This window comes from Cricetulus griseus, chromosome 2, assembly GCF_003668045.3.
Source record: "Cricetulus griseus strain 17A/GY chromosome 2, alternate assembly CriGri-PICRH-1.0, whole genome shotgun sequence".
Taxonomy (NCBI): Eukaryota; Metazoa; Chordata; class Mammalia; order Rodentia; family Cricetidae; genus Cricetulus; species Cricetulus griseus.
This window is the reverse complement of record NC_048595.1, coordinates 141,524,238-141,596,326: the sequence shown is the minus strand read 5'-3', so window position 1 is coordinate 141,596,326 and position 72,089 is coordinate 141,524,238. Positions and strand designations below refer to the sequence as shown.

The following is a 72,089-nucleotide window of genomic DNA, read 5'->3' as shown; positions in this document are numbered from 1 at the left end:
GCTAAGATGAGGAGGCGGTTTTTCACCAGGAAGGTAACAGCATTCAGTGAGCACTCCTAAGCAAATGCTAATCAGATCTTCTCTGTAGATACTTGCTCTAGCCACTCTTCAGATTAGATTTTTGCTGGCTGTGAGAAGGCCTGGAAGCACACTGACCATTTAACAGTCTGTTAGGTAGATCTAGTGAGAAGCTAATGGTGGTGTAAATTATAAATCTATCAATGGTGACAAAGGGAAAAAATAATATTGAAGTTTAAAGTGAGGCAGGAGAGCTGAAGCTGACACTATCTGACAAGAATTAAATCAAAATAACTGACTGTAGTACATGACTGAATAGAGAACCAGTGTTCTAACACGGGAAATACATGAATATATGCATACAATTTTTCAAATAAGAGGTTTTGATAGGATGTCTTGGTGTCTATCCTGTAAACATGAGAGCGAAAGTTTGGGTGCAGATTTTACAAGTCCAGGCATTTTTAATAAAATTTACTTTACCCAGTTAAATATTAAATGAGGAAGGCAAACTTCTGGTGGTCCATATTTCCTCACAATGAATTCAGTTTTTTCTATAACAATCTGATAAAAATATAATTATGTGTAAGAACGATACATGTATCTCTTTGTATTCTACACACTCCATCCCTTCACTGTGCCTCTAGTTATAGTGGTTTTCAAATTTGAGAGCTTATCAGAATCACTCACAGGATCTGTTAGATTGCTGAGCATTACTCTTCAGAATTCCCATTTATAAGATATGTAATGGGACTTCAAGAGTTCACGTTTCTCCTAAGTGCTCTAGTGATTTTGAGAACTTCTGGGTTAGTCGGTTTCAAAGCAAAATTCATCTTTTCTCCCATTTCTGTCACCTGTATGCTTCAATACTGCATACTCTTCCTGTCATTCATTTCTAGCCAGTTTTCATCACTTCATCTATAGAAGGTGGTATAAACTTCACTGACTCAGCACATCTCTTTCTATTAAGTAGCTCTTGTGAAATTCAAGGCGATTGTTGATGCCACAAAAATCCTGATCATTACTGGATCTTGGAATTCAGAGAAAAAGAAATGTTCTGGCTCTCACATAAGGATATAATACAAGGCCTAAAAAAGGAGGCAAGGAAGAAAAAATAACTAGGTGATATTTTTCTTGATGTAACAATATTATGTATTAAAAGAACAAAAAAATTAGAACACTATTCAGTTAGCTAACACAAACCTACATGATTACTTGCCCAACTCAAGTCATCTACATGAGCCCCACATACCTGGTCTTCAGTGACAAATTAGACAGATAGCATTCCTAGCCAAGCAGATGTGATGTGAGGCTTGCTTTACTACATCAGTGGTGCTTATTTACAGATCTCTAAATACTGGGATTATGAAACTTTCAGGTTGGAGTACATAAATATCTTAATCACACAGTTCTGGAAGTCACCACAAAGACTGACTGCTTGTAGGAGATGCTCATGAATGAATAATTGTGAAGTTCTATGAGATGGGGGTGTGTGGCAAGTCAATGCACTAGGCGAACAGCATGTGAACATACCTAGCTGGATAGTGAGGTAAGATACCTCTGTCTCCAGTTCTTAACTGATCAGTGAACATTTCTCAGACACACAATCTCTTACAAAATCCTTCCTTCTAGATAAATCATACTTGAGACCACATAGTAAAGAGGAAGTTTTACTGATTGCCAGGAAAGGAGACTTAGGACTTAGCACAGTCTAACAGAGCCAATATTTAACAATACTATAAAAAATTCTTTCTTATTCCTTCTGTTACAGTTTAACATTTTTTTCTTTGCTTTTCTTCCTCCCTAGGCCTGGCCCTGGTGTAGATTAGGAACAGCTGGCTCACTCTCCTCCCTCAGTAAGGCTCTTTAGTAGACCAAAGACTTACTATTAAACCGCTCTTCAGTCTTTGCTGCCCCAGATGGATAATTTGTTTCTCCGAGATTTGTTTTAGGGTTGATTTCCAAGATCTTAATAGTTTTGTGACTTGTTTTAGTCATAAACCTAGAACAAATACTGTCCATTACACACCACAGTTTGTCAGCATGGAAAGCCTCACCTATATTCTACAGCCCCTTTTAGACAACTGTGACAACTGAGAAAAGCAATGCTACACTTAAACTTTCCTGGGCTCAAGTTCTAGCTCTGTCTCCTACTTGCTAGGTGATCAAAAAATTCATTAGCCTCAGATTTTTCTTCTAAAAAGAAATAACACTTACTTCAATAGGTTGCTGAGATTAAACTAGATAATGCTACAAAAGTGGCTTGGAAAGTATAAAGACGTCTTATTACCACATCGTTATTACCTTGACTAAGGATGGGCATAAAAGAAAAAGACTACAAGTCTTTTTTGGCAAATCTAGTTTGAAAAGACTGCAATCTTCATTATTACTCACAATAATGCCTTAACCTGTGTCAAAAGAATTTGTTTCCAGGAAATATTGACTATGTCATTAAAATGTAATTGTGGCAGAGAAATTGTAAACATGATATCACCATTATATGTGCTTATGTGAGAGCCAGGCAAGAAGACCCACATAAGGCTTTTCCACATATAGTTTGTATCTTGTCTGAAAGATTACTCTTTTTTTGTTTTTTTTTTTTTTGTTTTTTTGTTTTTTTTGTTTTTGTTTTTGTTTTTCGAGACAGGATTTCTCTGTGTAGCTTTGGAGCCTATCCTGGCACTTGCTCTGGAGACCAGGCTGGCTTCGAACTCTCGGAGATCCGCTTGCCTCTGCCTCCTGAGTGCTGGGTTAAAGGTGTGCACCACCAACGCCCGGCTACACTCAGCAATTTAACCCCATTAATGTGGTTGGACCTGCAACTAGGAAATGAAGAAACCTCAGGAACATATGGATCCTATCTTCTTCTGGGGTACTTTGCTCCATAGGGCAGGGCACAGGCAGTCCAAGTACTCAAACACTGGTTTATCAACAAAAATACTATGTTCGGTTCTTCCTCTCCCACATCTTGACTCCATCCCCATTCTGCCAGGCACAGATCTTTCAGAATACTAGCTTTAGAGAAGGGCAGTGCCCAGGAGAGGAAACTGATGAAATAAATATAATTGGAAGTTCAATTAATCTGATTATAGAATCCTCTTCCTTCCACTGCAGCATAATAAGATTTGTCCCGTAATAGGCGTGAAGTACAGAAAAATGCCATAAATGCCTTTAAATCACATAAAATCATTCTCAACATAATGGAAGTAGTCTGTGTTTTAGTGACTTCTAATTCTCTGACAAATACTTATTCAATTTAACTAATATTCATTGGGCATATAAATACCAGGCAATCTCCTAGGTAGCAGGGATTTGATATATTTATTATCAGTGAACTGCCCCTCCCCTTCCCCCAACACACATTTTTAGCTTTAGTAAAATCAGAACTGGCCATGGATCTCTGAATCAACAACTGGATCTCAAAATGTGAAAATACTGAAAAGGGCCACAAGACTCCTCAGAGGAAAAGATAAGCATCTTTCTTCTTTAGGAGAAAGGAACAGGCTGGGTAAAAGGCCTGAGATGTGAACTGGCTATGGTCTCACTGGGACTCCTGGAGATCGATTTCAGCAGGAGCTGCTGGAATGTAGCCTTGGTTAGTTAATCAGGGTGTTTCTTATGTCACCTGGCTGCAAAGAGGTAAGTCATCTGACTGATGAAAGTAGAGAGGCCTTTCAAGAGGGATGGACCGAGAGCCATGCCACAGTGGACAAAGCACCTGGGCTGTTAGGGATGCTGCACGAGGAGAGACATAATAGGGTATACATTTTTAGAAGGTGAGCCTGATCACAGAATTCACTGAGTGAGAAGAAAACTGCTGTTCAAGAGAATGGTTATAGGATTTCTACAATCCGAGGCTTGACCAAGATGGCAGCAAATTTTTGGAGAACATAATTTATTTTCAAGAAGAACTTGCAAATAAAAATAGTTTTAGCTAATATATTTTTGTGCAAATTTTTTATACTACTTTTGGTAAGCCCTTGCTGTCCTGGCTCATATTACAATGACTGTCAACAGTAATTCTCAACCACCCATCAATCCATAGGTACTTTACTTTCAAGAATTTAAGTAAACTTTACAATTCCCGTATTTTTGGTTCTTTCAGACTAGTAGTTCGTTTCATAAATGTTGGCTCAAAGTTGAAGACAAACAAAACAAAACAAAAATCTGCAAGTGACCCTGCCAATCTTTATGCTTTTGTAAAGTGAAATTATTCTGAATTAAAACAATAAATTGATACTTTTCAAAATGCCCAGACAAGTTACATTCTATTCTACCTTTTAATACAGTTCTCCTTCATTTTCCAAACCATGCTAACCTTAAATATTTATTATTCATGCAAAGAGTTGAATAAAAGTAGTTACAATTATAATTTGTAATATACATGCTAACATTAAAGACTGACTCCAGAAGAGATGCTGAAGGAAAAGTTAGGAGCAGATAAAAAGCATAATACCTAATAGGGTTAAGGTAATTAAACTAAATTGTCACATAAATATGTTTAAGACCAAATGACCCAGCACTAAGAACTGTTAAAAAGGTCCCCTGCTGACATTTTATCAGGGGATGTGCCACACTGCTTTTCTCTCAGATTTAAAAGAAAAAAAAAAAATCCCGAAAATAGGTTTTTGAAAAACAGCAACATATAATCTTATGTTTTAAATAATTCCGGTTTTCTTTTTGATTTTTATTTCAAAAAATAAACACCCTCTCATCAACATCACATTAAAAACCATAGCAAATGATTTTATCCTATTGAGGGAGAGGGAAATTCTCAGGATGTACTTTAGAGCTTTTATTGAGTGTGGTGCAAATTATGAATGAATATATTTTATTTAAAAACACGTTATTGACAGAAATCTATCAATAATAATGTGGGTATTGTCAAGGGTCTGTCAATATTAATGTAATTATGATTAAGAGGATAACATGGATTTTAGCTATAATACCAAGTAACATCTCCTACATTGCTGCTATCAATATACACATTATTATTGACCTGTTCTGGGATTCTTCAGTCCTAGATGTATTACCATTAAACATATTTGTCAATGCACACTGCCTACAGAAATTCTACATTTAAATTTACAGTCCTGTAAACTTTGTCAGCAGAAACCTCTGAATTCTGATTAATCTTGAAGTTATCACATGTGCCCACCTCCCTGACAGGTTCTTTTGCAGCTTTACAACAGGGAATTCATCCAAATGGATGCAACTGTAACTCCATTTTATTTCTTTCTAGGCTTTTATAAGTTTTAGGCTAAAACTTCATACCTGGAGGTTATGTAAATAATCTCTAAGTGCAGATCTTAAGTTTTGAATCTATGTTCTACTATTTTAACTTCTTCGTATAGTCAAATAGATTTACTGTCCATTGTCTTGAAATCAATACTAGCAAATGGGGCATGTATCGGAGAGGGACTTAACTGGATTCCCAGAGCACACTTCAAACCTTGGTAAAAGAGTAAAGCTATGCCGAGATCCATTATAATACTCTGACCTCTACCACCCTGGACAGGCCTAAAACCAACAATTTGTAAGTTCAAATCCCACTTCTGCTAAACTTGCTGAATGAATTGCCATTATTCTGTTGTTCCTCCATCAAAGACAGATTCAGTTTCAATATTTCATAGGGTGACAGTGTGATAAATCACAAGGATGCTCATTTGGATATATCAAAGACACATGGTGTTCTCAAACTGTGGACATTAGGTTTCCAAATTCTTTTTTTAACTTGAATGTAGCCCTTTTCAAAATTCTAGTAAGTATTTTCTTAACTTTTCTAAAATCATGTGAAAAGATAAAAACAGTAGAGTTCTCAAAAAGAAGAGCAAGGGTAAGCCCCTTACCAGAGAGGAAAATTATTTTATTCCCATTTGGAAAGAGGAAGAAAACAACAGCAAATGGTAGAATTTTCAAGACTAGAATTCATCTTACTTACACACACACACACACACACACACACACACAAAGGCCTTCTTATTTTAGCTATTGTATACTTGTTTCAGTATGTAAAGTTAACCAAAACACTTTAAAACCCTAAAACAAAGTTTGCAACATCCTAACCTAACTTCATCCTGTTTTAAAATGGAAAGCAGCACTGGCCATTGGTAGCGCACACCCTTAATCCCAACACTCTGGAGGCAGAGGCAGGTGGATCTCTGTGAGTTCGAGATCAGTCTGGTGTAAAAGAGCTAGTTCCAGGACAGCCTCCAAAGCAATACAGCGAAACTCTGTCTCGAAAAACAAAAAATGAACAAAAAAACAGCAATATTTGCACAATCTTTTCTTTAAGAAACCGGCTACTTCTGTATCATACAAAGAACATACTGCAACACTGAAGAGAAGTTTGAGTGTACACAGGAAAAGGCATGTCAAAGACGTTCTGGACAAGTCATTTTACTATATATTCTTCATCAACTGGGGAAACAAACAATTATAAACAAAAACAGTAATTTACAGGAAGTGTTTAGCAAAGTTTGGAAGAAGGAGGAAATTAGGATAAACTAAACAACCTTTTCCAATAGAAGACATGGTAAGAGTAAGCACTGACATTGGAAAAAAACGCAACATACATGATAAAGAGACAGTGATAGAAAAAATAAAAAGTGGCACACAAAAAGATTAGTAACTACTATTAAGTCACAGGGCTAGAAGTGGCAGAGCCATGCTCTGTACTTATGCCCTCTATGGACAAGGTGATGATGGCCTAGAAGTATAAATTCTTTAAGGTGGCACTAGAGAACATCCTTAAGGAATTATTTTTAAAGGCTAAGCATTAAGTGCAGGCATAGCAACTACAGCAAATTTATAACCCAAACATGTACAAACAGCTAAACGAAATACCTAATGAAATTACATCTTCAAACCATTCTACAAATTCAGTGATTTTTAGAATCAAGTTGCTGAAGAGAAGAATTCAAAATCACTTGAAAATTATTAGAACATAGATTTGATTGCAATTGTTAAGGCAAAAGAGAATGGGAAGATATCCCCAAATGAAAACAAAAAGGAATCAGTGATGGAACATGAAAAATTATGATATGATACATAATTGTACCATATACTACACATTTCCTTCATATTGTATCCTGGAATAATACAGTAGCTGTTATAATCTCTACTTTAAGACAAAAATAATTTAAGGTCAAGGTAACTAAATTTCTGGTAATCACTACAGAATTGTAGAACACACAAATTTGGGATGGATGGGTGGCTGGTGAGCTTGAATCACATGTAATTCCCCAAAATGCTAAGCAAATTTTTGCTCCTGAGGACCATTCAAAAGACCAAATTCATAACCAAGCTCTCTACAGATCTCTACAAATGGAGAAATAAATTAAAGGAATGTGGTAAATCACCTATGCTCTCATCCACATTCCCTCTCTGTATAAATGCCGTCAGAGAATCAGTCAAAGGGATTGAATGTCAAACCTAAACAAAGAGATTTACATGGGTGAAAAATGTGGCATGATCATTTATTATGAATACAGATTTATATGTATGGTAGATGTTATGCCAACTCACCCACCGAACACAGGAGTTAGACATGAGAGAGACAGAATTACTTTTGAGCTTCTGGCTTTTGTGTTTTAATAAGAAAGAGAAGACAACTTGGATGGTATTTTATCTTACTTTACTCAGGAAAAAAATCTGAGCTCTGATAAAAAGGAATACGTATTAAATAGAGCAAAAAGCAATATGGAAAGGGACTTTTTTGACTGTACTGAAGAAAATAGGCCAGAAAGACAAAAAGGTCACACTGGCAAGCCAGAAGATGCATAATCATCATCCCCATCTCTACTACCGAGTATAGAAACCATAGTGTCGTGCTTAAAGGGGCAGTGCCAGGCTCACAATCACGGGGAAAATGGAACAGCTGAGGCAGCTCTACCAAGGTTTCTCTCACATGAAAGAGGGACAGTATCCTTAAAAGCTACTTTTACTTCACAGGAAAGAAAGAGGAACATGCAACCTACATTCTGGCTGTCCAACTCAGACCACAGGGTTGGGGAGCTAGGGAGTGAGGGGAAGCAACCTCAAGTGAACTTGAGTTCAGACATAAAATCTGACATGGCTCACACTTTCTTTGTACTATAGTAACATGAAAATTACTTGATGCCCTGAGGAACGCATGATGCTAGACTCCTAATTTTACTAGAGAAGTGATGACCAGCAAGACTGCACTTAACTTTAAGGCTCAGCAATGGAATTAGTCAAACAGAAAATTATGGCAAGGGCTTTTATGATCACCAATATAAGCAAAACTTTAATCACAGCTAAAAAGCAAGAATATCAGAGAGGGACTAGGAATTATGATGGATCATAAAGACAGCATTAAAGTTGAAATGAGTATTTTATAAAAATGCAACAGCATTACCATGTTTGTAGCATTTAGAAACTATGACTACATAATTTTGGAAAGCCAGAATAACCAAATGAATGCACACTGAATACAAATGAACAATTGTCCTAAGAAAGGTAATTTTCATGCTAAAAGGAAAAGCAGATCATCTGGTCCAAGATATGAATTAAATCTTAACAGGAACACTGTTATAAAAGAAGACATAAATAGCTGTGCTTGTTAAACTACAGCTGACAGTCGGCTTGCTTTGTCTCTCCTCTGCATGGCTCCAGGAAATTTCTACAAAAGTTCTTTTATAGAACAATTTTAAAACCACAGATTGAGTGCTACCTCTAATTACTAAAAAAGAGAATTAGGCCAAAAGGTAAAGTTGGGCAGGGGCAAACTATAATCAGGACTAGAACCTAATTCTTTTCATTTTAGTGATCTATTATGCTCTGTTATTTTACTTTTTAAAGAAAAAAAAAAAAACGAGCTTTTTTCTACGTAATTCTACTGACTCCTTTTTCAAATCTCCTGGCTCGTGGTCTTTCAAATGTAATCGTTCTGGATACAAGTAATTGGTAATACAAAAGAGATCAAGTCAGTCAAAAGAAAGCAGAAAGAAAAGTCAGCCACTCCAAATTCATTCTGTTAGGTTTAACTAAAGGCCACACATTCCTAGAAGGTGTTTTGACTACAAAGTGGTAGGGGTGGGAGGAGGCTCTTAGTCATCCTATAATTACAAAAAAAAAAAAAAAATGTTAACATGAAATAGCAAAGGGTGCCACAAAAAATTTGAAGGTGACAGACTGAAACATTTTCAGTCCATGAAGTCTTTTTGCCGAGTGTCTGGTGTGTGGAAAATGGCATGTAAATAAGTTAGAGAACTAACAACGTTTAAGGATCCCAACAGGAAAACAAAAATGATTATCATGTTCTTTATAACAAACAGTACGCGTCTATTTCATAAGAAAACCTATGCCCAGAGAGCAAAACTGAGTTTTAGTGAATGGGGTCTCAGAAAGGTTGAAACTCCAGTACACTGAAAAACAAGTTCTTTTTCATCAACATTCTGATTATAGACCCCGAGAGATTTTTAAATCTGAGTTTAAGAAGTCAATCTACTGCGACGAGGAGGCGATTTCAAGGCTGCCTGGAAAGTCGCATTGGGGAATGCGGTGGCTCGTTCCCAACAGTGTCGCTCTGTTTGTGTGACAGAGCTATACAAGGGAAAACTGGGAGTTGGGATTTGTTTTATTGCCTTTCCGGAAACCAAGAGACACACTGGCTCCTTCCAGAAAGACAGGAAGCCACAGCGGCCTGCAGCCAAGGAATGCGTCGCATGGCCGTCCTCCGAGACCGCCGGGCCTACACGCCCGGCGCGAGGCTCCGCTCCGGGCGGACACTGACCTGCGGGGTCTGCGGAACGCCCAGGCGCCGCGGAACCTTTCCTCAAACTGTCTCTGGAAAGCTGGGCTTTTCCAAAACGAATCTGGGTTAACCACGCTTCCGGGATTCGCGGGCTTCCGGAACGACGGAAGACCCGGAAGTGGCTGAAGAGGAGACGCTCGGGAAATCACACCCAGTGAGAAACCGGCTTCCCGGGGCTGCGGAAAGCCAGAGGGCCCAGCCACGGAAAATGCCGAGTAGCCGAGGAGCCGAAGAGCCGAAGGGCCGAGCGGCCGAGCTGCCGAAGACGCCACTCCGCGCTCTGGGATTGGTCGGGAAGGCTGCTTCTGTTTGGCAGATGAGTCACGAACCGGTCAGCGCGGGGTCGGGGTCCGGCGTGAAGAGGCTTCCGTGTCAAGGCCCCGCGGGACAGGCACTGGGCCTATGGACGCCACTGCGGGCTGCAGCATAAGCGCCTCCGGGTGGTGGCGGGGCGCCTGCGCACCTGCGAGCTGAGGGATGACCCTATAGTGGGGCACCCCCTCCTCCTTGTGAGTGTCTCTAGGACTGTCTCCCCCTAATGTGAGGCAGCACACTAGGTCCCCTTCAAGTAACTCTGAGCAGGAGCTGCAAGCCGCCGGGTGGGGGACCACCAATGTGACCAGGAACAGGAATAGCCTTGACTAGTGGGTTGGTTGTAAGGTTCCTATGAGAGCAAGTAGAGTCCCTACACAAAAGTCATGAGGTCCTTTTGTTTTTGTTTTTGTTTTTGTTTGTTTGTTTTTCGAGACAGGGTTTCTCTGTGGCTTTGGAGGCTGCCCTGGACTTAGCTCTTGTAGACCAGGCTGGTCTCGAACTCACAGACATCCTCCTGGCTCTGCCTCCAAAGTGCTGGGATTAAAGGCGTAGTAATACCACCGCCTGGTTTAATGTCCTTTTGAATGTTTGCAACCCTGCACCCACCCTACATCAGCTTGACTCAGGCTGGCTGGGGTAGTGATAGAAGAATATGGTTCTTCCCTCACCACAAACACTCCCTTGTGTTTTATTTCTGGAATTACCCTGTTCACTAGAGAGTTCTTACTCAAAGTTTGAAGCCCGGTACCATACACTCACACAGTACTAATTTATTTCTAGATTAAAGACACAGTTTACTATCTAACAGCCGGCGTAACTTTTGTTCATTAAATGAGATCTTCGGGGCAAAATAGGCTGGAGAAGAGAGAAGGCAGATCTGAAACAAATTCTTTTCTACCAAGTACACAACTTTGTAGATGACACAGTAGGCACTGCAGGTTGGTAGGGTGTGGAGTTCAGGTAGGGACCGGGGAAGGTATCTAGAGATGCAGCCTATAGTGGTCCATGGTGGCCACTAGCTTCTTATGACTAGTTTGAAATACAGTCTGCTCTGTAACCTATGGACGTGATCTAAGGCATAGCATGAAGAGATACAAAAAGCTCATCAATTTTAGGTATTATTGATCGTTATATTGAAAGTATTCCAAAATTTTAAAATTGTACCATATGGTTCCCATTATATGTCTGTTGGATAGTGTTGAAAAGGTAAAATTCTCTTTGAAGAAGAGCAAGTGGTTGACTTAGTTGTGTAGGAAGGTGTCCATGTTGCCCTTCTAAAGGAGCCTAAAGCTACGCTGATTCACTTCATTTTTGTTTGCTTTGGAGGCTAGTTTTCCCTGTGTAATCATGATTGGCCTCAACAGCGGTCCTGTTTCAGTTACTGAGTACTGGGACAACAGCTGTGTATTATCTTGCCTGGTTTCACTTGATTTTTATGAGAAGGACAAAGGTGAAATTAAAAAAAGAAAAAGGGATCAGGGACAGAGCCCAGCAAATAAAGGCACTTTCTGACAAGCAGAAGGATGGAACTGGATCCCAGAGACTCACATGTTGTAAGAGTGCCTCCTCTTGAATCTTGCACAATGACTGCGGCCTGTAAACACATTCCCTCGTGCGTGTACACACACACACTAATTACATACAAACACATGCATATACATACATAATAAGCAATTCCAAACATACACAATAAATTACATATAAAACATAGACACACAATTACATATAAACATGTACACAGAATAAACACATAAGCATATGAACACACACAATGACAAAAGTTGATAGAGAAGACATTTCAGTAATCATCTCCAGTTCAAGGAGTTTTAATAGGTCCATGAACATCACAGTATCTTGATAATACAGATTCTAACTTCACCGGAAATTTAAATTATGTTAGATGACTCTTACAAATTCAGGAAGCAAGCATAACATTTCGAATTTCTGCTCAATTAAAAATATTTAAAATACTTTCAGGGTTTATTCTCAACATAGGTACTTCTTTATTTATTTGTTTTTGTAGTGAACTAGTAGTTGCAGAAACTTCGTTTCTAGTATTTTAAAACTTACCTTAAAAATATGTCCACTCATTTATTGAACAAAGGCCTGAGCCAGGAATATTGCTAGACAGTGTTAATGAGAATATGAGCCAAAGAGAAGACAGACTTGGCCTTTATTTCTAGGAGCTAATAAGGATCAAGTCAGTGACTATGTAGATAATAAGCAAGGCATAGTGCATTTTGCTTTTCTAAATTAAACACATTAATATTTTAAGCCTAGAATTTATTCATATATATGTCCTAGGAAAGAGGCTTGTGAAGAATTGACTGCTCTTTTAAAAAATATTGAAAAAATTAATATACTTCATTCATTTACTATGAGAGTTTAAAGAAGAAAAATTGATTATTATTTTACCTTTAAGTACAAAGAAAATATTAAATTATAATGGCATCTTATATCCTCCTTTTGCCTTTTAGTGACTTTTAGTTTCTAAAGAATTTAACAATAAAAATGTTAAAAACACATTGATTTATGCCTCTAACATATTTTAAAATTGCTGACTTTAAAAAGTTAAATTTATATTAGCATATTACATTATTCTTAAATCAATATAATTGGGTCTTTTAAGAGGAAGTTGATCTTACAATCTTGTTATTTTACTATTGCTGCTGTAATGAATTACCACAAAGTTAGCACCTCAAAACAACCCTTAATTTTTTATTTTATATTTCAAGATGGGTCTCAGTGGGCTCAACTCAATGTGTACACAGGCCCTGCTTTTCCTCTGGAGGCTCAATGGAGGAATCTGGGGCTTTTGCTCAGTGAAGGTTCTTTGGTTGTTGGCCAAATTTAATTTCTTTCTGGTGTCAGGTTTAGCTTTCCTTTCCTTTTTTTCTCCCAGACTGTTGTTAGCACAGTACTGTTCTGCATTGTCTGGAGGCCACCCACAGTCCCCGTGTTGGGGCTGTCTTCCTCCATCTTCTAGTTAGCTCTTCTATTCTCAGCTCTTCTATTCTCCTCCTTTCTGTCCTGACATCTCTCTAGTCACTGTTTTTTTGGAAAAATCCATTTGATTATGTTGAGTCTCTTCATGTCAACTCTGCAACTGTAGTCACATTAGCCAATTCCCTTTTGCAACGGTAAGGTAACACATTCCCAGGTTGTAGGGCATCTGTGGGACACACTTTTCAGACTCTGGTTGCCCCTCAGCTAATGTCCAAACTCTTTAAAACAACAGATATCATTCTGACAGTCCCTTGCCTAGTATTTAAACAACAGCCACTGTAACTTCTCACATTTCTGGTTTGCTGTTAACATTTCCTTGATGGAGGCCTGTTTCTTAAGGGGCCTTGAAGGAGTAATGGCACCTTGGGTTTCTGGCCAAAATGCCTTCTAATACCACTTGTAAAAGGTACTTTCTCATTGACAATTTACGACCTTTGCCTTTATTGTTGTCCCCATATTTTCAGATGTGTACTACCAAGTTGATGGCATTGAGCTTCACCACACTTCAGGTATACCCTTCCTTGTTTACCAGAATAGTCTTTCTTAAATACTAAACTCCATTAACCCCCCTTTCTTTAAACCATGTAGTGCACCCTTTGTCAATTCCCCCAAATATTGAACCTTTCTCTGTGTTTTGACACCAGTTACATGCTAGTAGTATAGTGTGTCAGATGTCAGCAAGTGTTCATTTATACATGTTATTTTCTCATTTGAGAATAGGACCACAGAGATAGTTTTGCCTGAGTCTATTTTATATATACTATGTTAGCATATTATTTATATTATTTGTTGCACTGTAAATTTCTTTTTGTCTCATCACTAATCTGTGAACTCTATTTCTTTCTCCCTATGTGCCTATTGGCATAAGAGACAGTAAGTTGTTTGTAAATAAATAATTGGGAAGAATTATACATAATACTTGGTACTGTTCAGTTGCTTAAGTCTGAAAAATTTATGAAGTGATTTTTAGAGAATATTCATACACATATAGAGTTATTTTGTTGCCATAATTTTGGTTAGATTGTTGAAGAAACATAACTGGTGGTTTGAAGCATGAGTTGTGGAAGTAGAGCACTTGAGTCCTTCCCTTGTCCCTTACAAATCTGTGTGATATTAGGTAAGTTCCTCCACCCTGTCACCTTAAAGCAGAAGGACAATAATAACTTTCTTTTATGGTTAAATAAGTAAATGAGTTATGTAATAAAATGTAACTGTGTTCCAGATAGTGAATATTCTATACATATTTGTTAAATAAAAACTATTTTCTATTCCTACTGCTTTTGATGATAAGTAATGACTTTACAATACTCTCTATTTTTTTAAAAATAGCTCCATGATTTACAATTGGATTGTTGAAGAAGAATTTGTTTACTTTTAATGATCTTTAGTACTTTACATCATATAAAGATTCTCTATACTCCTTAAGTACTTGTGAATAATCTTTTTCACTAGGAATTGACATACTTTCCTTTTGTACTGTTTTTATATTGCTGTTGTAATAAATTGAGAAAACCTAGTGGTTTAAAACAATATCAATTTAATAGCATGTTCTTTAGGCCAGGGGTTCAACACTGATCTCATGAAGTTGTCAGCAATCTGTATTAGGTTTTGGAGCCCCCAGGCTAGCATCTGGTTTCTTGGCTTTTCTAACTTCTAGAAGCTGACTAACATTGATTGACTCATGGTCACTTGCTTCCTTCTTCAATGCTTGAAATGTTGCAGATCTCTAATAACTCTTTTGTCTTTATACTTCTTTCTCTTGACCTCAAGTAGGATTTGTTCTCTGCCTTTAAGGAGTCATTGGAACCTCCTGGATATTCCACTCCAGATCTTTCTATTTCATGATCCTTAATTACATCTTCTGTGCCTCTTAAACTATCAAATGTTTTTGTTTGATTTTTTTTGTTGTTGTTATTTTTTTCCATTTTCTAAGGGTTGGGATGTGGACACCTTTGGGGACCATTATTTTGACATTTAAACTGATAAAAGGTATATAATTTGAATTTTTGGAGCATGAATCTAATAGGTAGATTGTGAAAACTTAGGGTTAGTATCATTTGAACCTCCCATATTTGGTGATAGCTAAATCTGTTTGTTAGAGGACAAACATTCTTGAAGGACCAATGGTCAGTGTGTTCATCTTATACAACTTTTAGTAAAGTGGAATATGAACTTATAGTTGTTGATGATGTGCTAGGCAAGACACTGTTAAACATTTGATATATTAATCCCATATAATTTCTGGAGTAAGTTTATGAAGCTTTGGTGGCATTCAAAGAAGACTCCCGATGACTCTCTCACCACAAAAATCATACTCTTTTACAATCTCTCTCCTTTAAATGTGAGTTCAGCTCTGACTTTTCCAGAGAATGGAAGAAGAGTGATAGATGATCATCCCTGATTAGGTACTAAACAGCTATGACTTCCATTTTGTTTTGACAAAGGAAGCTGCAATGTGATAAATTGTCCTATAAAGAGATCAACATATCAAGATAATGGAATGTGACCCATGGCAAACAGCCAGAAAGGAACCAAAGTTCTCCAGTGAACAGCTTGTAAGAAATAGAAGCCTGCAAAACATGAGGTTGGAAGCATATTCTTCTCTATTTTATCCTTGTCTATTCTTAGCTGTGGGTTTGTTAAATACAGTCTCCCAAAGGGTGGGGTGCCATGTGCATACCAATATTGATAACCTATAGGAATTATGAAATAAAGTTTTTCAAAGACACTAAGTTTGAAGTTTATTTTTTATACAGCAAGAAATAATACCAACGAAAATACTAGTTACTTCTGGTAAGAAGATAGTAAACTTGAAAGGTTAATCAACTTCCTGGGTCACCTTGCTGAATGGAAGCTCTTTTTACTATAGATGATAGTGATAAAATTAGATATTGTCATTAACTTAATTTTATTGAGGCCATGTTAGCTTTTCAAAGAAATAGAAAATGCACACACATACACACACACACACAATCATATATATGTCTGTATACTGCATATATTATATAATCTGTAACTGTTGATAATTTTGGATAACTTAATATAATCTAGGGCAATCTGGGAAGAAGAAGCTTTACTTGAGAAAATGCATAAAATTGTCCTGTATGCAAGTCTGTGGGACTATTTTCTTTATTAATTTAGGTGCCAGCCCACTAAGAGCAGTGCAGCAAGTTCAGCAAGTCATGGAGAGCAAGCCTGTACTTAGCATTTCTCTATTGTTTCAACCTCAGTTCCTGCCTCTGGGCTCTGCCCTTGACTTTCTACCGTGGCTCTCCTTCATTGTGGAGTGTACACTGTAAAGTGAAATAATCACTTTCCTTTTCCAGATTGCCTTTGGTCATGTGTTTGTTAGTATTCAGGCATCTGTATTGGCTTGCCCTTGGAGTTCTGATGGGATATATCCTCAGCTACAGCCACTAAGAGCACCACTTGTGCACATTCACTATGTTCCCTTTTAAAAGGTCCCTGCCTACCTCCCATCTGTCTCTGTCTCTGTCTCTGTCTCTGTCTCTGTCTCTGTCTCTCTCTCCTCTCTCCTTCTCTGCCTCTCTCAACACCCTTGTCTCTCTTTTATGCTGCTTCTGTCCTCCCTCCCTTCCCCCTTTCCTCCATGTAAGCTCTGTAGCATTTTCTCTTGTGTTGCTTTATTTTTAAATTACAACAGCATTTCTATCACAGCTGGAGAAAGCAAACTAGGACAATAATTTTAGGTTGTTAGAACAATTCTGCTAGGTATTAACAACAATGAGAGCCAAGAAAGGCTAAAGGACAATGACTTGTAGTCAATAGATGTAAGATTTTGAACTCAAGAGTTATATGACTTGAGTCCTTACTTAAGACCATTGTACTGCATTGCTCCTTAAATTCATGTAGAGTAAGGCAAACTGTGGTAGGAGTTGGATCTTTGAGGACATTTGGTCTACCTCTGGAATGTTGTGTAGAATTTCGTGTAGCTATTAAAAAAAAAAAAACAGAGGGTTGGGCATGCAGTTTGATGGTATAGAACTTGCCTAGCATGTGTAAGGCAAACTATGTATGTGTCTATGTATATAACAAATAGAAGAACCTGGATGGGAATTGAGGGTCTAATAAATATGAGAAAGCAGTGCAGAGTCAGGTCAGGATGAGGAAGAATAGGAGATAGACTCAGAAGATTGTTTGGGCTTGGTTATACTTGTATAAAAATGTATTTTCACTTATAAATATATTTTTATTTAAAAAGTTGGAACTCAAATGATTGAGCTTTCAACTGCTATTTGAAGATACTACATCTTAGTTTAGCTGGTACAGCTGACACTTATAAAGATAATATTCAGATGAGTTTGGGAATCTATTCATATTAATTATTTAAAAATAGGAAATTTAGTTTCTGTAGGGTGCAAAAGAAAAGTGTGAATGCACACAAGACTTGTTAAAGATATAAGTGTGCTGGATAGTTTTATGTCAAGTTGATACATGGTAAAGTCTTATGAAAGGTAAGAACCTAAGTTAAGAAAATGCTTTCATAAGATAGGTCTCTATGAAGCCTAAAGAGCATTTCTTTAATTACTCACTGTCTTGGGGTTTTTATTGTTGTGAAGAGACACCATGATCCTCACAACTCTTATAAAAGAAAACATTTAATTTGGTCTGACTTACAATTTCTGAGGTTTAGTCCATTTTCATCACCAAGGGAGAAAGGCAGCATGCATGCAGACATGGTGCTTGAGAGGTAACTGAGTGTTGTACATCTTGATTGACTGGCAACACAGTGAATTGCCTCACTGGGCTTGGTTTGCGTATACCTGCCTCCATAGTTATGCACTTTCTCCAACAAGGCCACACAGACTCCAACAAGGCCAAACTTCCTAATAGTGTCATTCCCTATAGACAAGCATTCAAACATTAGTCTACGAGGGCCAGCCATACCCATTCAAATCACTGCAGTGATTGATGGGGGAGGGCATATCCCATTGTGGGTGGGGCCATCTGTGGGCTGATGGTCCTAGTTTTATAAGAAAGCAGGCTGAGCAAGCCAAGACACAGCATTCCTCCATGTCCTGTGCCTAAGCTCCTGCTTCCATATTCCTGTCCTCTTTGAGTGCCTGCACCAACTTCCTTTGATGTCGAACTATGATGTTGAAGCATGAGCCAAATAAGGCTTTCCCTTCCCAAGTTGCTTTGGTCATGGTGTTTTATCATCACATATACCCAATCACCTATAATAACCCTGTCTAAGACAATCAATTTGTGTTTATTTCAGCAAAGTCTATATAATGCAGTAAATCTCAAACTTTGATAGCATTTTGTGTTTTATGAAAGAGGAGCACCAGTAGTAACACTCAAAGCATTATCCATTTCACTGTGGTGAAACAATAAAGAAAAACAAATATGAGTGTGTTCTCATAAACCTGTGAGTGATCCTTAAACACAGAACAATGAGTGCAGATGACAGAAGCAGTCTTTTAAGTATTTGGTTCTCTTTTTTCTCCAAAGAATCATTTCAAATTCACTAGACAGAAATTGAATGTTGTAAGATGTCTTTGCTTTTCAGATCTGTTCATGGTGTGAGCTTACAATCTAGGCTATTTATTATCACTTGGGGAGGAATTGTTTTCCTCTTAAGCTACATTGAGCTTCCTTCCCAGGGAATAAATGAACCCAGGGAAGAGTTTCCACAGCTTCATGTCTAGCCAAAAGAAGGGAGAGCTCACTGAGCAAGGACAAAAGGAAATACATTACTTTTCCTATTGTCTCCAGTTTTGCTGTCTTTTTACCCTATCTCAAAATTCTAGTCTGTGTAGATTTAAGCAACTTTCAGAACAATAAATGTAAGGATTGGACTTCTGCTTCACAACAATACAGAGCAGGCAATTGCAGATATGAAATCCATGAAGAGGCCTGACTGACTGTGATTTGACTTTGACAGTCAGTGACCTTTGAAAGGTCTCTTAACTGTCAGGGGCCTTAGTTTCTTAATCTCTCATCTGTTTGACATGTCCTCTAAGATTCCTTTTTGTTTTAATGGATTAGGATTCTAAAGGCCATTTTTTTTTAATGGCTGCAGTTTCAAACCAAGTCTGTACTTAAACTTGTAGGCTGCTTGGCTGTCTGCATGTATTATTTGATGTCATGTTTTCTTTGTCTGCAGGTTTTCTACAGTAACATAATTAGAATCATAAGAGAAGATAGTAAGTCCTTGGTCCTTAGCTCAGCTCCAGTTTGGAAACTGTTGTTAGTTTTGGTTCAATAACTGAGAAGGGACTTTCCACATTTCAGGCAGGTAGATTCTGTATTGGCCCTAGAGGAATAAGTGTGAAATAATTTCACCACAAAACATTTTATTTACTGCATATTATTATTTGTACTGTATATCTTAACTCCCACAACATAAGAAGTCATTGAAGTAAAACGTGGGTGCAGGCATGCACGCATGCACGCATGCACACACACACATACACACACACAGCAGTATTTTAACCTGACACCATTAATAACAACCTCACCATCCAATGATTAGCTTTGTCCCCACCCCTAAAACCTCTAACTCTGAAAGAGTGGAGTGTCTCATAATTTCAGGGAATTTTTTTCTCAAAATAAGCCTCTGAAAGATAGTAAAAACCCTGGATGAGACATTGTCGTTCTAGGAGGCAGGGACAAAAAGTTTCCTGTGGCTTTCTGGGTAGCCAGTCTTGCCCACTTAGCATGTTCCAGAACAGTGGGAGATGTAATAGGGAAATCTGAGGGAGGACACCTGATGTTGGCCTCTGAACTCCATAAATATGTATGCACAACTTGCACATGTATGATCACTGTGGTGGTTTGAATAGGTAACATGTGGTAACCACTTGGTGAAGCAGTTTGTGAAGGATGTGTGCTCTTGAATAAGGAGATGTGTCCTGGAGGTGGGTTTTGAGGTTTGCAAGCCCAGGCATTCCCAGTTAGCTCTCTTTGCCTAGTGTCTCTGGATCAGATATGAACTCCCAGCTGTTATGCCAGCCCCATGCCTGCCTGCCTCTCTGCTTCCATGCTCCTTGTCATAATGGTCTTAGACTGTAACCTTTTGAACCCTTCAGAACCATGACTCCCCAGATTAAATGCTTTCTTTTATAAGCTGTCTTAGTTAAGGTGTTTGTTAGTACAACCAAAAAGTAACCAAGTCAAACAGGCAAGCTGTTTCATTTATGGTTACTATTTCTGTGAAGAGACACCATGGCCATAGCAACTCTTAGAAAGAAAACATGTCATGGAAGTTGACTCACAGTTACAGAGGTTCAGTCCATGATCATAAAGGGGAGCATGACTGTGTGCAGGCAGATATGGTCCTGGTGCTGAGAGTGCTACATCTTGCAGGCAACTGGAAGTGGACAAAGGTCACACCAAGGGAAGATGGAGAAAAAGAGACCTTGAAGCCTGCCCCCACAGCGACACACTTCCTCCAACAAGGTCACACCTCCTAATAGTGCCACTATAGTTGTTGTGATTTTTACTCTTTTGGCTTTTGTTTGGTGAGAGGGGGCACCACCCAGCTTCCAAATAAATCACAAATGGAATCTTACTCTTTCTTATCAATACCTGGCCTTAGCTTGGCTTGTTTCCAGCCAGTGTGTCTTATCTTAAATTATCCCACCTATCTTTTCCCTCTAGGCTTTTGCCATTTCTTACTTTTACTCTTTGGCTGGGTGGCTGGGTGGCTGGGTGGCTGGGTGGCTGGGTGGCTGGGTGGCTGGTGGCTGGGTGCTGGGTGGCTGGGTGGCTGGGTGGCTGGGTGGCTGGGTGGCTGGGTGGCTGGGTGGCTGGGTGGCTGGGTGGCTGGCTGGGTGGCTGGGTGGCTGGGTGGCTGGGTGGCTGGGTGGCTGGTGGGTGGCTGGGTGGCTGGGTGGCTGGGTGGCTGGCCCCTAGCATTCTCCTCTCCTTGTTTTCTTGCTCTCTCTTCTTCCCATATTTCTCCTATTTATATTTATTTTCTCTGCCTGGAAGCCCTACCTATCCTTTCTCCTGCTTCACTATTGGCTATTCAGGTCTTTATTAGACCATCAGCTGTTTTTGACAGGCAAAGTATGACTCTATATTATAGGTTAAAACCCATCTTGTGATTGTGCCTCTCTTTGTCCTGAGAAGGCCTATTTAGCCCTTTATCTGTTTGGAGACAATATTATAACAGTCCCTGTGCCTAATCTGAGAACTCCTGTCTAATGTCATTGGTCACTCCATCAATACACAATGAAGATAAATAAATTTCAAGACTAATACAATCACTTATGAATTCTGCTATGATTTATATGAATGCCACTATGTTCTTTCAGAGGATTTCTTTATTTGTTCATATACTTTTGGGAGAAATGATAACAAGGGGAAGAAGTTTAGTTCCCAGTCTGCCTTTTCAAATTGTGTTGTCTCCAATCAGGTTTCTAAAAGCTGTATTCAAAGCTTTCCATGATCTTTAGTGTTCCCTGTAATGTTCAACATCTACCACTCAGATATTAGAATACTAGAAAGGTGCATATTTAAACAAACAAGAGTCTCACAGTCACTGTGGAATCTATTCATGATGCCTTTGTGTTTCATTCAAATCACTAACAGAAGCTTAGCTATCACTAGTTTCTCCCTTTTCTCCTACTGCCTGTAACACCTACAGCCAAAATGAGGTGTTAGGAGCAATTCAAGGCAATAGCCTACAAATCTATTATTATTATTATTATTATTATTATTATTATTATTATTATCATCATCATCATCATCATCATCATCATCATCATCAATCATCATCATCATCATCATTATTATTTTCTTAAACTCTTGAGGGAAGTGTACCCTGAATCTTTCATATATCCTGTGCTTCCTCTTAGGCCAAGCCTTCTTTCTGCTCAAAAATCATCATATGATCTTCTTGACTGGTTCTTCTATACCCATTCTTATTTTTGCAATCCACTGTACACACCCACCCTCCATAGTTTAAAAAGTAATTATGAGCATACCATTTCTCTGGCAAACCCTTCTATGTTTTCTTACTCTTAGATTAAACACAAAAATCCTAACTTTGGCCTCCAAGTATTGTAATATCTTTCCTTTGCCTTTGTTTCTTTCAATATCAGCTATATCCCCTTTATTTTATTTTATTTTTTTCAAGCACAAAGCCTTTTTACATTCAAGTTTATAATATTGTAATAGCACTCAGGGTTAGTCACCAAGAAAGCCATTACCACAGACAAGCAGGAAAAATATGAGTACAATATTTTGAGTTGTTAAGAAAGTATAGTGGTTTGGGTAACATTGAATTGGGAAAGGCCTTGCTACAGGGAAAATACAATAAGGGCTTCTTCTCCTCACCTAGAACTGTCACCCTTCCTAATTCTTCTACCTAGGATGGCTCTTCCTTTACAGGATTCTGGCATATCCTGCTCTTTGCATATAAAAGTCAAATTTCTCTATCCTTCAAGTAATTCATGTCTTCCTGTTACCTGGGGTCATGAATATATGGAATACTGACTAAAATCCAACCCACCATGAGTAAACTTGTTTAAGCACGCATCCAATGGTCAATTCATTAGTGTCTGATGTATAGATTTAAAATGTTCTACTACTTTGGAATTTGTTAAAGTTCCACCATGGGTTCTTGGAACTAGGCTGTAACAATTCGAAAGGACACAAGGAAGTCCCAGAAATTCACCCTCTCTAAGTCCTAGCTCAGGTAATAAATCAGAATAGTATTTCAACCCAGTGGAGATGACAGACCTCAGCATCAGTATTAGAAACATGATGTGGGAGCTGAGGCATGTGTCAAACTAAAATTAGCTCTGAAGCTTTTAAATTCTGGTTGGCTCAACTTGACAACAGCCATGTCTCCATATACTTTAAGACAGACTTCTGTCTGTAGACTTGATTGTGCTAACTTAGATGGACAGTCTTCAATGAGAAAGCCACTCCTTTAGATGTCTCTTATCAAGCCATTTGGACCACTGGGAAGGCTTTACATCACTTTGATGTAGAACATATACTAATAAGTTGATCTTTCCTTAGTATTCTTGTTTGACCAGGTTTGTGTTGTAGAGTTCTCTAGTCCCTTTGAGTTTTTTATCATCCTACTTTTAGGAGACCATTTTTTCTATGTTTGAAATATCAGCAGTCCTGTCAGTTGAGCATCTACATACTTTTGAGATCGAAAGTCTATTTTTTGTCTCATACATTTTCAACACTCCATAAATACAAGTGAAATCTAGGTCAGTGACAAATTTTCATGTACTTGTTTTGCTACACCATGAGAGGGACACATTCTCATTTTCCCACGTTTGCTATGACATCTAGAAAAGAAGAAAAGCATGGTAACTGGGAATTTCCCAGCATGCAAGTTTCATCTCCATTATTACTGCCATCAAAACTAAATGATGCCAGTAACCAGAATACCACAGGTTCATTCTTCCTTAAAGAGTGGGAGATGTCAACTTGCTATACCTCTTTTAATATTGTGTGCACATCTTACCATTTAGGTTAGTCTAATTAAGGACCATTTAAAAGCCTGGTTACATTTCTCCTCCCTCAGCATCAAGATGAGCACCAGGTAGTTTTAACATTTTGTGTCATTCTTCTAATTAATAATATTTTTATTGCTAACAAATCAATTGCCAGCTCAAACTGGAAATTAGAAGTTAGAAATGTAGGTTTCTTCTTCTCCTTCTTCTTCCTTCTCCTCCTTCTCCTTCTCCTCCTTCTCCTTCTCCTTCTCCTTCTCCTTCTTCTTCTTCTTCTTCTTCTTTTTCTTTGATAGTTGTAAGAAGAATATAGCTAGTTGGGCTCTTGAGTGTTTTTCTTATTTTATTTAAAAAATACTTTTCATTTTACATACCAACCCATATTCTTCCTCCCTCCCCTTCTCCTGCTCACTTTACCTCCACCTTCCCACCCAACATAGACTTCTCAGAGGGGTTAAGGCCTTCCTTTGGGAGTTAACAAAGTCTGGCATACCAACTTGAGGCAAGACAAGCACCCCTCCCTGTATCAAGGCTGAGTAAGGTATCTCTCCAGAGGAAATAGACTCCAAAAAGTCAGTTCGTGTACCTAGGATAGGTCCTGGTGCCACTGACAGCCTCTACAACAAATCAACCCATGTAACTGTCGCCCACATTCAGCTGGCCTTCTTTGGTCCCGTTCAGGTGCCCCAGCTTTCAGTACATAGTATGTGAGCTCCCACTCTCTCAGGTCATCTTTCTCTGTGGTTTACCCCAGCATGATCTTGACCGCTTTTGTTCATATGATCCCCTCTCCCTCTCTTCAACTGAAATCCAGGAGCTCAGCCCATTGCTTGGCTGTGGGTCACTGCCTCTGCTTCCTTGAGTTACTAGATGTAGATTCTATGAGGACAATTAGGGTACTCACTAATCTGATTAAAGAGGAAGGCCCATTCAGACACCCTCTCCACTATTGCTAGGAGTCTTAGCGTGGGTCATTTTTGAAGATTCCTAAGAATTTCTCTAGCACCACGTTTCTCCCTAAACCCATAATGGTTCTTCTAACAAGATATATTTTTCATTGCTTTCCCTTTCACTTCCCTAAAAAACTCCATCTTCTTGATCTCCTATGTTCCCATCCCCCACCCCCACCCCATTCTGCCCCTACTTCCAGTTTTGCCAGTAGATCGGAACTATTTTCCTTTCCTGGAGCCCTCCATGTGTATTCCCCTTTTTAACCTAACTTCTCTGGGGTTGTGGACTTTGGCCTTTTGGCCTGGTTATCCTTTGCTTTACATCTAATATCTACTTATGAATGAGTACATATCATCTTTATCTTTTTGGGTAGACTGAAGGAGGTAGAGGCAGGAGGCCCACAAATATTTTTTCTCATTCCTACATACATGGGTGGTGGGTGCATTTGAATGTTCATAGTAGCAAAACACATGTAAAATATCACCTCTGAAATTCCAGAATTTCTTGGCTTCTAGGTTCTACAGAAGTCTACCTTACCAAACATCAGCCCTTCACATTTATGTGTGTATATAATTACAATAGTAAACATATATAGACACATACCTATACACACACACACACACACACACACACACACACACACACACACAACACACACACACACACACACACACACACACACACACACACACACACACACGTATTTAGCAAATGTCCGAATTAGTAGATAATTTCATTTATATTATAGACATTTATAAGTAGAAGTTAAGAGAATACAGGTTACTTTTCATGTTTTAAAGTTGAGGAAAGGAAAAATTGAGGACTGCAAACTATAGAACCAAGGGGGCTAACATTTCATTTGTTGCTCTGTGAAGGACTACTTGTAGGAACCTTGGATAATGACTGAAGTCCTGAGGACTGTATCTTTGACTGCCAAATGCAGACAAGTTTTCTATTTGCCCTGTGGATTGTAGGAAGCATTAACTGTAACAATCCAAATGAACTGCTTCAACTTTCCTTAGCAAATACAAATATGTATTAAACAAGTGTTCCCTGATGATAAAAGTATTTACTTTTCCATTCTATATTGGAGTTTATCACCAATATAGCTTTTGATGTCTATCCATTGTTTGCTTGGTCCCTCAAGCCCTAATTTTATTTTGAAATTACAGTAGTTTGCTTGATCTGATAAAATGTAACTGTTTTTTAAATGATCAAATTACTACCTCAGTAGGAGACATTTTATTAGTTTCTATAAATTTCCAATATAAAAACTGACTAACAAAAAGAAGCACAAATATGAAAATGTACATAGGGTGTACTAAAAGACTTCATTTATTCTTCTCTTTCAAAATCTATGCTTTAAAATAACAGACTAAAATGAAAACCATGTTGATCTGCTGCCCCTAGTACATTTCCTCTGACTTATTGTACTTTCCCCAAGGAATGACAGATTGGAGAAGAGAACACAAAGTTTGATTGCATCAAAAGTGTCACAGAATAAAAGAACCAAGAACCCACACATGTCTTCACAGAAGTAAGCAAATAAATCAAAAGTATGTCCTTAGCTAAATATGTTTCTTCGAAAAGCCTGTGGCCCAATTCCAATGAACTCACCATTCAGCTACCTAACAGACTTCCTTGTTGTTCTGAACTAGTGAGGGATATAGCAGCATCCATGTTTTTAAGGCTGGTAAAACATTTGCAGTTTATTTTGTGCAGAGATTAGCTACCTAAAATCATAAATGAAGAAAGAAACCTGTTGACAGAAGGAAATACTAATTGTTCTAACACCCTGTATTAAGAAATACTCACAGTTATTTGGGTTAGATATTTTATATAAAATTTGGCATTTTCTTTTATCCCCAATTTAACCTATGCTTTTAAGGTGGACTTAAATTTCAACATCAGTTGTAGAAATGAGATTATAAAATGATTGTTACAATAATTTTAACCAAGTCCATGTCTTCTGACATGATTGTGTCTTAATAAAGAATTAAGATAATCACATTTAAAATGTTTTTATACTGGTGTCTTTGTACACTGTATCAATAAGTACTGGTATAATTAAAGAACACCTTTTCAAACAGATTTTTTTATTGAAATGCTAAAATGTCAGTGACAATGTGATAGTTGCTGTGGGTGGATAGAACTTTGTAAGTAATGAAAAACTTGTTAGTCTATAATTAATTGACAGAGTCAGAAAAAATGTTGCAGGGGGATCATTATTGTCTCTAAAGAATTCAAGCTAATTGCCAATATATTGTGATGTCGCTGTTAGTCTGTCATATATGAAAACTCTATTTCCAACTCCATATGTTCTTTGAACTAAAATTGTAACCACTCCTGTTTCCTGGTTACCAACACCAAGTGACAAGGTTTGAGCCCCGTGTTTGCCAGATCTAAAAGGGAGGAACAGAACAACATGAAAGGGAAAGTTTGTTGTGGAATAGAGACAATAGAGATGGAGATACTGATGACTACACACACACACACACACACACACACACACACACACACACATCCTCCTCCTCTATCTTTACATATGCACACTAACAAGATATTTTTAAAGATTTTATTTATTTATTATACATACAGTTATCTACATGTATGCTTGTACACCAGAAGAAGGTACCAGATCTTATTATAGATGACTGTGAGTCACCATGTGGTTGCAGGGAATTGAACTCAGGTCCTCTGGAAGAGCAGCTTGTCTTCTTAAACTCTGAGCCATCTCTACAGCCCAACAAGTTATTTTTAATGAACACCTGAGACACACACATTCACTGACCACCTTGAGCAACATTCATGGAATACATGAGGAGTCATGAACTCATTCCTTCCCAAGTAGATACTCAGGAGTCTGAGAGAGCCAATCATGCCTTGCCATGATTCTTCAAGTCAGTTTCTCCTGCTTATTTCTTCCTGTCATCAGGCCTGCTCATTATTGACCAAGGCCATTAATTGTATATTTACAGTCTGTCCATTGTATCTAGTAATGGACCATAGCATGCTGTTATAGTTAATGGCAAAACAATAATGGAAGTACCAATGTAAATTTCCCAATGGTCAAATTCTGGTGGGATATTAATATGTAGCTGAATGTATAGTGGACATTCTATTTATGTGTATTTTCTTTCTCTCTGGTCTCCAAACTATATAACTGAAGAAACAGAGAGATGGACCAGTGATGTACTTTTTCTGTGGTAGATACTTGGCTCATACCTGAAACATATTTTCAATGATCAGTGAACAACATGGTGCGTTCCTGGTTGAGAAATAGAGTTCCAGGACAGTAGCTTTCTTATTAACACCAGAGCATCCTTAAAAATGGTTTTCTATTCTTTAGCATCTGAGTACAATAAATGGTGGTGCTAATCCAAAGATATATCATTCATATATATTCAAATGTATATCATTCATATATATGAATTACACCTTTGGATATATATTTTATTACCTTTTCTCATTCACTGCTCATTCTTTTGTTATTCTTCCTGATTTTTTATCCAGATTTTATCCTGAATTTTATCTACAATTACCTAATACTAGATTTCATGATGGTTTGCATCTCTTGTTGTTGCTTGCTCCTGCAGACTTCTTGCAGCCATAGCTGCTTTCCATTGATAATTGCATTCCACCTTCATGGGTTGCTGCTCTATGCTGGGCTCTTCCTTCCATTGACTGCCTGATTGCTTAAATTTCTCTATTTGCTGTAAGTCTCTAACATGTCACATATGCTTTAAGAAACATTCCCTTTGGGATCCATCCCCAGAAATTCCACCTTTACTATTTGGCGAAGCCTAATTTTAGTGTAGGATCCTCACTGTGTGCACTGATTCTTTGATTATAAGAATGAGGAAGAGCTAGGCAGGCAAAGTGACAGCAAACATGGCAGCAACAGGAAGTCTGAACTTCAGTTTTAGCTGCTTAGAGCTGTCATGGATAGGTTCTTCATTTCGTATTCGTTTCTAACTGCACAGCAAAGCAGGTTGGAAGCCTTGATTAACTTGAAACCACTGTGTATGTCAGCTCCCAGGTAGTGATTTTGGCAGCTATTCTGAATTTATCCACATGTCAGTAGCTCTAATTGCAGCCTCTTTCCTGTTAATTCCTTGAGTTGTCTCTTTTCCTCCCTGCTGTGAAATTTTGTCCCTCTCCAAAACAGAATACATTTTTTTCTGTTGATGCAAAAAGCACACTCATTAATTTCTCACTTAGTGATGACTCATTAATCATGGAAGGGCATGTGAGCTGCAGTAAAAGCAACTCCTTTAATTTAATTTAATTTAACAAACATTTATTGAGTGTTTAATGTGCAGAGCAAAGCGCTAAGCATAAGACCCAAAGAGACCCGGTTTGGGTGATATGTAAATTATTCCTTCATCAGAGTAAGTGTTTAATAAACTTTTCTGAATCAAACCTAATTGGCAAAGAATTTATTGTGCTTTCAAGTTCAGATAATAATTCTAACATAAAATATTTAGTAATAGGCACAAAGCAATAGTGATGGATTTTTTTCTGTAGAGAATGGGTATCTTCTTTTGTGGGAGGGAGCAATTTTTCTACAGTTCCTCTTCTGAAACGCAGTGACAGGTCAAGAATTAAACCCTGCAAAACCATTAGCTATGCCCTCCTCATGTTCTTTATTTTTCTGTTCATCCCACTGTTCAGAGCTCTGAAGGGGATTATAGTCAGGGAAATGATTAGCAAACTAGTGTTGAGTACTACTTGTTTATATTGGGAAATACTGCTCTGAACCAAGTTACTCATCTGTAATGTTAGGGAAGAGAATGATCTGACGATGTGTCATATCTTAGTCATTTTATAGATTAAAGAGGAGAGTCTGTCCTCAAGGAAGAGCACACCAGTTGCTGTCCAGTGCCAACTAGTTGGCACTGAAAACATTCAGAGAAGCACCGTGCGAATCGAGCAGGTAATACTTTGGAATGTATATGTACATGCATGCTATAACGATTAGTGAAGGAGAGTGGGGAGGGGTATGCAGGAGTGTTTGGAGGGGGAAAGAGAAAGAGAGATTTAATTAGAATCTCAAAAATAACAGTTTACGAGTCTCATAACTAAGGAGAAGATGTGATTTCTCTGAGCTTGTGTGACTTGCTACAATTAACTGGCTTGTGTCTTATATCTGAAGCACTAGCCGTGCCTCTTTGAATGTGAGAAACAAAAACCCAAATCCAGCCAACTTTTGGAAAAGTGTTGGTTATATCATTGAGAAGTCATGGCTTGTTGTAAGGGTGCAAATGATGTTAGTTTTATTCATTTTTTTCTGTCTATCTAGAAGTAGCTTTTCTCTCATAGTCTCAATCCCTGCTATTAGGAAGAGACCTTTCCAGCACTGGTGACCTAAATATTCATGAGAAGTTGTGGAGTATTGTATCTCCAGCTTACAGGCCCAATTTGAAAACGAAAATTCATCCTAGTTGTTTATACATGTGAAGGCCCCTGTTTGGTTTGAATATTCACTGCTGTGATAGTTGCCAAGTCCAAAGTTAGGGAAATCGTTATTGACCTCTATGGATCACATGCTTACTCCATGTACCCAGTAGACACCACAAAATAAAAATATAAAAAGTAGAAAAGTATTTTGCATAGACAAAATTTATGGCTCATAGCTCACTACATTAGAAAAAAGCTAAAAACATAAAAAATATGTCAATAAAATAGATGATTGAAATTTTCTGACATGTTACAAAGCAGATGTTGATTAGGCTATCACTTCCTATACGTTACAAGTATTAAATAGTTATAATAAGCTGAGTAGGTCATTTCCTCAATACTCTACCCATGATCTAAATATATCCACTAAAATTGGCAAAATTAACTTTTAGACTATGCCTCCATTAATCTTACTTTTAACTATAAAACATGTTCAAGGACATATATTTGTTTGATTGTTTATATCAATGCTTAATACACTATGCCCACTAATCAGTTAATGAAACAAGTTGTTTTCTTTAGAATATTGTTACATATATAGTGATATGTTTAAAAGTTTTTGAATGTATATTTTAATATTACTTCTGTGTCTTTTCATAGTAAATTTAAACATTTAAATATAATGTAATTAACACTCATTAATTCTTCCAACATTCATTGGAATAAATTAGCCAATAGATGCATACATACAAACATACATAATATATACATTTATAAGCCAACAGACAACATTGACTCAAAATTAATCAACATTATGTAACTTTACTATTTGTCTTAGTTTGGGAGATTATTACTGCAATGAAAAACCATGAACAAAAGTAACTTGTAGAGGAAAGGATTTATTTCAGCTTGTACTTCCTGGTAACAGTCTATTACAGAGAAGTTGGGGCAGGAACTCAAAGAGTGCAGGAACCTAAGGGCAGAAGCTGATGCAGAGGCCATGGGTGATTACGGCTTACTGCCTTGCTCATTATGGCTTACTTAGCCTGCTTTCTTATAGAATCTAGGACCACCAGACTGGGGATAGCATCACTCACAATGGATTGGGATTTCTCCATCAACCACTTCTTAAGAAAATGCCCTATATTTGGAACTTATGGATCCATTTTCTAACTATGTTTCCCCTTCCCAGGTGACTTTAGCTTTGTCAAGTTGGCACAAGACTAGTTAAGACCCTACTAATCTTTAGTTCTTTCTTTTTGAGGGTTTATTTGTATTTACATAGCTAGTTAACCTAGCATAATGTCAAGAATGGAGGCTTTTCCAAGTAGGGTTGACTTCAGTTCTCTCTTTTTCTTTAACTTGTGAAATCTCAGTTTCTCCTTTAGAGAAATAGAGATATGAGCAGAATCTAATTATGGGTCTGGCAATTAGCAATTAAACCCATCTGCCTAACTGCAAAACTTAAGCAGCTTTCTTTCTTTCATATTTCTGTGTGGCTCAAGATGGAGTATGCTCTCTATTCTGTAACATTCTCACATGCATATACACACATGTGCAAATAGATGCATCAGTACATACACAGCACATACACAAGACTGTGCAATTTCTTAAGTAAAATGTCCAAGAGAAGTAAAGCAAATGGGATGCCACCCACATTTTCATTCAAAAGATACAGAAGAAAAGTAAATAATTGTACAAGCACATTTTACAATTTGTACATCACAAAGGGCACAGAGCTAGACCCCTGCCCAGTGTCTATCTCACTTTTAAACCCCAGTTCTATGAAGAGTCTCCTAGTCAGCATAGATTTCCATTACTGAGCTCCCTCTTTCTCAGTCATATTCATTTGCATCTCATCATGGTTGTCACACTGAAGTGAGATTCTTTGAATCTAGAAGAATTTTGCTTCTTCTGCTTCTGGAAGACCAATTTCTATCATGTCATTGTCAAAACAGTCTCAGCTTCCTCACTCACAATTAAGATCTTATCTATTGTCTCTTGTCTTTAACACCTACCACTTAAGCTCATTTCTCTTGGAACAGAACCTGTCAAGACCCCCTCTTCTGTCATTTTGTTATCTGTTACACCCTGTGTGCTGTGATCTTTAGGATCATTCCATCTTCCCAAAGTATGCTGCCACAGAGCTGAAAGCACTAGAAGTTCCCTGAATGTACCCTTGTGTTCTTTGCTTTTGTCCCTCTTCTCGTGCCACTCTGTGCTTGAAATGCCTGTCATGCACGAATGTGTTTCATTTTAAAGCCTTTCTGGGAAAGAAATCTCTATGGAAACTCTCATGATCATGGCCTTAGATTAGACACATTATTCATTTGCTTGTGCCCCAAAGTGTCCTGAACCCAGCACTGCCAATGCTTGCTGTGTCTCTTTCCACTTGGTTTCTATTTCTCCTTTCAGTAACTGCTGTCCTCAGCTTCATTGTAGCACCTAACACATAGTGGTCAATTCATTTCATAAATGCAGAATAGATGAGATGAACTTATTGATTAAATTAAACAAGGGGAAATACTGTTTTACTGGAAAACTTGATAATAAAAGTTGATAATTTTTAGTAGTAAGATATTAATGTTTGTCCCCCCCCCTTGGGATAGCATGAAGGCTACCATGAAGTATCAGAAAAGAAGTTACTGAATGTGTTAACCACATTGTTGGCATGCTTGAAGTTTCTCCCCATTTCCCTTTAGCTAATGTAGAATTATACATTAGCTTTAGAAGTTTTTGATTTAAATCAATTAAACCCCCCTGAAGGTAGGTAGAAGTCTGATATGACTCATAAATCCAAGAAAACATAGAATTTTCAAGAAACTCATGAAATTTACAAGGCCCCTCTCCAAGATTATATGTTCAATTGCTTAGGAATGGGGATTCTCAGGCCAGAAGAACTGAATACAAGTTATATAGGGAGCTTTAAGGAATGAAGATTTCCTAAGAAGTTACCCATGTTAGCATGGAAGGTTTGAGACATAGGTGCATTGGAATCAATCATGTGATTGAAAGTATAGTCACACAATTTTCTGTAATTAACACCACTAATGTAATTAGTGGTTGAACAACTCTGATGGTTAGCGTTTGTAAACGTAATATAAACCTGGGCACATTTTAGAACAGGATTCTCATCTGGGTTATTGCATCCATCAGATTGGCCTCCTGAGCAAATCTATAGGACAATTTTATTGATAATGAGTGAGTGATATTAGTGGTCCCAGAGCACCTGGGAAAGTGTCCTAGGTTGTAAAAGAAAGCAGACTGAGCAAACCATCAGGAACAAGCCAGTAAGCATTGCTCCACCATGGCCTCTGCCTCAGTTACATCCTCCAGGTCTCTTCCCAGATTTTCCTCAGTGATGGATTTTAATAAACCCCTTCCTCCCCAAAGTTACTTTTGGTCATAGAGTTAGCGACAGAAATTGAAAACAAACTATGACACCAACCAAGACTTGGATAGAATAATTTCTTTGGTTTATCCTTGATGGTTATCTTATATAGAGTGAACAGGGCTTAGTTTACATGTCCTCAGGAAAATCACACAACAGCTTGCGTATATGCACACATGTATTCGTTTTTCCATCAATTTCATCTTAGGCATATACCCCAAAGAAGCACATTCATACAACAAGGACATCTGTTCAATGATGTTCATAGCAGCACTATTTGTAGTAGCCAGAACCTGGAAGCATCCTAGATGCCCCTCTACTGAAGAATGGATAGAGAAAATCTTGAAGTTTGCAGGCAAATGGATGGAACTAGAAGAAACCATCCTGAGTGAGGTAACCCAATCACAAAAAGATAAACATGGTATGTACTGACTTATTTTTTGATTTTTAGACATAGAGCTAAGGATTACCAGTCTACAATCCACACTGCCAGAGGAGCTAGGAAACAAGGAGGGCACCAAGAGAAGATTGCATAGTACCTCGAAGAAAGGGAGGTGAGCGAGAACCCCTGAACAAAGTGGAAACACGGGTGTGGGTGGTGAGAAAGGAGGTGGGAAGGGAAGAAGAGGAGAGGGGAGGAGAACAAGAGGCCTGAGAGAGGGGAGTAATAGAGGAGGGCAAGAATGGATATGACTTGATAGATGGAGACAATACAGGTATTGAGAGAGATCTGGCACAGGGGAAATGTTAGGGGACCCACAGGGATGACCCTAACTAAGAATCCAAGCAGTGGTGGAGAAAATGCCATTGATACCCTTCCCCTATAATGAGATTTGTTTCTATCTTGGTTACTATTCCAAGAGCCTTCAGTTCGAAGCAGAAACAGGCACTCACAGCTGAGCACTGAACCATACTTCTGGAATTCAGTTGTGGAGAGGGAGGAGGGATGAGCAAAGGAGCCAAACGGGCCTGGAGAGACCTGCAGAAACAGTGGACCTGACCTAGTGAGAGCATGGAGACTCTAGTCATAAAGCCGCAGAAATAGCATTGGATGGAACCAAGCTCTCTGAATGTGGATGCCAGCTAGGAGGCCAAGACAGTCTATGGAACCTCCAACAGTGGAGCCGGTCTTTAACCCTAGATCACAAATGGACTTTGAGAACCCATTCTCCATGGTGGGATAATGTTGCAGCCCAGATACAGCAAATAGGGCCTAGGTCCTACCCCTAGTAATATGACAGACCTTGAAGGTCCCTGGTGGAAGGCCTCACTATCCCTGAGGAGGAGTTTGGGGACAGGTTGCGGGGGTTGGTGGGGAACATGGGAGAATAGGAGGGTGAGGGAATGGGGGTGATGGATATGTAAATATGAGTAGTATTTAAAAAATAAATAAATCCCCAATAAAAAGATTGCAAATTCATATAAAAGAAATTTAATTCTGTAAACATTAAATAATTTCCTTGGCATAGTCATTTTTGAGGGCTCTTGCAAAGATATGGTAACATACTTAGCAAATAATTTGCAAATGATGTTATACTAGATACTGGACTCCAAAGTAATGATCTATATATTTTTTTAGCTTTCAGGGGAAATTATTGACATAGACAAATTTATTGTATTCTAGCAAATATAAGTATCTGCAGTATATAGCACATGCCCAACTACTGTTAATATAGGCCCCAAATTTAACAATGCATTTTTCTTTCAGAGATGGCTAATTGTATTATACACTGGATAATGTTTTGAATTTTATATGTAGCAATAAATAAGTTTATTGTATAACCTTTTATAATTAAGAAATGTTAATTATAATGGGGAGTAGACTATATTATATTTCATATACAATCAATTTAAGGTTTGAATTAATTAATTAACAAATTAATTTATGGTTTATTATTTAATTCCCATCTACCACAAATATAGCCTCATTGATTATTGAAATTAACATTACTGGTAGTTTTGATTGGCTAACAGTAGGATACTGGAAAATGTTTATTAACAAAATCTCTAAGGAAAAGGATACTGATTTACATCACTTGTCATTTTCTATTATGTAAGCAGTCTCCATCATAGCCAGTTTCCACTGACTAATGTGAAGTGATTAAACACAGACTTAAGCAGAGAGGCATTACTTAGCTCTTGCAAGTTCTTCAGGTTATGTCTAGTAGTCCACTGCCAGGTTCTTTTCCTGTTAATGTTTGGCAGGATTTGCTACTTTAATTGTAGCACATTTTATTAGAGTGATAAAACAAACTATCAAGTAGAAGACAGACTACTTTGAAAGGTATCTTCATTCTCCTGTCAATTTCCTCAAGCAATTAAAGATAACAAAGTTCAAGTTTGTTTACATTGCAGCAAAGTCTGCAGTTGTTAACAACTTCCAACATATATGGAGCTTTTCAGAAGAGGCTTCCTTCATCTCCCGGACTTCTGCAGTGTAGCCCTTTGATTTGGGTCTGTTGGAATGATTTAGAAATGAGGGAATTCAATACAAATGTATTTCAAAAGAGAAAACAACCTCCCCCAACAAAGAAGTGAGGGAATTTGTAACTTCTGAGCATGTTCTACTGTATGCCTGTCTGTCAGCAGGATGCAGGTGCTTTTGATATCCACTTTCCTTTATTTGGATACTTGATTCTTTCCCAAATACTCTACAGGTTTTGTTTTTGAAGATTACTGAAGGGGTTCCACAAAGATATGCTTAGATAAAAGGTAAAAGTGGCCTTCACTCCAGTCAACAACGTCCCATCCATGTGTGGCAAGAAACTAAACTCAGAAGGTCACACAAAAATAAGAAATGAAAGCAGAAGATGTAGGGAGAGATCCCATGTACCTTTGAAGAGTTATAATGGGGACGAAGATAGGGTCAAGATGACTCAAGTTTGTCATGTAAGTCTATGGAATCATCAAACAAAGAGCTAGTAAATAAAAAAAGATGAAAATTTTTATTTGTAAGTTTGAGTGACTATAATATTTTAAAAGGCAGTGATATTGACTTAATGAAAGTGTGACTTAAAATGCTTTCTGACTAAAGAAATGGTACTCTAAAAAGTACTCTCTAAGAAATATAAGAAAACATTGGGCAAGGCCCATAGTTACTGCAACTAAATCCCATGCTTCTGGTTTTTCTAAATTTCCACTTATTTCATTTCTTTTACACAGTATGTAAGGGCTGTGGATTTTTCAGTGCAATCCAAGCATAAGTATAAGCAAGAAGTGCTTGAATCAAACAAAGCCAAGTGTCTTTTTGAACCTTAAAGTTACATCCTTTCATTGCATTTTGATAGGTACTTCAGAAAGTTTTTTGCCAAGAATATCTTAAAAATGTTTTTGAAATCGAACATTGTTCTTCAAATTTCTTTATATTCTCTGCTTCCCCACAGTGCATTCCAGAGAATAGCAGGCTCGTGAAAAGCTTCCTAATAAAGGAAGAGGAGATGTTATATTCTCAAATACAGAGTAAACTTCATACACTGGTCCCCTTCAAAAAGAAAAAAATGCATTCTGGAAATATAAGATAGATAAAATCTTTAATGTTTATTTTAAATATTCATGAAATAAAGTTTTGAATATCTTCATATAATCTCTAACAAGTATTAAACTTGTTAATGCTAACAACTGGATTACAATTATACAAATGTACCCAACTTAAAAATTCAGGAATACACTGGTATATTTTCTAAGGAATTAAAAATCATCAGAATTTACTCAAATGATTAGGATATGCTAAATAAAACAATAATCTGGGAAATAATTTTGCTGTTATTACATTTGGGCCTAACTGTAACTATCAGAATTTCATGGATGAATATTTTTGAACCTCCAGAGCAGGTAGTTCCTATACAATTTAAGTGGTTCCAGGCATAGGAAATAGACTCATTCCAATTATTTTAAAAAGATATGACATTGAAACCAAAGTCTGACAAAGACACCACAAGAAAGGAAGTGATAAGCCCTCTTACATATGAATATTAATGCAGCATAGTAAATAAAATGCAGAAAATAAACCTAGCACTTCATTTAAAGAATAATATTCCATGAACAAGTGGGTTTTATTTCAGGATTGCAATAATGTTTAACAATATGAGGTCTCCTAGCACAGTTGACTGCAGGTCAAAGAACAAAATCCTTTGTAGAGTACAAAAAGAATGACTCTTCTTTAAATCACATTATATGCATATCTCAAATCATTTGCAAACATCATTGTTGACAATGAAACATTCATGCATGCTCAGAGTAGGCATACATAAAGCAGGTATGAGGAGTTCCCTATTATTTAATATTTTCCTGGAAATACTATAGACATTGAAATTAGCAGTAAGAATACAGTAACAATTACACATTTTGGAAAAGAAGAAGAAATGTTACCATTATTTATATATTGCATGATTATATATTTGAAAAATCCAGGTTATAATAGGAAAGACACTATGAATAAAATGATTTAATAATATAGCTGGTCACAAAAATATATAAAATGAGCGTGGTAAAACCATGGGCAAAAGCAAAAAGCAGGCCACTTTAACTTGCAGAAAGTATAATAAAATAAAACCTTCAAATATCTCAGATTAAAGATAGCCGGAAATATACACTTTAAAAGTGGAGCACGATGTATGAATAACTGCACACACAATACTTTATTCTGGATGACAATATATGCTATTACTGTTATTAAAATTTATTGATTGATATTATTGCAATCTTAGTTAAGATCTAGACATAATAATTTAAACTCTGACTATAATAAAAATATGAGAATATGTTGCATGTTTTATTTTATTTTAAAGACTTATTTGTATTAATGTAGGAGGGAGTGTGAATGTCAGTGCAGGTGCCTCTGGAAGCCAGAGGCATCAGATCTTGCAGAAGCTTGAGTTGCAAGTGGTTATATGGCTCTCCAAATGGGTGTTGGTACTGGTCTTGGGTCCTTGGCAAGAATGGTATATGCTCATAATCATTTATGAGCCATCTCTCCAGCTTCCATGTAACATTTATTTTAATTTCTCCAGTGAATATCATAACAGAAAATGTTAGCCAAGTTTATTAGCTATTTTGCTGTTGTTATGATAAAATATAATGACAAATGCACCTTATAGAAGGAAGGACTTATTTGGGCTTACAGTTATAGAGTAACTGAATTCATCATGTTAAGGAAAGCTGGCAGCATGTATCAGGGGCACCTCAGAGTTCACATATGTAAGTGTGAACATTACAAGCAGGAAGTAGAGTGTGCACTGGGAATTCAGATAATCTGAAACTACACATTCTCCAACAAGGCAGCATATCCTGAACATCCCCAAACAGCTCCACAAACTGGGGGCCTGGTATTAAAGCATCTGTGCTGATGGGAGACATACCGTTCAAACCACCACACCAAGTCATATCTGTTACCTGAGTCCATATAAGATACATAGTGTATGTCTGATACCTCATTTATGTCACAATCAAAAGGCAGCAACTCCAGTTGAATGCACCTCTGTGACCAATTGGAAATCTAGGCTCTCTGTTTCACTTTCCTGTAAGCTCTCTAGGTTCTTCCTTTTGGAGTTTTTTCTTAATCTTGTTTTCCCATTCAATGCCCTGAGATTAGATCTCAAATACAGTCTTACTTAACTGTGAAGCTAGGAAACAAAATATAGTTGTGTGCACTAGAACAAAGTGTGATACATTTGTTAAAACAAAACCATTTGGCAAAATTTGTCTAGGCAGAAACAGAAAGCAGATTGTAAAATATATAATGTAAATCATTGTATTAAACCAAAAAATTTAAAATTGGCAATATGACTAATGAAATTAAAATGCTGCTTTCAAAATATGAATAGATTTCCCCTAATATCCTGGATATTGCTATTTTGCAGAGAAAAAATGTTTTTAGCTTAATGATGCATGGAAACTTGCGCTAGCATTCATGCACAGCTGGGCTAATTGGAGAAGCTAAGTGTGTGGATTTTCTAGTAGTCCTCAGTGCTTCATGCTGTTTAATGAATCAAAATGTCATTGATAGTTTATGGGATTTTGGTGTTTGCTCCTACATCTGGGACATAGAATGAACAAGGCAGATGGAACTTAATATGGCAAGTGTATATACTGAAGACATTCTGAGAATAAGGTTGTCTTTTAATGATAATCATAGTCTGTGAAACTGATTTTACGTTGTATCAACTATGATACTTGAAAATGAGAGTAGGATGTTTCCTCCCTCTCTCTCTCTCTCTCTCTCTCTCTCTCTCTCTCTCTCTCTCTCTGTATGTGTATGTGTGTGTGATTGTATGTATAATAATTGGCATTGAGTCCAGGGCCTCATTTGTATTTAACAAACAGTACATTGAATTGAAATCTCAGGCTCTGGGCATGTTTTCTAAATGTAGTCATTTTATAGAATTTTTCTGAAAACCAATTATAATGATACACTCACAATTACTATTTACTATGTAATACAGAAAAATAAATATTTATTCTTTCTTCATTGTAAAGCACCCACCTACATCAACCAGACATTTCTTAATGCCCTGTGTATGTGGCATTGAGGACACACTTTCTGTTCTCAAAGAGATTGCCTTCTGGTTACAGGCAGATAATGGATAGGGGGCAGAAATGAACATATAAAGAAGTGAATAAGGTAATTTAAGACAGTGATATGAGGTAGCATGACATATGATGGGGTAATGAGCTAGAAAACAGTAGGAAGGAGCAGTTTCTGACTAGATTATCTGAAGAGTCATGGACTGAAAGGAAAATCTGTAAACTGTCACTGAGAGGTGAGAAGTATGAGTAATGGAGACAGACAGTACTCAGTTTTTTTATTTAGTTTGTTTCATCTTTAAATTCATTTTGTTCTATGAAGTAAAAATTAAAATGATTTTAGTGACTCATAATTCAAAGTCCAAAGACAAAAGGTTTCATGTCTTAAGTCACATTATTTATTTGGATATTAAGGCAGAATAATGTTTCAATCTGTCATTGCTTCAAAAAAGCTTCAGACATTGAAAGAAGAATTGTGTCATATATTTTTAATAAGAGTGTTTTTTCACATATTTTGATCGTGTTCCCAGATCCTCTCCACCATCATACCTACACAGCTTTGTTTTTTCCTTAAAAAAAAAAACCTCCATAGAAATACTAAAGAAAAATCTAAAGAAAGAAGATAAAAAGGAGCTAAACAAAATATCCAGAAAATGCCATCCATGGAGTTCATTTATTTTCCAGATTATAATACAATAATATCGTTTCCGCCTTCTCTTTCCTTCCTCCAAACCTTCCCATATACTCAATAGTCTCTTTAAAACTCACTAGCTTTTTAATGAATTGTTGTTATATACATGTATTATATACATACATATATATTCCTAAACATTTACATGCAACCTGCTCTGTTTGTACAATATTATTTATATGTGTGTTTTCAGGGCTGACCATTTAGTCCTGGATAACCAATTGATGTGCTCTTCCCTGGAGAAGACTACTTGTTATCTGTCTATAGTACTGTGTATTGTACTGAGGCCTCTTGGGCTTTCTCGGATCCACTTTAGCATATCTATTGCGTTGTCTTTGTTTAATTTATGTTTAGGAAGTCATGTTGGGGATATTGTATCTGTGTAAATTCTGATATTGGTAGAATATACTGATTCTCAGAAAACTCTCTGATCCTCTGGCTCTAAGAACCTCCTTGCCAGTGTCCCTCTATGTTCCATGAGCCTTAGTTGTAGAGTTTGTTTAGAAGATGTATCCATTAGGATTGGGCTACACAACTTTGTATTTTGGTTTGCTGTGTTTTGTTTGTTGTGGTCTCAGTCTGTTGCAAAAAGAAGTGTTTTTGATGAGGGTTGAGGACTTATGAGTGGGTACAATGACACATTTTTATCATGTAGATATGGGTTGTACAGATTTAGTAAAGTAGAGATTGTAGGCTATTATCCAAGGTCCATGACTTCCCTAACTCTAGGTAGTTGGCTTGGTTTCCAGTACCAGGAATTATTTCCTGCTTCATGAGCAGTTTAATATTGTCAAATTACGCCTGGCATGGGGCCTGGCTTGGGATGTGGCTGATGCACCAAGTGATACTCCTTTGGAGAAAACCATTGATTTTCAATCAATTTCAAATTGCTTCTTGAGTAGGGGTGAGGTCCTGTCCACTTCTCAGTGCTAGGACACTGTGTGGCACGAACATATGTAGGTTTTGTGTGTACTGTCACAGACTGTGAGAACTCATATGTGTATTAGTTTTGCTATGTCTAGAAGACACTCTATCCTTGGAGTCAAACATCACTTCAAGCAATAACAATTATTCTGCATCCTCTTACACATAGATCCTACAACCTTGAGGAGAGAGGTTTGATGGAGAGAAATCATTTAGGACTGAGTGCTTCAAAGTCTCTCACTATCTCCACATTGTTTAGTTTTGGGTCCCTCTTAGTTCCCATCCACTGAAAGAAAAAAATTGATGAAGTTTGACAGGTATTTATCTACAAGTTTAGTAGTATGCTATTAGAAATCATGTCATTGCTATACTCTTTTAGGAGAATAATAATAGTACTTTACCCCTATTTCTATGACCTATCTAGTCTCAGGTTTTGCCTCTTTTGCAATACCATTTATGCATCCCATATCGTGGATGAACCTCAAATCAAATAAAAAAGTGGCTAGTGAGTCCCCTAACATTTGGGTCAGCATTGTACTAGTATATATTGCAAGCAGGTCATTGTTGTCGGTACAAAGGCTTATATCTAGGTGATACTGATGAATACCTTTTTCCTCTGGTAGTATTCATAGTAAGTATCTTTTAATACAATGAATGCTAGTTAGTAGTAGTGAAGCATCTATTTAGGCAGTAGCTTTATATATTAGACAAAAAGTAAGTGTTCCTTCAGTAACATGGCCATACTATCAGATTATGGAGAGCAATCAATATCCTATGATGTTTGAAGGTTTCCATGAGACCACTTTGGCCAATGGCTCTTATGAGATGTAACCTATTTTCAACAGTGGAGTTTTTACTTAGTGTTATAATATATAATAGTGGGTCATTGTCTCTCCTATTACTTGGTTATTTTACTTAGATTCCTTTCATAGATGTATATATTTTAGCAAGCTTTTACAGTAGTAGTTTTCCATATGGCTTTCAAATGGCCTTTACTATTAGTTGTCATAACATATATTTCCTCCTCTATCCTTTTCTGCCATACTTCTCAATATTTAATCCTTTTTTTCTAGTTTCCCCATTATCTCTCCTAACACCACATTTATTTTTCCTTTCTTGGAAAATCATATCCTCACTGCTGGCCCCTTACTATGTACCTAACCTCTGTGGTTAGTTGGATTGTAGTACACATATAGAAAACTTAAAAGTTAACATGAACATGTGAAGAGAAAACACAATATTTGTCTGTTTGTGTGTGAATTATCTTACTCGGGACAATTTTTTTCTAGCTCCATCCATTTTCTGAAGTTTTATAATTTCATTTTTCTTAATATCTAAGGAATATTCCATTGTAAAATTGTACCGCATATTCATCATTAATTCATCAATTGATAGATATCTAGTCTGTTTCTTATTTCTGGATATGATGAATATAGCAGAATCTTTATAATAAATATGACACTTAAAATTAGCTACAGACAAGGTCCATGTTCAGGGTGGTATTGATATGACAGACTTTGAAGATCCCCCATGAAAGGCTTCACCCTCCCTGGGGAGCAGAAAGGGGATTGGATAGGAGGTGGGGGACAGGGGAGGGAGAGGGAACTGGTATTGACATGTAAAACAAGCTTGTTTCTAATTTAAATTAAAACAATTAGCCAGTGACTGTATGTTGTGGTTTGTACCTTCTGACTACTCTCTCAGCCTCTTATTGGGGCATAGCCACTCTTTTTTTTCTTCTTCATTGTTAAGCTGGCCATGGTTGGTGAACTCCATTCATGCCACTCATTCACCATTAATAATGATTGACTCACTATGCCTGTTCTTTATCATGAATTGATACCAATAATTCTGTGAGTAAGAAAACTGATAGAAAAGTCAATTGTCATGATTCATGTGAAAATATTCTGGTATTATAAAGAAGTATTTGTTAACTATGCTTATTTTTCTAGTTTTCTAAAACCATTTAATATAGAGATGCCATAGTTCGTGAGAGAGCACTGATGTGAATAGCCATAAAATGACTGGCCCTTTATCTGTTCTTAAGCACTCAGGCTACTTTTGGAAATAATTGCTGAGCAAATTAAATGAAAAACAGAATTGTCTCTGACATAAAGCCCATCAAAGTGCCCTGAAATATTGCCCTCTAGTCTTTGTGACTTTATTTCCAGAGAGACAGAGAGAGAGATTGAGATAGATAGATAGATAGAGAGAGAGAGAGAGAGAGAGAGAGAGAGAGAGAGAGAGAGAGAAAGCGAGCAGAAGTTGAATTGTCAGAATCTTGCCTCCATCAACAAGGCTTTAAGGCCCTGTTTGTCAGTGAGATTTGGTAAGATTACATGAAACTACTTTTCATCAAGTGATCTGTCTATTGCAGAGTGAATGGCTACTTTCTTAGGCAAAACTATCCAATTTCTCACTTCCACTCCCTGGTAGAGTAGGACCTGCTGGTACTTCTTTTTTCCACTGAAAGTTACTTTAAACGTCTACTTGAGGAATCTCTGACTCAAGGAACCCTGTGTCAGACATTACGATGGAGTTTCTTAAGTCTATTTCTTATTTCTTAGGACGTTAGGCTGTTCTATTCTTTTTAAGTGTGAGTAAATTTTGGACCCGTGAGCCTACACTCAGGCCAATTCCTTGATATGCTGTCACTGAAGTCTCTAAAATATGTCAACAGCCCTCTAGAATAGTGGTTCGGTTTCCCCAGAAAAAGCATTCTTTTTAGGAAGAAAATTTATGTTGATGATTTTCAAATTATTGGAACTCCTCAGGCAACTTGCCAGCTGGCCACACCTATGCTATGACTCAAGATCAAGTGCCAAGTTCCATCCAGCTTTTGGCAGTCACTAGAATGACCTGGTCAACTTCAAGAGACAGTTCATGGGGAGATTTCAGGATTCACATTTTAACACAATTACTAGTTTGCCTTTGGATGAAATCCAGCACTTTATTTTTAATATGTGAGGCTCAATATCTCTTTGGAATTACTTTCTCTATATATGTTGTATTTATAATAAACTGAAAAGGTTTTTAAATTATGAAAAATTGGAGACAAAATGTTCTTTGCTATGTGAATTCTTAAAACAAAGATCTTGGATTGTCTGACATGTTTGTTTACCGTTGACTTCAAATATCATTTATTTGGGTGATTATATATAGGTTTTGAATGATAATAGTCAATGATTAGAACATAGAAGATGGGATTACTCTCTTAATGCTTATAAAAATAGAGAGTAAATGTTAAATATTGGATACGTTAAAATGTCATGTTTCTGTTTATTAGCTAATCATGTTCTATTTTTAGTGGAATAATTTCTGTATCTAAAATGTGATAATTATGGTCATATGTAAGCATTGAACTGACTGTAGACCCTATTATAAAGGATGGAAACTGTATGATCCTACAATAAAGTCACTGTGCTTATTTCATATTTTAGTGTCTTTGAGCAGCACTATGCTTTGCTTTCAGAACAAATACACACACAACAAATTAATGAAACCTACAAAAATTTCACACTTCATATTAAACACTGAGAAATAGCAAATGATTACAATAACAGAGATAGAATATTAAGCTTTAACAATTCAAAATTCTTGAGGGATGGATTACTGATGTCAAAGAAATGAAAAATCTGTCTTCTGCATTGTAACTGTGAACAAGTCACCAGATAACCTAAAATTTAGCTTTTTGCCACTAAACAAGCATTGCAACACCTAAGCTACATGGCTGTTATTGCATTAGGTAAGTATTAACCTTGCACACAGTAAATATTCATCAAAGGGTCAATATGAAGTTTCTGGGAAAATTGCCCTGGGTTTGAATTCTGACTAGAATTTACTAGTAGTTTGTCTGTTGGGTAGATTAATGAATTGGGCTTCATTTTCACTTAATGCCGTTAGATAAGTATATGAAGCAAAGTATATATAAAGTATTTAGTCCAGATGTCTAAGTGTTGCTATTATGATTAAGAAAACATGACTACATTGGGGATTCCTAAATGTTAGCATTGAGTGGCACCAGCTGGTTCAGTAACTTTCAATTTGCCTCCTATGGTGCTTGATTGTTGTACAGACATTTCAACTCTGTTTGTTTATGGGGAAGTAAAATATATTATTTTTCCACATGAATTTTCAATTGAGAAAAAAAAAGAAGTTCATGTTGCTAAGCGAAGTTTGAAAAACATTCACTTGTTCCAAGCTCATTAAAGATGCTGCAATTGAAACTCAGGAAAGTTAATAATGAAGCAACTAGGACTGGAATTCAGGTCAGCAGAGCTCTGACTCCAAGTGATCTGATATTTCCAGTGTCTCATTGCCAGTTGCATTTCAAGTTTCATTTTAATTAAATGATTTCAGGAAATGAGATAGCATCTGCACATTCTTCTTGTCCTATGTACCAATAAGTGATAACTTTCCCCAAATTTTCTGTTAAAGAATTACTAAAGAATTTTGCAGAATTGCTAAAAATAAAAAAGGAATAAAAGAAGTCAGTATTACTAAGTAGAACATTTCATCATGAGTTCCAAGTATCCACTTTAAGACACATTTTCTCATTATAATAAGTATGCATTTTCTTATATTCAGAAAATGAACTTTTCACATTTTAAAATAAAATTCTTTCAGCGTATAATAAGGGCTTTCCCCTAAACATGACAGTCAGAATGCATTTCTGATTTTATTTTCATTTTCTTACAATTAATTGTTTAAATAATTTCATTTTACTCAGGGATTAGCTGTTATTAAATTACATTTAGAATTCTCCTTGTATAACAATTATTTAATGCTACTTAATCATAGTTTACCTTCTAATTTTAAATGTATTTACTCAAGGCCTTTGATATCATTACTTCTTAGGCTCTTAGATGCTTATTGAGGGACTATGCCTAAATAAGGCTAACAGATAAAGAATCTTCTAACCATGTGCAAACAATGTGAAGTAAACGGGTCAAATAATCCAAAATGATATATTTTAGAGTCAACAAGTAAATAACATTATAGCAGTTGCATGAAAAGAGACAATGGCCATCCATATATAGCACAACTGAACTGGCATTGAATGAGATCATCCAGCCACACTCTGGAACACTGTTACTTCATTATATTGTCTCTTGGTAGTGACAAAAGAAGAAAGCAATATTCTACAATATTTGACACTTTATGTAATTATAAAAGCAGTTAGGAAACAGGCAACTTCAATTATATGTTCATTTTTGATAGCTCCATTCTGTGGTTAATTTCTGATACCTATTTATTAAAATATATAGTGAATTAAAAAAAGCTTAAATGTATTTTAGCATTTATTTTTTCCTTTCAAAGACTGGTTTTAGTAACTATCTAAATATTGGAAATTTACCAATTAAATTTCACAGAAGTTATGTATTTCTTCTATTTGAGCATATTATCAGTAATTTCCACTTCATTAAATTAGAATTTTTGTGCTATTGCTTTTTGCTCAAGGCGGAATGAGGTTCAAAGAAACTTTGTGAATATCATAAACTACATTGTGGCCAACAAATGACGTAACTTGGAGACTTTACATATGATGATTTTGTTCAAGGGGGCATCAGTGTAGGCTTCCATTGTTCATTTCTTTGAGTCTTTAACATTGTTAAATGCACTTTATTTATTGGATATTATGGATTCTACAGCCTGCCATTGCCATCTGCTAATATTGAAACTCTGCTCTAAACTCTCATGTGGAATACACACAACCAAGACTAAAGACCATCTCATGAATCGCAATGCCTGATCAGCAGGGTTTCTTTCACCATATGGTAGTTGATTCACAGGTTGGTCTGGCAAACTCTGGATGAACTTCTCCAGATGTGTGCTTTCCAGCAGGCTCAGCCCTTGTCCCGTTTTGTGTTTGCTTGTAGGGATTGAAGAAAATGCATTTTCCTGGTTTAGCTTAATTTGTGTCTCGGCTGTCTCCACTGTCTCTTCCTGTTTTCTGCGTCTGGCAAATGCATTCCTTGTTAATATTTTCCCACCATCATTATAACACCATAGCTCATAACTTCAGCTGTTTCCTTTCAGCCTAAGCCACATTAGCTTCTGTTTTCCTAAGCTTTGGCCCCAAACAACTTATTCTGACTTATTCTGAGTATTTCAGTCTTTCCTCAAATTAACCAATTTTATTCAATTTCTATTTTGTATCATTGCCAAAGGAAACAATATTATCTATGTCTTTTTAAATGTTCTCTTTTTGGCTTTACATTCAGGTTATTACAAGATTGTTATTTTTATCGTTTTCACAGAGACAACACATCTTAAGAGCCATTTCTTATTGCATCTCATTTACTGCAGTTTACTTCTAATTCACCAAACCATTTACCCATCTGTTCCATGAATTCCAGGTGGATATGGGCTCCTAAATATGGCTTTGTGTATGCTTTTGTCTAGATCAAAACCACCAGTGACTATCTCTGTCCATTGGCAGTGATATTAAAGTAATCACTCATCACTTACAACAGAAAATTTGGTCCCCTTCCTCCTTTCATGTCACTACTCTCTGCTGCCCTTTGCACATGGTGTTCACAGCGCCTGGAATTCTAGCCCTGATCTCTTCTGTTCATTCAAGGCTCACTCTTTCCTAAGTTCATAAGATGTCTTGCTTTTTTAAAAATTTAAATTATTTTTCACTTTACATACCAACCCCAGCTTCACCTCCCTTTCTCCCCCCTTATGTCTCCCTCTTTCCACTCCTCATCTACTCTTCAGAGGTGTAAGGTCTTCTTTGGGGAGACAACAAAGTCTGGCATACCAAGGTGAAGCAGGACAAAGGACTTACCTACTGTATAAAGTCTGAGCATGGTATCCCACCATACGAAATGGACTCCAAAATCCAGTTCATGTACCAAGGATAAGTCCTAGTGCCACTGTCAGGGGCTCCTGCAACAGATAAAGACACCTAACTGTCACTCACCTAGTTCAGGCCCATGCAGGTTCCCGAGCTCCACCTAAAAATTTTTCACTCATTTGTTAACATTGTCAATGTAAAATGTTAATACCAACTGTACACAGAGTCTCTTTGGTTTTCAAAAGGAGAAGTAGAGGCAATGAGAATTTAAAAAAGACATTTTAGTCAAATACTAAAATCATAGTCCTTATACTATACGTGCAGAAAATATTCTGTATGAAAATATTTGAAATATGGAATGAGCTGCTACACAGTGTAGACTGTTGAAGTATTTAGAAAGAAATGGTTGAGTTTTAACTTTATTTTGCTTCCTTTCCACTTAGTTTATTCTTTACTTATGAGACTTGTCATTATCTCTCTTAATAGTACAACTAAATAATAAAACCGTGTGTGTGTGTGTGTGTGTGTGTGTGTGTGTGTGGCCTGGTAATTATTTCATTTTCATTTCTAGTCAAGGCTCCTATTCACATCTATTTTGGGTAAGCTAATAAGTTAGGAAAAGAGATTTATTGATATTAATAATCAACCAATTTTAGAGGAGAGCAAAATAAGAGATACCATCAGAGAGGGAGCCAGTATAGGTTTAAAGCGAAATCAGGCACTAGGGAAATGTCCAGAGATCTACAAGGATGATACCAACTAACCATCTAAGCAACAGTGGAGGGGCTACCTTAAATGTCCTTTTCTGATAATGAGATTGATGCCTAACTTATGTACTATCCTACTAGAGCCTTCATCCAGCAGCTGATGGAAGTAGAAACAGATACCCACAACTAAAAACTGAACTGAATTGGAATCCAGTTGCAGAAAAGGAGGAGTGATGAGCAAAGGTGTCAAGACCATGTTAGTGAAACCCACAGAAACAGCTGACCTGAACAAGAGGGAGCTCTTGGCCCCCAGTCTGATCACTGGGAAACCAGCATAGAACTGATCCAGGCCCCATAAATGTGGGTGTCAGTGAGGAGGCCTCAGAAATATATGAGGCCTCTTGTAGTAGATCAGTACTTATCCATAGAGTAGGAATGGACTTTGTGATCCCATTTCACATACAGGGATACTCCCTCAGCCTAGACACATGAGGGAGGTCCTAGGCCCTATCTGAAAGGCTACCACAGACTCTGAAGACCCCCATGGAAGGCCTCACTCTCCCTGGGGAGCAGAAATGGTATTGGATAGGTAGGGTTTTAGTGGGGGGCCAAGGGAGGAGGAGAGGGAGATGGAACAGGGATTGACATGTAAAATAATCTTGTTTCTAATTTAAATAAAATATTAAAAAGTTGCTTCACAACATATCAGATACCTCCTTCAGCTTTGCATGTTTTAAAATAGAATTACATTAAACTAAATATCTGCAACAAAAACAGAAAGGTGTCAGGCTGGTGAGAAGACTCAGTGGGTAGAACAAATTGCCACTATGCAGAAAGACCTGAGTTCCTTCCATAGAATCCACATAGTGGAATCAAAGAATTGACTCCCACAAGTTCTCCTCAGACCTGATACACTTCACTGTGTTGTGGTGCTCTCTCTTTCTCTGTCTCTCTGTCTCTCTCTTTACCCCCTCTCACACACAAATAAATAAATCACTAAATGAATAAATTTAGCATTAAAATAAAGACTGTGTACTGTGTTCTAAACACAAACTTTTTCCTTCAAATTATATCAGTTTAATCTAGTGTGTTTTATCAGTAGAATGTTGTTAGAATGTTACTTTTCTTACAAACTTGGCTGCTCTCAGTCTGTTGCTCTGCAAATTTTCTGATTAAGCTGTACTAAGCCAAATTAGGGAAAGTCAACTATTCACACTTTTTGAATTTTGAAGATTATACTAGTCATGTCATTTAAATAAGCAGAATAGCACTGTCACCATGAACAAAGTGATGAGAGAGCTATTAATTAATAATCCAAAATCAAAAGTCAGAGAAATTGTTTGTGTCACACTATCAGCAAGAACAAAGAGCTGGTAGAGCTGTTTACTTATAAATAACCCTGCAATATATTAGTATATGAGGCATCCATGAACCCTTTGGGATATAAAAGGACATGATTTCATAATTTAAATTTCCCCTCTGAGTTTGCAATCTCTCCTATTATTCTATGCCAGAAGTGTGTGTTTGATGTAGAAAAGGACATGGGAGATACCCTCAGGGTATAGATCTCACAATAGCTTTTGTTGTTTATCTTCTTTAAATTGTTAAGTCTTCGACAGGGTAAGATATGTGATTTCTTAGAGTTGAATATCACAATTAGCTTCTATGAGTTATTACAATAGTTATACATTGACTAGATGGAATTCACTTATTTGGCTGAACCCAAATAAAGAAACTCTGAAATGCGCAGAATTCCAATTAAAATAGGTCAGAAAACCTATTGATGTCCATGATATGCATGTTAGTTTTTATTGTCACCCTGACATAAACTAGAGTCACCTGGTAAGAAGGAACTTCAATTGAAGAATAGTTTCCATCAAAGTGATCTATGGCCTCATCTGTGAGAAATTGTTCTGATTGATAATTGACATAGTAGAGCATAGCCCACTGTTGTCAGCACTGTCCATAGGCAGGTGGGCCTGGATTATATAAGCAAGCAAGCTGTTTGAAACAGTTAGCCACTCACAAGGCTTGCCCCATGATCCTGCCTCCATGTTTCTTTCTTGAGTTCCTGCCCTGGCTTTTCTCAGTTATGAATCTTCACCGGAATGGGTGAGACAAAATAAATCCTTTCTTCTTCAAGTTATTTGCTGGCATGTGTTTGTCGCAGAGGCACAATTTAATCTATAATAAATGGAAAGAAATATTTAATAAGCCTTGGATAGTATGTATTTCCATGCATGCTTTTAGGCTATAAACCCATTGATTGTTATAGTAAATTTTTTCTTTTTGTTCCTCTAAATTTCTAGTACATAGCAAAAATTATAGGTGGAAAGTTCTTAATCTTTTGCATGGAGACTACCAGGTTAAATCTAACTTTTAATGGGCAATTCTGTTAAATATTATAAATTTTCTCAGTTTTAAACTGACAGTTAAAGATATCAATTTAACAAATGTTCTCTTAAGCAAATTTTTAATATAATTTTTATGAAGCCTTTGGTGTGTGTGTGTGTGTGTGTGTGTGTGTGTAGTCATTTCACATTTTCTTGGATATAAGTAGAAGAGATAACTTCTTTCAGGAGTCAGTTCTCTCTTTGTGCCTTATTTGAGGCAGGGGCTCTCTTATTGTTTGATCCTCTTAAGTCCTGCACCCTACCTGGCCTATGATATCTCAGTCAATTCTCCTGTCTCTCTGTCCCATCTGTCAGGAGGAATACTGGCATGATTGTGGTATCACACTTTACATACTTCCTGGAGATCTGAGCTCAATCTACCCAGTAAGAGGTTTTTACCTACTGAGCCATTTTTCCAGTCCTGCAATACTTTTTCTGTTGAGACAGAATGTCTGTGTAGGTATTAAGGTAACTTCATGATTTCCCTTTTATTTATTTATTTATTTATTTATTTATTTATTTATTTATTTATTTTTGGTTTTGGTTTTTCAAGACAGGGTTTTTCTGTGTAGCTTTGGAGCTTATCCTGGCACTCGCTCTGGAGACCAGGCTGGCCTTGACTCACAGAGATCTGCCTGCCTCTGCCTTCCAAGTGCTGGGATTAAAGGCGTGCGCCACCAACGATGCCCGGAAACTTCATGATTTCTTATAACTGGATTTGAACCGTAAAGATAAAATATATAAAACTGTGACTGTAGTCAGAATTACTTGAATTCTGATTATGTTGTGATTTACAAATGTGTTTAGTTTGAACTAACTTTATGGTTCCTGCATGTCAATATCTTAATCTACAAAATGTGTGAAATTTTGGGGGCCTTTTTAGTTTCTTGTTATCTGTTTAGAATAAATCCATTTCCCCTACATATAACAAATGGCCAGTATGTAGGAAAATGTCAGTTCTTTCTTGCCTCTGAAGAAATATTATCATTCTTTGTTTTTCTTTGATTGAATTTAAATTTTACTTTATTAATGCTCAAACTATACACCAAAGACGAAGACAGATTGAGTATACAGTTTAATTCATTTTAGGGAATATAAGGATAATATACATGCTGGTGCAACTTATGCCAGAGTCAAGTTATTGAACATTTCTCCTCCTAAATCTTTGCTTTCCACACATTCCATGTAACTGGAAGTCTTGTTTTTATGCTGAAAACCAGTGATTTCAGTCACTAGAAGAAATTTCTTTCCAGAACTTCACATGAATGAAAGCAAAGTATATACCTCTTTGAAACCAACTGTTTTGCTGAACATAGAATGTTTGCAGTTCACCCATGTTATATGTTTCAATAATTTGTTTCTTTTAGTGACTGCATGGTTTTCCATGGCCTGGATCTCAAGATTCATATGTTTCAATTGTTTGGAATAGTATGAGATTTCTATCCCAGCACTGGAGGAACAGGCAATTTTCAAAGAGACTTATTCTCTATTAACCAAATAAAAAGAACATACTTACCAAGACAGCATGCTTCTTACATGACCCATACCTCTTGTAACAAAATGGTAGAGATCTTAGGTTTCTTTAGTGGTTTGCTATTTTTGTCAATGCTGTGGTTGGTTTGGAGTATTTTTCTTTTAAACATTGTAATAATGACAACTGATTTTTTTGTGAACTGTCAATATTTTAATAGTTTTAAGAATTTTTGTAGGCCAAGGAAGAGTGGATGGGGAAGGGGGTATATGGGAGTCAGAGGAAGGGAATGGGAGGGGAGAAAGGAGGGGGAACTGTGGTCACTATGTAAAATCAATGAAAAACCAATAAATTAAAAAAGAAAAGAAAAAAGATTTTGTATAGGCATCATGGTGAGAATAATAATTTTTGGGTACATGTATTTTTAGGAAGTTCCTAGAATACACAAAGAAACCTACCATGTAATAATTGGGAATAATTCCAAAAGCAATATAAAACATTACTTCCCCCCATGTTTATAAGCTTTGATATAGGAAAGTGTATTAAGTAAATCTTCAGGGACTTAAGTAATATTATGTGTCATATTCTCAATGTTTGAGTTAATATTTACAAATGTTTTAGTGGTAGCCTTTGATTTTCCTTTTGCACATTCTGAAGCATGCTCAACTGTGCATGTGTTTGCCATATTGGAAACCTGCCTCTTGGTTAACAGGGAGGTTTTATTCCTGGGAACCTTCCTCTCACCTCCAGGGAAGGTGATAATCCTCCACTTTAAACTATGGCACTTACAAATCTGCTAACCTCAGGGTTGACAAGACATTTTATTTCTCCTGTACCCACCATACATACTTTATATGCTGGTATTTTAATGAAGTAGCATAGAGGCAATTTTCCTTTTCACTGCATGTTTTTAAAAGATTGATTTAGTTTTAAAATTGACTAATTTTTGGAAAGAAATAATTCAACTTACACAGGATGAGTATTGTTGGAAATTTCAGTAGCAAATGTAGTTTGCTGTTTTTTCTGAAAGGAGGTTTTAGTTAGCTTTTTAGACTAGCTTCTTTGAATAACAATTTTAAATATCAACAAATCCCTCCTTTAAATTAGAGAGATATGAGATATTTTGGAATTAATATGTTTCACAATTTAAAATATTTAAAGTGATACATCCAAGTTAAAATATAATTAGATTTTTCTGTTGTTTAAAATACCAGTGCTTTTTCAAAATACCATCCCTTCAATGGACATTGAGCAATGTCCATAGTAATGTTCTGGTCACAGATTAAAAATTGGGCACCATGTAATGCATATATTTTAGAAATCATCTAATAGAACAAAATTCTATGAAAGTACCTACAGAGCAATGTTCATTGAAATGTTACCTGGAGTATATAAGAAATGGAGTCTCCATTCAAATCCCATGGAGTGCCAGAGAAAATTTTCTGTTTGTTTTCCTGTGTATAGAATGGGGCCTGCCACACAGCAGCTTCTCACTATACATTTAATATGTTAAATATATTCAGTATCCTTCTTTCACATATTTTTATTTTTTTGATAAATTTTATAAAGTTTTTTGACCATATTCACCCATATACTTATTCTTAATGCTACTCTTGTTGGAGTCATTCTCTTGCACATAAATAGAAACACAATAGTTTTATATAATAATTATATTATATAATAATTATACATATGCTTACTTTGGTTCATTTTGTATAGTTCCAATAAAATCTCCATTCCTAATTCCTTTTACTTAGCTCTTTTTTCCCTAAGACACCCACCATATCTTTTTTTTTATTTCATTTTATTAGTTCTAGTTAGGGAACAAGCTTATTTCAAGTCCCTTCTCCCTCTCCCTCCCCTCACCCCCAAACTTCCTCCCCCACCCCCAGCCCACCCCCACCCCATCCACCCACCACTCCCCAGGCAGGGTAGGGCCCTCAACGGGGGCTCTGCAAAGTCCACCAAGTCTTCCTATGCTGATCCTGGGCCCTTCCCCATGTGTCCAGGGCCAGAGTGTAACCCTTCATATAGGATGGGCTCTCAAAGTCCCTTCTTGCACCAGGGAAAAATACTAAACGAGCACCAGAGGCTCCCTGGAGTGCAGAGGCCTCCTTATTGACATCCATGTTCAGGGGTCTGGATCAGTCTTGTACAGGCCTCCTGGACAGCATCTGGGGTCGATGTGCTCTCCCTTGTTCAGGTCACCTGTTCCTGTGGGTTTCTCCATCCTAGTACAGACCCCTTCGTTCTTCATTCCTCCCTCTCTTCAACTAAATTCCCGATTTCGGCTCATTGTATATCTGTGGATGTCTGTCTCTGTTTCCATCAGCCACTGGGTGAGGGCTCTAGGATGGCATAAAGAGAAGTCATCAATCTCATTTTAGGGGGAGGGTTTTTAGGTTATCCTCTCCACCGTTGCCTGGATTGTCAGATCGTGTCATCCTTGTAGGTCTCTGGAGATCTCCCTGGTTCCAGATCCCTTCTCGGGCCTACAGTGGCTCCCTCTGATATCGTATCTCTCATCTTGCTCTCTTTCCTCTATTCTTCCCCCAACTCAATGTTTCTGCCCCTTCGTTTCCTCTCCTCTTCTCCTCTTTTCTTGCTCTTATTGTAGCAGCTCCTTTCCCCCCCACCCTCATGCCCCCAATTAGTTCAGGAGTTCATGCCACTTCCATTCCTGGGGACCATTTATCCCTTAGAGTCCTTCATGTTTCCTAGTTTCTTTGGTGAAGAGCATTATATACTGGTAATCTTTTGCTCTATGTCTAAAATTCATATATCAGTGAGTACATACCTTGTTTGTCTTTTTGTGACTGGGTTACCTCACTCAGGATGGTTTCCTCTAGTTCCATCCATTTGCCTGCGAATTTCAAGATTCCGTTGCTTTTTTCTGCTGAGTAGTACTCCATTGTATAGATGTGCCACATTTTCTCAATCCATTCTTCAGTAGAGGGGCATCTACCATATCTTTTTAAATTATACATATTTTTGAAAAACTATTGACTGAAGTTTAGCCATTTATAAAAATAGAAATACCGAGAAACATATTTATCAACAGGTTTAAATGAATCTCTTTGGGTATATCTGAGTTCATGTGCATTTAATCACAGAAGAGTTATTTGCATATGTGTTTTGCCATCTTATGGTGTGAAGAAAATAGTTTTAAACTTTTAATTTAATGGCTGTCTGACATTCCATATATTACCATTTATTTTGTTATTACTCATCATTAAATTGTTTATAACACATAGCTATTATAAAGCGGATTAGGACAACTGTTCTAACTTTGAGATAACCGTATGTGGTATCCCTTCAGAAGATAATTTTCAGAAATGTTTTTTTCTGTGAAAGATGCTCATACACAATAGGACTGTAAGGCTGGGAGTGTAGCCAGTTATAGTGTATGCTTAACACAGGAATCCTTACATTTAGTAACACATAACCTGGGATGCTATAGAATGTTTACAAAGAATTTAGTTTCCATCAATACTACGTGAAAATTCCAATTTCTGTATACAACACTTAATAGTATTATTTTTCAGATCTTAAAGTTTTTCAAAAATGTTTTAATCATTCATAATGTCTCTTCAATTATTGAAGACGCACACACAATTTTTCTTTTCTCAAACTAAAAAAGAAAAGACCAGAAAAGTAATGGTAATATATTATCTTTAAACAAGCTGCAGAAATAGGAATTTTAAGCAGTATTAATGATTATTTTCTCACTTCAACTTCTAATGAGGAAATACTTTTAACACCAAGTCACAGCTTACATGCATTTTTTTAAAGTATACTAATCAACAGAGGACCAATTACTCTCTGGTAAAAAAAAATAACTAGGTATTGTAGATAATTCAAGTATTTTTCTTGGGGGTTAAAGTCTACTCACTGGAGAGCTTTTCTCCCAAATGAAGAAAGTTTGTTGTTATCTATTTTAGCTTTATTTACTGTGTTTTTCATCTGAAAGTTTTTCTGGTATGTCTCCCTGGGGAGTCCTTACAGATACTGGAGCCAGGATGGTCCTAAGGACCCAGGTAAGACACTGCCTACAGCCTTCTGACACTCCTTAAAACACACCTAACCACCCCAGGCTATACCCCTTTCTCCAGTCTCTATTTTCTGGCTTACAACTTTGGTAGAAGACTTTGGCTTTATCTGAGGTCCAGCCAGATCTAGGGTCCCAAGGCACCAAAAACCCCAACAGAGATACCCTAGTGGACCTGAAGAGTCTATAGTCATCAAAATCCTTGACCACTTAGGTGAGAAGACCAGAGAAGAAACAGAAACCAAAGAACAAAACAGCCATCCAACAAAGACACACATCAATATCAAAGATAGACACTACCTCAAAGTATAGGGTTGGATAAAGTTTTTCCAGCAAAATAGATCTTAAAATCAAGCTGGTATAGCTATATTAATATCTAACAAAATAGGCTTCAAACCAAAGTTAATCAACAAAGATGGAGAAAGATATAATTATATTTCATACCCATCAAAGGAAAGGAAAAGTCCAGCAAGATGACTTGTCTCAGTTCTGAACACATATGGCCTAAATGCAAGGGCAGCCATATTTGTAAATGAAAGATTACTAAAGCTTTAATCATACAGGGAACCCCACACATTAGTAGTAAGAGACTTCAGCATTTGTATGACCAATAGACAGGTCATCCAGATAGAAACTAAACAGAGAAATAACTGGAATAGCACACATCATGACTGTAATGGTCCTAACATATCTACAGAACATTTCACACAAACACAAAGGAATATACCTTCTTTTAAGCACCACAAAGACCCCTCTCCAAAACTGACAATATACTGAATCACAAAGCAAGTTTCAACAGATAAAAGAACATTGAAATAAGCCCCTGTATCTTTTTTTGGGGGGGGGAATTTTTTCCATTCTCTCTTTTAAAATCTGTTATTTTTATTGAAATTAAAAACAATCTTATTTTACATACCAATCCCAGTTCCTACTCTCTCCAGTTCTTCCATGCCCCCACAAACCAACGCCCTATCCTACCAGCTTCCATTTCCCAGGGAGGGTGAGGTCTCCATGGAAGATCATCAAAATCCATCACATCATTTGGGCAGGGTCTAGGCCCTCCCTCATGTATCTATGCTGAGAGAGTATCCCTCCCTAGGGAATGGGCTCCCAAAGTCTGTGCACTAGGGGTAAATACTGGTTCCACTGCCAGAGGTCCCAGAGACTGCTCTGCTCTCCCAACTGACACCCACATTCAGGGGCCTGGTTCGGTCCTATGTTGGTTCCTCAGCTGTCAGACTGGGATCCATGCACTCCCACTTACTCAGTTTAGCTGTTTATGTGAGTTCCCCAGTATGGTCTTGACCCCTTTGCTCATCAATCCCCCCTCTCTACAACTGGATTCCAGAAGTTTGGTGCAGTGTTTAGCTGTAAATCTCTGCTTCTGCTTCCTTCAGCTACTAAAGCCCTTGTATCTTATCAGACCACCATGGATTAAATCTGGATTGTAACAACAGAAACAACAGAAAGCCTACTAATTTGTAAAAACTGAAAACAATCTTTTGAACTACAACTGGGTCAAGGAAAAAAGAAAGAAATCAAAGACTTCCTAGAATTCAATGAAAATGCATACATAACACACCCCAAACTTATAAGACACAATCAAAGAAGTACTACAAGGAAAGTTCACGGCACAAAATGCCCAAAGAAACAAATTAGAGAGATCTAATACCAGCAACCTAACATCACACTGAATACTCTAGAACAATAAGAATCAAGCATACCCTAGAGTAGAGGGCAGTAAATAATCAAATTCAGGGCTGAAATCAATAAAACAGAAAGAGAGAAATAAAAAGAAACAATGAAACAAAGAGTTGGTTCTTTGACAAAATCAGCAACATAAACAAATGCTTATCTAAACTAACAGAAGCAGAGAGAGAATATCCAAATTAATAAAAACAGAAATAAAAAGGGAAACATAACAATAGAAATCCAAACAATCATTAGGTCAAAACTCAAAAAGCTGTACTTCACAAACCTCAAAATACTAAAAAATGGGCAATTTTCCCAATAGATATGATTTCCAAACTTAAATCAGTATCAGAAAAAGTATTTATTTAGATCTATAACCCTCAGGGAAATGAAAGGCTCCTGATAAAAAAAAAAAAAAAGGAAAAAAACTCTCAGGGCCAATGGTTTTATTGAGGAATTCTACCAGACTTTCAAAGAAGAGCTAATAACAATACTCTTCAAATTATTCCACAAAATAGAAGCAGAAGGAACATTGCCAAATTCATTTTATGAGGCCACAATTATCCTAATACACAAAACACCGAAAGACTCAACAAAGACAGAAAATTACAGACCCATTTTCCTTATGAGCACTGACACAAAAATACTCAGTAAAATATTTGCAAACCACATTCAAGAACACATAAAAAAGATCAGCATCTACCCTGATCAAGTGGACTTCATCCCAGAGATGCAGGGATGGTTTAACACATGAAAACCTGTCAATTTAATACACCACATAAACCAAATGTAATAAAAAATCCACATGATCATCTCATTAGATGCTGAAAAAGCCTGTGTTAAAATGCAACACCCCGTTATATAGATGCTTGGGAGCCGGGTAGACCTAGGTTTGAACTTTGAATTCAATCTCTTGTAAGTGATTGAGTAATTTACCAAAGTTCTTTACACATATTAACTAATAACAGATCCTGAAACCTCATCTACAGAGAAGTTGTATAAACTAGAGAGCAGTGTCCTAGTAACTGTACAACAAATTGCAGTTGTCATACTAGTAAATTTTTAATTAGCATGGAGAGATAAATAATGAAACTTTATGAATTCAGGTAAATATCAGCCTGGTTAATTTCTTCAAATTATCCTTTCCCTTATATATCTCTAAATATCAGACATTATAAAGTATATTTGCATCTGGTAAATGAAAATGAAATTAAAAATAGCTTTTGCTGTAGCAATAAATTTAACTTAGCAATTATTATGCAAAACTTTGAGCAATGATTTGATTAATGATAACTTGCAGCTATATATAACCACTTCCTAATAAAGTCCCCTAAAGTAAATAAAATTAACATGCAAGATTAACCCGGGCAATATAGCAAGATACTGTCTCAAGAAAATAAATGAGCAAAATAAGCAAACTGGGGAAGTGTGTTTGTACGCACTTGAGGACAATAACACATTCCCTGCATCTGAACTGAACCAAAGGTAGCAAAATCAGCAAGAAGGTACAGTTTCTGCCTAGGGTAAAGATTTCAAGCTGTTGAAATATATAACTTTTTGAAAATAATGAATCTCAGATTTTTTATAGTTGTTAAATGAGCACAATGTAAATTAGACACGATAGTAATTTTCCAAAAAATCTATTTTTTCTCAAAATCATTTACTATGTGTATATATATATTTACTACACACACACACACACACACACACACACACACACACATATATATATATATATATATATTGCTTCAGGTAAATTTACTTGAGGTATTTACTGGTTTCATTAATCACTAATTTATTGCATTTGAATGGCTATTCAATTAATAGCATGTTTACATTTCAGTGAGAAATGACTCAATTTCTGTCTTTCTTTCTATGAAAGCATTTCAAAGATGTTTATCTTTTGGTTTCAAAACAGTCGAAAGAAGTGATGGTCTGAACTCACTCTATTAAACATATAAATATTTATGAAATCTTAATTTTTTTCTGAGGTGTAATACTGATTTAGCCAGAATAGTAACTCTGAAAGCCTGTGTCTTTTGACTGATGCTATATTGTAATTACTGTCTTCTGATAAAGACACGTCTATCATTGCACCTTCACTGAACCCATTTTCCAAGTCTTATTAAGATTAAAAAAAGTCAATAAATCTAGTATGAGGTAAATATGAGTGTCGTCATCCAGCCTGCAGCCTCCCACCATTCTTCTTGTTGTTCGTTTCCCTGTAAGGTTTTGCACCAGGTGCTTCTCTTTCCATTTTATGTGTGAATGCTGAATATATTTTATACCATTTCACATTTTGACAGTGCTTCTCATTACAATTTTTCTTTTCTTATTATGCAGTTGATAGGAAGTCAATTTTTCTGTATATGATAGATTCCATCATTTGCTCAGTAATGTATCTCTTGGCAGTGAATATATTACAACAGCACATCCCAGTGGTTTTAACAGAAAGAACTAAAGTTCTAATCTAGACCCAGGTCCTGTGTGCATCTATTTCTCAAAGAGACATTTTACTCATGAAATATTCCCAAATGGTTATATTTCATCTCTCCACCTTGAAAAGAAAGGGAAAAAAGGACTATCATTCTCTTTCTCAGCTCTGGGCCTCTTGACTTCACAGTGTTGCTGAAGTGTCACTTTCTAACAGGTGACTGTAGACCAACTGCAAGTGAAGAGGAAGCAGGTCATGATGAGGGTAGACTTCAGTGTTTCTTGAAGAATAACCAGAAAACAAATAACCAAAGGATCAAGGCTGTTGTCTCAAGCATTAAATTCTGCTTGGACAAGGGAGGCAAGCTTGCTGTCCTTATGAGCCACCTGGGCAGGCATGATGCTATTCCTGTGCCTAAAAAGCACACCTGAGAGCCAGTTGCTGAGGAACTCAAATCACTGGTTGGCAAGGATATTCTGTTCTTGAAGGATTGTATGGACCCAGAGGCAGAGAATGCCTGTGCTGACTCAGCATCTGGGTCTGTCATCCTGCTGGAAAATATCTGCTTTAATGTGGAAGAAGAAGGGAAGGAAAATGATTCTTCTGAGAACAAGGTTAAAGTCCAGTCAGCAAAAATTGATGCTTTCTGATCTGCATTGCCCAAACTGGGGATTGTCTGTGTCAATGGTGCTTTGGGGGCAGCACCCGGAGCCCACAGCTGTATAGTTGGTGTGAATCTGCCACAGAAGGCGGATGGATTTTGATGAAGGAGTTGAACTACTTTACCAAGGCTTTGGAAAGTTGAGAGCATCCTTCTTAGCCATCTTGGGAGGAGCTAAAGTTGCAGACCAGATCCAGCTGATCAATAACCTCCTGAACAAAGTTAATTTGATGATCATTGGTGTTGGATTTTTTTCACTCTCTTTTTGGAGCTCAATAACATGGAGATTGGCACTTCTCTGCATGATGAAAAGGGGGCCTCGATGGTCAAAGATCTCATGTCGAAACGTGGGAAAAATGGTGTGTAGATGACCTTGCCTGTTGACTCTGTCACTTTTTAAAACTTGATGGGAATGCCCAAACCTGCCAATTTAGTGTGGCCTCTGGCATACCTGCTGGTTTGAATGTGCTGGAACTGTGGTACTGAGAGCAGCAAGAAATATGCTGAGGCTGTGGCTTAAGTTAAGCAGATTGTTTGGAATGGACCTGTTGAAGTATTGGAATGGTAAGCTTTTGAGTCTCCCATGGATGCAGTGGTAAATGCCACTTCCAGGGGTTGCATCACTGTCAGTGATGGATACACTCACTTGCTGTGCCAAATCAAACACAGAAGATAAAATCAGCTGTGTGAACACAGTGGGTGATGCCAGACTAAAGCTCCAGGAGGGTAAAGTCCTTCCCAGAGGATGCTTTCAGTAGTGTTTAGTGTTTTCTGACTTTCTGCTTCCAGCACACAGCTCCTAAGTCAATCAGGTGGTTTTTTTATTCATCTCCATTTGTTGTTAACACAAGATTCATCTAGTGGTTGAGAGGCAGCATCAAGAACCCTTAAACTGTTGCATAGCATCTCAGCTTGTCTTACTGCACCAGGATTTGTCTACATTTTTCAGGATCCCATTTGAAATCTTCAGTGACTAAAACCATTGTGCATTTTAGCGGGCATCTATTTATAGTTAGTCTATAAAAATGATATGTGAAAGCTAACTCTATTTGATGTAGCCTCTGGTTAGTTATCTTTGTCACTGCTCATGACTTGACATGGAAATAAGATGAAATTCCAGTTGCATGTTAGGAGAAGTTGATGATCTGTTAAACAGTAAAGGTGTCAGTCCACTGGTGTGTGTGTGTGTGTGTGTGAGAGAGAGAGAGAGAGAGAGAGAGAGAGAGAGAGAGAGAGAGAGAGAGAGAGAGAGAGAGAGAGAGGAGAGCTTTCTTCTAAAAATTCAAAGATTGATGGATTCTTTTTGAGATTTATTTACCTATATATTTATTAATTTAAGTGTGTGTGTGCACATGCATTTGTGCATGTTCGTGTGTGCAACATTTGATTTTGCCAGACAGGTGCAAGTATTTGAAGTGCGTCAAATAAATTCTGATGTTCATTGACCTGCATGGCTTGTTTCTTGACATCTAACTAGTAAAAGCTAGGAAAGGAACAGACACAGAAAATCTGGGGTTGGGTGAGATGTGCATGCTTTGATGGAGTTACAGCAAATACACAACAACCAGAAACCTCAGAGCACATACTATCTATAGCAAGGTGGAGGAGAGTTGGCTACTCTTTGTAGGAGGTCTCTGTCGGTGCACCGTCTCAGGTCTAAACCTCAAGGAGGAAGCTAAGGTTCCTAAATTTCACACACACTGCCAACATTCTCACATGGAAAAGTGGAAGGCTTTGCAATCTCTCTGAACTTTGCCATTCTTATGTTTCTGAGCCATTTGATCCTTTACTTGCCCATGCAAATGTCAACAATGTACATCCCCTCAGGACTTTATCAGTTCTTTACACAGACGGGCATTCCAGCTAAAGAAATGAATTCCTCATATCTGCACTTCTGTCTTTTCTCAGCAGCTTTTTAACGAAGTAAGGGATGCCTCTCTCTTACCTTCTTGTTGGGTCACAGCAAGCAGTACTACTATGCTTGATGATGATTTTGATCTTCTCTGTTATAGGCTCTCCAATAAATGCTTCCATTACTAAAACTGTAAATGAACACTCAAAATGCAAGTAACACGATGTTATTGAACAACGCTCCAATATCAAATGTTATTCTAGTATGCTTTACTGTTTTATGTGCTGGTTCATTTTAGTTTGGTTAGTTTAAATATTCTAGAACATAGCAGTGACTCTCACTTCCAATTTTTATATGTCTCTGCATTAGAGAAATTTATGAGGACTATCAATTGCCTTCTGTTTAATAAACCATTATAACAGATTATTTAAATTCTTGGTATATGTTGTCATCACACCTTAAAATATTGTTTCTAAATCCTTATTCTTTCAGATGAGTCATCAGACATTCTGAGTCTCTATTTCTTTCACACTACAAATGTCCTCTATGACCATCTCTTTCTTTGTTATTATTTGGAGGCTATTTTCATTACCAACTAACTTCCGAAGAATGGTGCTTTTGATAAAAGCTCAACTCCGAAGAGGACCCATGTGTTTGGTGTCCGAGTTTTTATGCCCACTTGGCAGAATAATTTTCTAGTTTTGGATTTTTGGGAAAATCCTTAGCCTTTTTTATTCTAAACCTCAATATACTGAAACTGTTGATTAACTTCTTCTTTAACACTATTAGGTAATTATTTTTCATCTTTGAATAGAAATTCTTTCAGTTTTCCACTATGTTTTCTTTCATTTGTCCCTCCTAATTGAACATATCTATTTTAAAATTGAGAATAGATTTTTTCATACAATAAATTCTGATTACAATTTCCCCTCCACCAATGCCTTACAGATCCTTGCCACTTACATACCCACTCAAATCATACTCTTTCATTCTCTCTTTCATTAGAATACAAACAGGCATCTAAAATAGTCATTAAATAAGACACTATTAAAAACAATATCTTGAAAGGAGTTCTGTGCTATTTTTCATTCTTTCTACATCTCTAATGAAATATAGACATTCAGCCTTCAATATAGTTCAGTTATTTTTATATAATTAGGCTATTGACAGAAGTATGAGCATCACTAATAATTCCTTTGTGAATATCCACTCCTCCTTGAAAGAAGCATAATTTCTATTAGAAATACTACCAGCATATTCTTCTCTGCAAAGTCTCTGGGAATCCACCAGCAAAGTTCTGCTTCTGTTGGTTAGACAACACCTATCAACACATACAAACATGGTCATTCTTAAATAGTATATTTCATTTAGAATATGCTTTCAAAGTTCATGCACATGTAGCATGCAACAGTACATTATACTGCAAAGTAATATTCTTCGTATAAGTATACTTTATTTTATCTGTTCATCAGCAATTGAACATTTCTACATATTGTCTATTATCAACACTATTCTGAACATTTACCTGCACATTTTTACAAAGTATGTTTTTAGTTTATAAACTAAATCTATGTGGATAGGCTATGAATTATGCTAAAATTGTTTATTTTTATAATGAATAATTTTTAAATGTTTATTTAAATATGGTGTTTGTACTGATTATAGACACATATTGTCTAAGTTGATAACCTCTAAGGATCAGAATCGAGATGCATTGTAATGCATATTAAAGCAAGCACTTAAAAGATTCTGAACATTTTCCGTTCAAGAGAAACCCTGGTTCTTTGTGGTTATGATAGCTTATAATTATGGAGAATGATTTTCTACAATTTTTTAGGTAAAATGATCATGGCCAAGGTGAACACTCCATAAAAGATCGTGTATGAACATACTTATGACTTTGAATCTACTGTGGGGATTTCTTCTAGAGTACTGTTGCTATCTTTAACAACACAGAATTGATTTTCTAAATGAAATGCATCACAGAAAAAGTGACTAGTGAATACTTTTAATAACACTTATGAAACTGTCTTGGGATCAGCCATCCTCCAACACTTATTTGCCCTTGAGATTTGGAAGAAATCATATCTCTAGTGCTGATAATTAGGCGCTAATTTAACTTGAGTTCAAGTTAGCTGTGAACAAATGGATTAACAAGCACCTTATTAAAATTTTAATTTACATTTCACTTATCACATTTAATAGAATCAACTTTGTTTTTTTCAGGGTGAGAAAAGTCACCAATTTCCTAGAATAACTTTAGATACTATTAATTTCAAATATTTTTGTTGTTGGTTTTCATATTTAGCACAATTTAGTAAGCTATGTAACACAAAAATTTAAGATTCATAACAAAATTTTACTACTAAAGATCACTTATTAACAAATTTAAAATATTTATGCTGTAAGGATTATATGTTTTGATAACACAGGGATAATGCTTACCGAAGATAATTTTAGGTTATTGGCTCTTTTAGACTATTACTTGATAGCTAGCCTTTTCATGTTGGGGGAAATAGTCTATATCTCAGCTCATAATATTTTGAAATTTTATTATTCATGCTGCTTTATGTCCTTGTATCATAAACATCCTCATTATTTGCATATAACTATGTCCTGGTCGCAATTTTGTTTATTTGGATGCATGCTTTGATGCAGGGTATTATGGAGCCAGTTTTGGCCTTGAAATCACTATATTAGAAAAGGCTGACCTTGACCTGATACTCCTGCATTCAACTTTCATTTGCTGGTATGATGGGTGTGTGCTCCCTCAACCCAAAATTCTAACAACACTTTTTACACATGCTTGACACATACTGATACCCAAAAAATACAATGCCATAAAAATATTTTCTATATTACAGATGGATCATAATTACTGCAAATAAGTTATAGAGGAAGAAAATATTGCAGACACATATGTAAGAAAGATAATAACAGACATATATAAAACTTATTCTGTATGTTAATACCCTTTACCCAAAGTCAGGCCCCTAAAGTAAGTTATTTGATTACTTGAATATGATTAAAAGTATCATCCACTTTTTTGATTTGTTCTTTAAAGTGATTGAAGATATAATACTGGAATTCTGGTGAGTTTTATGAAGTAGTTGATGACCCATTTTCATTATGCCACTCTAAGTCCTTAATGACAGAACTTTAATCACCTTATAGTTTTTTGTACAGGGCAAAAATATGTATGTATTTAAAGGTCTATATTCCATTATCAGAATTAGTATCCTGTCAAGATATTTTTCAGATTATATCATTAAAATAGTAAAAAGTAGCATTTTCTTAAGATGAGACAAGTGATCTAATTTTAATGACAGCTACTGTTAATGTCAGGAACCCAGATATAGTTTATAATGCTTAGTAATTACAGCAATCTTTCCCCTCTTTTACTAATTATTTCAAGAGAAAGAGGTAAAAGCTTTAAGAATGGGTATAAAAGGCAGCTATATTGAATCTTTTTTTCTTTTTGCAAAGCAAATAGCTTTCAAATCATTCCATTAGCTGTCATCAGAGTACAAAAAGAATTAATCAAAAATGACATCAATTTCTAGGGCCTGCCAAAACCTCGTGTGAAAAACAATCCCATCATAAAAAGAAAGAAATTAAAGGTACTGTCCTTCATTCCATAAAGGGATTTGACTCTTTCCCCCTGTGTATCCATGTTTGTGTCATAGAGTAATACATGTGATATATACTTTGCATTCTGGTACATTGGTACTCATATGTCTAATATTCTAGTTGATTAATATCTCATGCCAATTTTACATTTATCTGAACTCATCTTTTTTCTTTTCAACTAGCACTTTAATTTGGTTATTTTTTGATTTAGATTATTATTCACTGTCATATTTGAAATTATTAGAATATTGTATTTAAATTGCACAGATTCACACCAGATAAGCAAAGCTTGTGCTACCTGAAAACAAAAGGAAAGTTGAATATTATAAATTACAAAACTATATTATTTTTTATTAGACTAAATGAAATATTTGAGTTCTGATTTAATATCATTTATTACGTGGTTGTCTTTGACTTTTTACTAAGTAATGGCTATTTTGACGAAGAGGTGTAAATGATGCACATGCTTCTTGAGACACAGGAAGGACTGGGCACAAGCATGAGTGTGTCTCATTCAGTCCTTCAATCAAAGGCAGCTTAACACAATGATTTTTCTTAAATGCTTTTGAGAGAATGAATTTGACTTCATATACATAGACTCTCTGTAAAGAACACCCGTCTCTTGTCTAAGTGATCTCTAGACAGCATAACTGACTCTAAAAAACTATTTCATTTAGTCTAATAAAAATAATATAGTTTTGTAATTTAAAATATTCAACTTTCCTTTTGTTTTCTGGTCTGGTCTGATCCATTTGGTGTCTATAAGCTTCTCATACCTTTATAGGCATGTCCTTTTTTAGGTTAGGGCAGTTTTCTCCTGTGATTTTTGTTAAATGAATTTTCTTGTTTTTTGAGCTGGGATTTTATCTTTCTTCTTTTCCTTTTATTCTTAGGTTTAGTCTTTTCATGGTGTCCCAGATTTCCTGTATGTTTTGTGTTAGGATTTTTTTTTTAGACCTAACATTTTCTTTTCCCAGTGGATCTATTTCTTCTATCATACTTCAATGCCTGAAAGCCTCTCTTCCACCTCTTGTGTTCTGTTGGTGATGCTTGTGTCTATAGTTCGTGTTTACTTACCCAGGTTTTCCATTTTCTGAATTCTTTAAGTTTGTGTTTTATTGCTTTCCCCCCTGCATTTTTCATGTCTTGAATAGTTTAATAGTTTCCTTCATCTGTTTGTTTTTTCTTGGCATTCTTTATGGGATTTTTTGTTTGTTTGTTGGTTGGTTTTCTACAATTTTTTGACTATCTTTTCCTTGGTTTCTTTCAGGAAATTTTTCCATTTCCTTCTTAAGGACCTCTATCATATTCATAAACTTGTTTTAAGGTCTTTTTTGTGCTTTGGATGTGTTGGAATATGTAGATGGGGGTTCTATCCTGGTCCCACAGCAGTTTATCCCCAAATAAACATATAGAGGCTTATCTTAATTATGAACTGTTTGGCTCAAGCTTCTTAGTGGCTAGCTCATTCATAATTATTAACCCATAACTACTAATCTATGTATTTACACATGGCCTTATCTTACCGGAGAATGCCCAGCATCCTATTTTCTTGGTAGCTAAATGGCAACTCCCTGGTGGCTCTTTTCTGCCTTCCTCTTCCCAGAATTCTCCTAGTCTGGTCACCCTGCTTATACTTCCTGCCTGGATACTAGCTAACCAGCATTTGTTCATCAGCCAATAAGAGAAACATATATTCACAACATACAGAACATCAGGAATATTCAGGTCTTACTGTTGTAGGATGGCAGGGCTCTTGTGATCCCACATTATTCTGGCTGTTGTTTGTTGTATATTTATACTGGTGTTTAGACATCTGGTATTGGGATGAGATTAGGTCTAGGCCCTGATTTCCAAGTTTGTCTTTTTGGATGGGTTTTGACCCTTGATTTCTGTCTGTTCTTCAGTTTTCTATTTTTTGTGGGCTGGGTTTATGATGGTCTCCCTGACCTCTGATCTAGTAGTTGGAACTGACCTTCTGGTACTTAGCTTGGCTTTTAGTACAGTAAGGGGTGGGAATTGGGGTGGGGGTGTCTCTATTCTTCTGACTTGTGTAGCCAGCACCTGGGCAGCCGAAGCCTGTTCTGACTGGTGTGGTCTATGCCTGAGTGGCCAGTCTGCTGGGTTTAATGCAGGCCTGGCAGAAAGGCAAGACAGGTGATGAGCTGGGATGTCCTGTGGGTAGGGTCTTTGGGAACAGAATCAAGTGAGTGGGGCAGTTCAGATACTCGGTGGGTCACTAACCTGTTGTGACTTTATGCAGGCTGCACCTGAGTAGCAGAAGTCTTCTGGGGTTGGGGCAGGGCCCGTTCTGACTGGCATGGCCGGTTCCCGAGTCCATTCCTGTCTGTTTTATACTGCATTCTTACATGGTCAGGACTACCCAATGCAGTCAACAATTTTTATTGCCACTTGAGTATGATCAGCTAACCCTCTTTGGTTAGTATAGTATAATCGACACAGTTTGGTTTGGACCTCATAAAGCTATCATGCAAAGAGATCATCAGCTCTGTAAAATTAACCCTACTATGCTGTCGGTAGAAATCCAAATTGGCGGATCCATTTTGGTAATCAGAATGGAGATTGCTCAAAAAAACAAAAAGTAAATCTACCATATATCATAGCTATGCCACTCCTGCATGTATACCCAAAGAACTTGAGCTCCTGCTCAGTTACTTAAGTCACCATGTTTCTTGTCATCTTAGTCACAGTAGCCAGGAAATGGAAACAACCTAAATGCTCTTCAGCTGACAATTGGATAATGAAAATGTGATATATTACGCAATGGAATACTATTCATCTGTGAAGTAAATTAAATCAAGAAACTTCAGACAAATAGGTAGCCCTAGAGAATAATATGGTGAATGGTGTGAACCACATCTATAAAGACAAACACTAAATGTTCTTTCTCATCTGTGGTTTCTCATTCAAAATCCTCAGATGTGACTATACAACAAGGAGTAACCACAGAAACTAGAAAGGGTTAAGAAAACATATGTGTGAAGTTTTGGAGAAAATTGCAAGATACAGGTGATTTGAAGTTTGAAATAGGATATCGAAGACAGGTCTCCAACTGGTGGAAGGAATGAAGTAAATACTGAAGAAGGAATGAACCATATTATTTTATATTTATCTAAAATTACACCAAATACATAAATATATATGTATATAAATATAAATGTATATAAACATAATGTATATATATGTAAGCAAATAAATACATATAAAAAATAAATGTATAATAATATATATTTATATCCATGCTTGAAGGAGGTTATTCCATTTGGGCTGACTGTGTTCCTCACAAGACCATAGACTAATACCATGCACCACAAATTTCCTTTCAAATGGTCGCTCAGGGTAGTCCAAGTGACTCTCAAAACTATATAGATTACATATGTAGTCCTTGTTTGCCTATTAGGGGGTTGAGGGTGGGCCCTTATTGATGAAGTCCTTGCTTACTTTGGACACAGGACTCTGATGATTTAAGATGGATCTTACTGAAATCCTTGTTCCTGTGATCTAGCTTTCCTGGGTCCAACCTGCCAAGGAGAGAAGCAATTAAATACTCATTTCCAGTTGTAACACCTCTGCACCATGGCATTTACCAGCATGGCAAGATATGCATAAAGATCCAACCAGTAGTGCTTGTATATTAGCAGCAACCTAAAGCTATGTAATTGGACTTATGGCCTACTCAACAGGAGGGAAATCATTCCTGGTACATGAAACCTAGCAAGCTTCCTGGGCATCCCTCATCAAAGATGCCTCCTTTTACAGCAAATGGAGACAATCACAGCAAAGCACAACTGTTGTTGACTTTTTTTTTTAAAGTTTTACTCTTTACTTTTTGGGAGCCTGCCACCCAGCTATCAAATAAATCACACACACACACACACACACTTGCTTATAATTTCCTAGCCTTAGCTTGACTTATTTCTGGGCCCCTTTGCTTAACTTAGGTTGGCCCAACTACCTCTTGCTTCTGGGATTTTTTCCTTTTCTTTCTTCTGTATATCTTACTTTTACTCTTACTCTGTGGCTGCCTGTGTGGCTGGGTGGCTTGCCCATGATGTCCTCCTCTCCTTGTTCTGTCTTGCTCATTCTTTCTCTCTTGTTCCTTCATCTTTCGCTTCCCAGATTTCTCATATTTATTCTCTCTGCCTGCCAGCCCTGCCTATCCTTTCTCCTGCCTTGCTATTGGCTGTTCAGCTTTTTATTAGACTACCAGATGTTTTAGACAGCAAAGAATTACAGCTTCAGAGAATTAAACAAATGCAGCCAAATAAAAGCAACGTGTCTTTACATCATTAAACAAATATTCTAGGGCATAAAAAAATGCATCACACCTTAAAATAGTATTCTACAACACAAAACTGGACAGAATTCAGAGATCATCATATTATGAAGACGGTAGTCACATATCTTGTGTTGATGGATCAGGGAAGAATGTGAAAGAGAAGAGGGGAAGAAAGATAGAGAATACCAGGATGACTGTTCTCTGTTGTGAAAAATATGGACACACGAAAAGTAACTTGTAGGAGGAAAGAGCTGTTTCTCTTTATGCTTTCAATTGACAGTTGGTTACTGAGGGAAGTAAAGGCAGGGATTCAAACAAGTTTGGAATCTGAAGTGAGGAACTGAATCAGAGACCATGGATGAATTATGCTACTGCCCCCTGCCTCCAGCCCCCCACCCTAGCCCCTACTCCATGGCTTGCTCAGCCTGTTTTCTTATTCACCCAGTGATATCTGCCTAAGTGTGACACCTCCCATAATGTGCTGGGCCCTCCCATATCAATAATAAATCAGGAAAGTAGCCTAATCTAATGGAGACTTTTCAATAGAAGCATTTTCTCAAAGTCCTTTCTTTCCAGATGATTCCAGTGTGTGTTAAGTTGTCAAAAACTAACCTGCACAAATTGGGTAGAGTGAAAGGGTTCAGAGAAATTGAGGAAA

General features: G+C 36.9%; 1 pseudogene; it reads left to right on the top strand.

The window, feature by feature from the left end:
- Positions 1-13,494: 13,494 nt before the first annotated feature.
- On the top strand, positions 13,495-62,407 carry LOC113833770 (annotated as a pseudogene).
- Positions 62,408-72,089: the final 9,682 nt, after the last annotated feature.